Source organism: Prunus dulcis, chromosome 5, assembly GCF_902201215.1.
Source record: "Prunus dulcis chromosome 5, ALMONDv2, whole genome shotgun sequence".
In the NCBI taxonomy this organism is placed as follows: domain Eukaryota; kingdom Viridiplantae; phylum Streptophyta; class Magnoliopsida; order Rosales; family Rosaceae; genus Prunus; species Prunus dulcis.
The window spans coordinates 15,552,243-15,615,230 of NC_047654.1; the positions used below are offsets into that span (position 1 = coordinate 15,552,243).

Consider the following 62,988-nt stretch of genomic DNA (forward strand, 5'->3'; position numbering starts at 1 on the left):
GGCCAGGAAGGACCTGATCTCTGCATCAGGCCAGGACTTGCTTAACCGTGCAACTGGTTAAACTAAAAGTAGTGCAAACAGTGATACTCTGCTTTGATCTTCCACTGTTGATTCAGAAATCATACTTGTTTGGCACTGAAAATTTTGGATATTGACTGACTGCTCTCATGAGAATTAATACTGGGGTTGAATGGAGTGTTGGAGTGGTGGTGCTGGGAGAAATTACAAGTGCCATAACCCAGAAGTGGTACAATACTACAATTTTCTTCATCCTGGGCCCACTTCACATCATTTGCAAACCTAATCTTACTGTTAGTAAACATGGTTCAGGAACTCATCATAACACAACAGACAGACTGCGGTACATGTTACAGGATAAGCAATATTTATATACTTAACTTTCGTAGCTAGGTTAGATGTATTTGCTGCTGTAACAACACCTGCGTAATTTTGATCAGAGTTTTGGTTGAGGAAGTATATCAACATTGACCACTGGGGAACATAAAGTAAAGATGCATGCTTATTTAATGTTACTCGACCTTTTTATTTGGACGTTAGAACCCAACAGAAAACTATACATCTATATCATGGTGATCGAGTGGAGACCGACCGAGTGGAGACAAATTTTATCCAAAAAATAAAAAAAATAGGTCAGAAATTAAAAATGTTATGGGTGTCTGTCCATTGTGGTTAGACATTATATACGTGGGTCCATAACAAAGATATGTGATTCAAAGCTTAATAGTTGATTTTATTGACATATATTTGGGGTGTAGGTTCGGACATGATGAAGATGATAACATGTATCGAAACGAAAGTACGTCTCTTTCACATACAAGCTTGCAGTGGCCGTGTGGCCCCCTTAAGTTCTATAAAAAAAATTAATAACTCTTTAACACATGCTGCAATATCAGTTGAAATATAAAGCTATTAAACCTTATAATTACAGTACTGGTCCCCCAAAGACAAGCTACTAGCCCCGCTCGTACTCAGCCACAACAACAACTCATGGGAGAAGAGAGAGTTATTACATTTCAGAGACTTTAACATAATATATATGTATATAGATAGACATAGATGACAGAAGCTATTGTGCATGACAAGCCTTTTGTATCAAATATCAGACAATAGATGCCAAGACCACACAGTTCATTTTTTGTTTTTGGTTATTCATTATATCTTGCTTTGTCCTTTTGCTTTAAATCCATTGATGAAGGACTGATATTCCTCAACAGGGCTCTTCATAACCGCTATCCCATTCGCTTATTTATGTCTCATTGTAAAGGGCTGGTTTGGAACCAACTAATTCTGTCCCTTATAGTTAGTATGAAGGGAAATGGTTGCGACAAGGAATTAATAATAATAATTGTTTCAATATCCATGTTTTATTTAGGACCGCCACAGAACAAGTGTAGAGAAATGCTAGGGTTTCATGGCTTAACCCAGAAGAACCAGTTTAAAATGCAGCTGAATTATTAAGAAGACATAAATCTTTCTCCATTTACTCTCCGACCCAACGAAATGAATTGCGGGTTTTCTCTCTCTCTCTCTCTCTCTCTCTCTCTCTTTTTTCCTTTTTCCTTTTATTTCTTTCCCTGAATATTAGATTGCACATTCAATTCCATACATGATTAGCTAAAAGGCTGACATCATCATAAATGATGGGCCATTATATTTATAATTTGTCTATGAATTACAACCGGAATTCGTTTTCTTATTATTAGATACAATTGATAGCTGGTTTATATTATTCTAATTAAATTAAATCCAATTCCAAAGATGAGAAAGCCAAAGCGGTTCCCATATAAGCAAGTTAGAATGCTGTCTCCCAAGGAATCACATCCAGATAAGGAAGCTTGTCATGTAATAGCATTTGATAGTCTATCAATCTAATCCGAGCAACTTTGAATGTGCTCTACGTGTTGAGAGATTCGAACTCAGGTGTAAAGGGACTATCTCATTACCGTGATATATGTTGTTACAACTTACAATGTTGTAAATCAAATTGATAATCATATTCAAACATGCAAGTTATTCAAAAGGAAAGAAGAATGCATTAGTGAATCCTTCTTATAATTAATCAAGAAGTTCAATTAACCAACATAATATCATAAGGGTACGTAACAAAGTACTTACCTGAATATTGATGTCTCCAGCTAGACGTGGGACACGAATTTTAACTTCTTGAACTGCATGGGTGTTACGAGTCATCAATCATCACAACGGCTCTAACCCTAGCTCACTCAATCCAACATCACTTTGACTTCTGTACAACAAGAAGAAGAAAAAAAAAAACCCATGTATTTATCCGCTATAAATAGTAAGGAAATGTTCACAGTCTGGGTCGTAACCAAAATTGCCGGAATTAGCCTACTGTTGCTATCACTCCATAGCCTCTAGCTAGTCCTCACAACTCCTCATTCGACAACTGTGTCTAGCCTTCAACTTTTTGAAGCTCAAACAACTACTCCTTCACACTCATTGCCTTTCTTTTTTTGCTTTTTCTTTTTTCCAATAATTAACATAACATTAATTATTAGGGTATTTAAGTGTCGATCGAAATGGGAAAGTCTACTTGCTTTGCTGCAGCATCGGGCATAAAGAGAGGTCCATGGACTCCTGAAGAAGACAGAAAGCTCTTAGATTTCATTCAACTACATGGCCATGGAAGCTGGAGCTCCTTGCCCCAAAAAGCTGGTACGTACTATTTTCTGTTGCATTATATATTGTATGCTAACTTGGTTTGAACACACAATATACTGAACTTGGTCTGTTTTTATAGGTTTGAAAAGATGCGGGAAGAGCTGTAGGCTAAGGTGGAGAAACTACCTAAGGCCTGATATTAAGAGGGGAAATTTCAGTTTGCACGAAGACCAAACCATCATTCAACTCCATGCACTTCTAGGCAACAGGTTAATACATATCTAATTATTTTATTAACGTTTTGTGAACTTATTTAGGTGCATGCATGCTTCATATGTATAATAATATCATAAGTGGGTTAGACTCATTAGTCTAAGACGTGTGTGCTCACGTCTTGCACCTGAGTTTGATTCCGCTCCTCATGTAGTACAACTTTGTGAGCTAATGATTCTGGACAAAATATAGATGGTCGGCTATAGCTGCGCACTTACCAAAGAGGACAGACAATGAGATCAAGAATTACTGGAACACACATCTCAAGAAACGACTGGCCAAGATAGGGTTTGACCCTGTCACCCACAAGCCCAAGACTGCCATTCTTGGCTCTGCCAATGGTGACCCCAAGAAGTTGTCAAATCTCAGCCACATTGCTCAGTGGGAAAGTGCCAGGCTCCAAGCGGAAGCCAGGTTGTCCAAAGAGTCTGAACTACACAAATCATCAGCTCATCAGCTACTTCACGATCAAACGGCGTCACTTACTCATGATCATCTTCACCATCAGTTTGCCCCACTCGTTCCACAGTGCCTTGACATTCTAAGGGCATCAGCTTGGGAAAGCCTGATATCAATGTCGACAAAGTCATCAAGCTCAGATGCTGATGCACCAACCAATCACATCAACGGCGGCCAAAATCACGTTTCTTTTGGTTATCATCATGATGTTCATGAGCATGGCGTTAATATCATAAGTAATTTTGAGGGTCCAACATCGGATCATCAGTTCTCAAGCATGACGGAATGTGATGATTCACGGGCCATGTCATCAATGACGACTGGATCGCTGGGTTTGAATGAGCTTATAGGCCAATATTGCGGGAACGAATGCAGTGAATTATTCGAGGCACTCCAGCAATATATGGGGTTTGAAGTTGAGGTCGGGGATGCTTGGACTAGTTTGGAACAATTATTGTGATATATAATGATGGGCATCAAATCATGACAGGCATTTCATGATGAAAATGTGATGGAGCTAGAGAGAGAGAGAGAGAGGTTAACAAACGTACGTAAGTATATATCTATCTATCTATGGTAGTTTTGATGAATGAATCTCCACCACCTGCATATATTAATATAAATAATTAGCAGAGTTGGTGGTGGTTTATTTGGGGTTTATGAAGTATTATGAATTGTGGACCATCGAAACTAATCATGAAAAAATTTGCTCTCCAGTTGAACTTCTAATTGTTGTAGTGTTTGTTTTATTCTTGTTCAATTTGCACATTATATATCATTATCATCATTAATCACATGATGAGAAAAATAGACTCGTACAACCAATCACTCCTATTTTCTCGCCTAGTACCCAACCAATAAATAAAATCAGAGAATGGAAATGAGAAATAACCCATAATAAACTCATAAAAAACACAGGCTATGTTGGTATATATCAATATTGTTGTTTTGGATTCTCTCCCTCCCTATAGGCTATAGCTATTATTATCTGAAATCGTGCACGTATTTTACAGTGCTCCTGGGGATGGACGACAATCAAATCAAGGATCGTACGTATTAATGTTGTCCTACTTCCCATATACATATGGACCATACACTGAAATCGTCACTTTCACACACGTTGAAGGGCTTGATGATGGGATGGGTCCAGACTCTATTAGGTGGGAGTCGGGTTTTTGGGGTTGATCGATCCGTATTTGATAATCACTTTAAGACATTAGATACTTACTGCTACTTTGTCTTGTGCTTGTTTTTTTTTACCGCAAACAAGTAATAACGCCCTTGGTATTGTTTTTTTGTTTTGGGGTTATATCGGAGGAAAGAAACTTCTTGGGTTTCAAAGAAGCACGTAGATATTTTTATTTAAAAATCAAAGTGCTTATTGAAAAGTACTTGTAAGTGCTTACTTATAAGGTTTATTTTTTGTCAAACGCGGTAAAAATCACTTTTTAGTCATTTCGAAAGCAATCCCAACCAACCCTAAATAAATACTTTGCCTATCATGAATTGAACTTAGACAATATAAATTGCTTTCTTAAACCCATTTGATGGTTGGGTATAGAATGACCCTAGAAATCAAAGTACATTGACCCATCTGGGAGCATTTGGGCTCTCTCAATAAAACCCACATCTTAGCGTCTATTACAAACATTCCAAGCGTATGCTTCAAGCCCATCTCCATTGACTTTCCCACAAAAGATCCACTCACCATGTTACACGTGTCACATTTCTTTAAAGCCTATCGCTACGAGCCAATGAGCGTGCCCTCCTTTTAAAAGGAAACAGTGTTTGCTTCCAAGTCTAGCGAGTCTGTTGTTGCCGCTGTCACTTTCTCCTGTCACTTGCGCCAATATTTTCAGTAATATTGGGCTCAACGCCTCCCCCAAACCCAAAGCGACTCTCGCCCTCACTCACAGACGGCAGACTCGTCGTCATCCCTCTCTTCTGAGCACCATGGCAACGCCTGCGCCTCCGGCCGCGACGAGCTCGTCAATGGCGTCCACGTTCAGAGCCTACTCGATGCCTCTGATTCTCTTTGCCGCCGCCATGTTCTTCCAGCTCTTCGTCATTCCCAAATCCTTTCCTCCTTCTAATTACGACAGTAACTCTCTCTCTCTCTCTCTCTCTCTCTCTCTCTCTCTCTCTATGTATATATATATATATACATCTGTTTCTCTCATATATATGTATGGGTGAGTGTGTTAATGTATTTGGTTTTCAAACGATTGCTTTGTTTGGTGAATTGTGGTAGTTCTTGGTATAAAGATGTATAGCTCAATTGAAGAAGTGAGAGAGGCCTACAACAATATTTCTTCCGCCTGGTAAATTTTCTTTTTCTTTCCTTGTCTACTTTGATTGACATGTCGTTTTAGTGATCGGAATCACACAATTCGTTAGTTTTGACAGTTTCCAGAAGAAGAAGACTCTGTATATCAAAGTTTTTGAAACACTCAATGTATAGTTCAAAGCACTCTGCTGTTCTTACATAGCTGCGACATGTCGTTATTTTCAGGAACTCAGGCGAGCGAGCTCCTGTTACTCTTGATTTTATCAAGGTCAGTGAATTTTTGGTTTGTCGTCTGAACCTAATTTTTTAGTTACATGTAGATGAAATAATTTGTTTAGCTTAATTGCGGTCAAATGAAGAAAGAATGGTTGATTTTGTCATTTTGAAAAAGTTGATGATAAGAAAATGATATATGTGAAGAAGGGGTTATAAAACATGGACACAACAACTATTCGTTATTTATTTTAAAAAATATGCTTACAATATTCAAAAGAGACTTGTAGCTTTCTTAGTCAGTAATTGGGCTTGCTTTCTGTTATTTAGTTAATATTTTTGCTCTAAGCATGGGATTGGGATATGAATTGCAGATTCAATATGCTTATGAGTTGCTGACGAATCCGTTGTGGAAGAGAAACTATGACATATTTGGCATTGATGAGCAAATAGTGAGTTCTTGCTCCCATTCCAAGACTTGAAGCTTTAAATGTCTAGTTTGTACTGCTCTCCTTGTTCTTTTTCTGTAACCTTTGCCGAGTGTTACACTGTTTTATTAATTGCCCTATTTTGACCGTAGGATGTAATTGAGAAGGTCAAAGAGCAATATGCAGGAGAAAGCTTTTCAAAGATAGAACTTCCTTTACTTGACTCTGTTTCTTCAGGTTGGAACTTAAGCTGTTAATTGTGTTAAAATTGCAATTACTTTATTGTTTTACTGTTTGAATTATTATTGAAAGAGTTTGTTGCAGACTTTCCATTGTTTCTAGGCTGATGAATAATCTTTTCTTTTATTAGATATTCAAGATCATGATCTTACAGTCATTACCTCCAAGGATTTCCAGACCATGTTTCAGGGTAACATGCCAGCGCTAATTCAGGTAAAATCACTTTATAAGTCATGCTGCATGTCATGACAAATTTAACCAGCTTATGCTTTTATATTTTCCTTGATTTCCCTCCCCTTCCACCAATGGTTTACTTAATAGAGCTATTTTCCTCTTTTTCTACCCTTCCATAACTTAGAGAGTAATATGCATAACATAACATAAAGACATATTTTGATATAAATTTCTATAAACACAGAACCAGAATGTGCATATCTTGTGCTTTCATATTCAGTATAGAGTTTTGAGGCTGTTTCAGATTAAACCTTATGTTTTCATTTTTCAAAACTTCTTGTTATCCCCCTTATATATGTACTGACTATTAATTCATGTTTGTTGTGATTTTGACCAGTTGTGCTCATTTGGGAGCAAAAGCTGTGATAAATTTTCTGATGCGTGGAAAAAAATTGGTATGTTTTCATTTTGGAGTACCTGATTTAAGATTCTTTATCTGAAATGGTTTCTTGACAAGTTTAGATTGTGGCTAATCCTTGCAATCGATTGAGTGAAGCCTTGTGTTTGTTACCACTTACTACCACTTACCACTTACCACTTGGTTTGTTGGTTTTGATTACACAAGTCCTTTAACCATTTAGTTTCACTGCATATTGCTTCTATTCTAAATTGTATCGCATGATTGCTTGTTTGTAGGTTGTTTTTTCTTTCTAATAACTAAATTTACATATATTCCAAGCATTGTTGTAGTTACAAGTTTACAACCCATTCCTTTGCCTCGTTAAATTTCAAAGTTTAACTCAATATATTTTTATGAACTAATTTCTCTCTCTCTCTCTCTCTCTCTCTCTCTCTCTCTCTCTCTCTCTCTTCATTTTGTTTCCTTATCTTCTATATCCAGCTGCTCTGTTGGGTGGTGTGGCAAATACTGGTCTTTTGGAACTTGGGGAGCTTCAGCTAGCAACACATCTTGCTGAGAGAAAACCAACTGGACAACCTTTCTTCAGGAATGGTAAGTGGTTTTCCGAAAAATAAATTTTGCATTCTGTTGTACAAAGTAGCAGTTGTTTGTGCACTTTAATACAGATGTTTTTGCACTTTTCTTCTGCTTCATAATTGATACGGTTCCTATCCATGATCATCATTACTACTGCACCAATTGGTGCCAGGTTAAGGTGCTGCAAAACTACTGGAAATCCTAAATTTGACTATGAATTTTTTGGGTGCAAACTGTTTTTTGTTGAAGTCTTTTGATTTTCTTTTGTTTCTTGTTTCTGACTGCATATCATTCTCTTTTTTATCTTTAAATGTTTTGTTCCTTTTTTCTCTTTAAATGTTTTGTTCCTTTTTTCTGACTTCCTATCATTCTCTTACAGGCCTTCCTTCTCTTGTTGCTTTTCCCCCGGGGTGTAAAACTTCCAATTGCCTTGTTAGGTGAGTTTTCAGTTAGCTGTAAGATCATTACTATGCTTAAATCCATGTACTTGGTTTAATGACAGAAGTTTTTAGATGCTCTGCTACATAGGCAAGGTTTTTTGTCTTTCCCCTGCTTGCTTGATATGCTCCAACGCATCATATTTCCTAAATTAGTTTGGAATGGTATCTCAGTCTGATCTTTTGTATTAGGTACGAAGGAGAGCTCTGGGTTGATTCAGTTACAGATTGGTTTGCAACAACCATACTTGGTTTACCTCGTATTCTTTACTACTCAAAGGAGTCACTGGTAATCCTATGGAATAAAATTCTCTTCGTCTCCTCTCTAACTTTATAGTAAATGCAACCTATGTTCAAAAGATAACTCAAGGTTAGATTGTTATGAGAAGGGGCTTTAGGGTAATTAGAATTTATACATGAAAGAAGTTTGGGAGTGGAATTTTGTTTCTATGGTTTAAGGTGTGGTTTAATTGGAATAAGGGTATAACAAATTGGATTGGTTTATGAAGGAAATAAGAATAGAGAATAGATAACCCTGGAAATCACTAAGAGCACTAGCTTAACCTTTTCCTAAGATATTATAAGACAGACAGCTATGTACAGAGACACACACTCACCTCCAGAACCTGGATGGTGTAATAGGCTGTTATTCTTGTTTCAAGTACGGAAATTAGATGTAGAGGTAATTTTTTTCTCTCAAAAAGTTAGTTTATGCATTCAGATGTAAGGTAATTGATGATACTGGAATTTTGTTACACAAAAGAAACAAAGCAATTTTCAGGGGCTTATTTCATCTGAAAATTTCTATTTCTCAAAAGAAACAAAGCAATTTGTCCTCCACTCAATGTATGCTGTTTCTTTTCTGTCATTTTTAACGTAACCTAAACTGATATGAATGTCTACTTCAATTTTCAGGGGCAGAAGTTTCTAGCAAAAGTTAGTCTTCATAAGGTACACTGTAGATACAATACTCAGCATAGAATTCTGCAATGTCCATATGAATCATTTTTGTTTACTTCCTTCTGAATTTGATTTCTGATCGTATTTATAAGAATGCTACATGAAAGAGGGATAATTCATCCGTGTATTGTTTAAAAAAATTATCAAAGATGGTTACTCTAAAGCAACAAAGACAATATAACTGACATTGTCATGCATCCTTGTTGGTAGTTCTTTAATGTCACTTCATTACTTGTGCTTCTCTTCCTTAGAAAGAAGTTAGGGTCATTCCAAATGCATTTGTATCGCACACTGCCTCATACAACTCGAGACATTTGCAACTTTTATGTGACTGAAACTTTCAAGCGTTTGTACTTTGTACAGTTATTAATATATATTTTTCTAATGCATTTTACTCGATTAATGTATAAATACATGCGTTTGTAACATGCTGTTATCCAATTTTATACTTATGACCTGCCACTGGGATGATTTTGTTGCCCTGGATCACAGGTAAAAGTAATTTTCTTCTCCAAAACAGGGGAGCGTGCTGCTCCTTTCATACGCCATGCTGCTAAAAATTATTGGACTCATGCTTCTTTTGCATTTGTGCTGTGGCGAGAAGAGGAATCTACTTTTTGGTTTAATTCGTGAGTGGCTAATCCTAATATTAATCTTCATGAAAGGGGATAGTTTTTCAGAATTTCTAATATCTTGTGTTGAATTGAGTCTATAATAACAGACAGTAATACTGTGAAATGAAACCTTTTGAAACTATGCTGTTATTAAAAAATGGATACAATAAAGTATGCAGCTTTGATTTCAGAGGAATTTTTTTTATTGACAACAGGTTTGAGGTGGAATCTGCACCTGCTATAGTGTTTCTGAAAGATCCTGGTGTCAAACCTGTTGTGTACCATGGCACGTTTCTCTCTTAACTTCAGTCCTCAAGAACAACTTAATAAACTTGTGTGATAAGCAAAGCTGTATATTTTTAATGCAGGATCTGTTAACAATTCATGGTTCTTAAAGATCATGGAACAGAATAAACAGCAAGGTACTGTTTTCTTACACCATTCTTCATCTTTTTTTTCTTTCTGTAGTGGGGTACACCTTGGTGAATCAGGGGGAGCTCCTTTTTTATTTCTGACAGTTTGTTCTTTCAGGGCTTCCACAGTTGAGGAGTACGACATCCATGGAATTGGGTTGTGATCCTCGAGGCTATTCCCGTGCTGGACACCATACCGTTACTTGGTACTGTGCTGTTATAGCAGGAAGGCATAGCCCAGAACTCAGTACCATGCGTGGAGTAAGTGCCTTTCTTGTCATTTTGGTCCACAACATTGCGCTCAGTCCGCGTTCAGAGAATGAATTTATGATTTATATGAGCCATCTAGCATTCATATTTTTCAAATTTAGCAATTGATGCGAATGACATAAGTTTGATAGACCATGCATAGGGTTGAAGAAATCTTATCGAATGAAGTTGAGTCAAGATCAGCTGATGAAGAGCAATCTATAGCACCAGCAGCAGGTGCACTTAAAAGCAAACGACTGACATTTGCTTGGCTTGATGGAGAAGCCCAAAAGGTGAACATTTGCGTGTCTTTTTAAGTGTTATTTCATCATGCATGCACCCGGAAACAATATCGATTCTGCAATCTACTCTGTATGTTACTATGTAGTGGTAAATTTAAAGACATCAAAAATTTCTACAGCATGGTGAACTTAGAACCAGTTTGGTTCAAGGAGCAATATTATGGCCGAGTTTTGTTCACTTGGCCATCAACCATTAGATCAAAATCCAAAGGTTGTCATTCAAAGTTGGTTTCAATCCCAAGGAAGTGCTTTGCATTATCAGAATTAATGCCAACCATTAGGTTTTGATCCAAGGGTAGTTGTTGACCACCAAATTTTATGATAAATTTCTCTCTCAATGGCAGATTTGGTACATCATTGTGTATCCATATGGGGGTAAAGGAAAATTGTATTAATTTGACACATTTGAATGGATATGCTTGTTTTCTACACCATATTCCTCAGAAGAGCTGATATTCTGTTTCAGAAATATTGTCTCTTCTTCCTCCAATCTGAAACCAGCCATGAAACTTGTGGAGAAAGGACAGATATGACTGATGTACCTCAGTTATATATCGTGCGCTACAAAAGGAATGTGACAGAAGAGGGTGACAAACCCGAGCAAAAGCCGAAAAGCATATGGGATGCAGTACAAGATCAGGAATTAGATCCAGCATCACAGCTTGTGGCAAAGTACAATGGTTCAGATGAAATTCCGGAGGTATCTAACTCTATGTTTTGAGAATTTCTTGACTTTGAATAATGCTTTAAACTACAATTAATGCCTCAACTCATATGTTCTTAGTTGGTTGCTTCGTTTTCACTTTTTCTTCTTCTTCTTCTGCAGATTATGAAATGGATCTCGCAAATAATCAAGGATGGAGACTCCAGAGATCTTCCTCATTATGTAAATGTTCTTTGCCTGTTTACACAACCCAGTCTTTCTAGGGAATTAGATGGTTCTAAGCACCATTCAAGACTGACTAGTCCCATTGTCTGATTTTCAAGTGTCAGATTCTCTGCACCTTTTGAGCGCTCCTCTTCTGTACCCTTACATTTAAAGTCTGTTTGCAATGCAGAGAACAAGAACTCCTCATCTGGTTCCTGAGAGTTCAGAGCCAATATGGTCCGCGGGTGTCCAAAGCATTCCTTCAACAAATACGATCAAGCAGAGCATCCGTCGCATTTTACGTGGATTCTATGATCGCATCGGAGGAGATCCAAGGATTGGTCCGATTTTGCTTCTGGCGGCATTGATGTCTTTTGGTACCATCTGGCTTCGGAGGAGCCAAGCAACTCCAGTGTCGAATCAACCAAGTCAACCAAGTCAACCAAATTCCAAGGTGAACATAAGAAGAAGAAGAAAAGAAATAAGAACAGACCAATTTAGCTATCCTTTGCTTCAACTTTTAGTCCTTGAGTGATGTGTTAACTTTAATCTGCATCTTACAGGAAGCAGGTAGACCAAGGAGAGACCGGCCTCGAAGAGCGACTAATGAACACCTTCCTCCTTCCATCACTGATATGGAACCCAAAGATTCTTATCAATGGTCACTATCAGGTTCTGATTCTGATTAGTGGGTGCTCACTGCTGGGTTTTTGTTTTTGGAGGTTTCAAGTTAAAAAATACCAAATCCTTGGCTCATGTTTTAAAGACCAGTTGCAAGCGCATTGGTTGAAGGCATGAACAGTTCCCCAGATATATCCTCAAACTGAAGGTGAAAACTTTGGTCAAATTTCTTAACTCATTTTGAGAAAATAGTTAGTTTGTGTTACACCTATTTACTTTTTATATTTTAAGAAAAAGGTTCTTAACCTTGGCCACGCTTTATAAAGCAAAATCCAAATTTCTGTTTATAATTCAAAACATAGCATGCGACTTTATGCTCTGTGATGATCACACATGAACATCATAGCCCTTTTTCTAATTTTGCCATCTTCCTTGGTGATAGCTTTTGTGAAAACGACATCGTATGAGAGCAAACACTGCTGCCAACATTCGAATTCATGGGCATTATTGTAAATTAATCAGATTGTAGGCATGCTGCCTGTACACTATTAAGTTTGGGAGCCCAAAGGCAATCGAGCTCGTGTTGGAATATAAATTAAACCATGTAAAAAAATAAAAGGTGGATGTAAACAACCAAAAATGTCGATACAATCGCACGTCTAGGGATTTAACATATGGTGCCTCAAGTCAAGGCTCTCAGAAAGTTTAAACCAATGTTCGAGGAAAAATTATGCTCTTCCTTGCAGAAAAAGAGTTGAACTTGAACATCAAAATGATGGGCTAGCTAGATGAAGATAAACAAACTAGGGCAGTAGCAGCACCCACTCATCTGAATTTTTGAAAGTTTATTCTTCAGCTTCTTCAAACACAAGTGTGGCATCGGAAATCTTCTTGCTCTCATTCACCCTCCGTAGAACTTTAGATTGCTCTGCCGTATGAACAATCCTCATTTTCTTCAGTTTTTGAGCATGCTCGAGGACATATCTTGCAAACTCAACAGCATTAGATCCAATTAGCATATGAATGTCTACCTCCTCAAGCTTATGAACAAAATCAAGGTTTAGCTATTTCCAATATCTCGTATCAAACTCGGAACAATTCTACAAAGGCAAGAACAAACGATTAACAATTTTCCAATGAAATATAAATATAGGACACTAAGTTTTTCTCGCTTACATCAAGATCCGGCCAAATTGAAGTTATGGCCAAAGTAGTCAAATTAGGGATTCCTCTAAAAAGAGAGGCCATGGCCGGGACAAGGATATCACACAAGCAATAAATATGCAAGCATAAATAAGAAACATTCTCTAATGCTGGCATGGAACCTCCCTCAAACAGAACCTGCAAGTTATAAACACACAACGTTAATAGAACAAGGAAGAAACCCAAAAAAACCCTGTAAGAATATGGTAAGAAATAACTACATGCAACATTTACCCTGGTTGTCTCGTGGTTTAGAGTAAGATGTTTGACCGTGCTTATACACCGAAGAACCTCAAACAAGACCAGAGCATCATGTTTCTGAGGTTGCAGAAGCAGCTCAACTTTTTCTAAGTGAGTACATTTCTCCACATTTTGGAACACAAACATATTGGCCTTCCATGCCACACACTTGAGATTTGGAGCAATAATGTCGAAATCGGAGAGGTAATCATCGTCGTATATGTACCTAAATGATTCCAAGGAGGAGCTCTGGATGGTGATACTTTCTGCCCTGCAGTTGTCAAGACTTAATTCCTTCAGGCATTTGCAGGATGATGACATCCATTCGAAAAACCCTTCGTCTATCTCAACGTTTCGCAAGTCCAGGCGTTGGAGATTGGAGGAAAAACTGGAGGAGGAGGGCTTCTTAAGAACTTTGGGATAATTCATGCCAAAGTCCAACTCTAGAGTCTTCAAAGATCCACATAGAAAGACGCAGGACGGAACCAAGGGATCCTGGCCACATTGCTTTTCTTTCATCTATAAAGATTTCAAGATGAAGCACTTCAACTCCACTCCTTACTGCAATTTCCACCCATCTCACAATCCGAGAATACTCCTTCCTACACTCGCATGCTTCTCTTCGAACGCGAAAGCTTCGTGTCTTATCAACCATCCATTTGATCTTCTTCTCCAGGCAATGACACTCCAAACAAACACGAAAGCGCTGTATCTTATTATTCCCATGACGGCTCAAGAAACTGTCCAAATAATTCAACAACTGTATCCGCTTTTCGCAAGTGGATGCAAAAGTGTAGTCACTGGCAGATAGATCAAAATCCAATGATGAATCTGAGAGAGGAAGCTCTCTGCATCTTTTCGACACGCAGCCGAAACAGTGAGGTCTGTTATGGCGAGGAAGGAAAGAATAAGATGGGCAACTTCGTCTGGAACATTGCTAAATCTAAATCCATCTGTCATTCTCTAGTTCATTCTCTCAGTACAACCTCCTTCAAACTCAGAACTTGTAGCAGCCAACTAGAATATAGAAAATGATGATTACAAATCAAATGTAGAGTTATGCTCCTATAAACAAGCTAACAGCATGAGCAAATCGTGGAGAGTTTAAAACTCAAATACAAAACACAACTGAAACCAATTTGAATAAGAAAGAACCGTTCAAACTGATGTTGGGAAGAGTTTGACCTACGTACGTACCTGGTATTGGGAAGAGAATGGGGTCGTCGTCTTGTCTAGTGTTTTGGGCTAAAGAGATCAATAAAAGTTGTTCAATGTCTTGTGCTTGATTCATATAGGAGGCGTGTTACATAATTAAAGGTCATCCAAGAAAAAACTTTGTATATATATATATAAAGCAAGAGGCAGAAAATGGTAAAACGTTCAAAATAACAGAAAATGCCCTTGGTTAATGCAAACATTAAGAATTGAAATTATTAATTAAATGAAGATAATATGATAAATTCACACTTTTTCATTTAAAAAAATTAAAATTAAACGAAAAATAAGTTAACGGATTCTATTTTTATGGAGCACAACTACCCATTATCTTTTTCTAATTCTAAAATAAATTTAATTTAAAAAAAAAAAAAAAAGCCTCTTGCAAGTGCGGAAGCACGTGTGAAGAGGCTAGTACTAATTAAGCATCCAATTCCATAATTACAGTAAAATCAAATTAATGTATACTAATTCAATGTCTGAGAATGGTTGATTGAAAACTTTGTTTTCGGATCTTTGAACGATGCAATAATTACACCCTCAATCAGAAACAATCACAAAAGGTCTACTTACCAATTAAATAGCAAAATATTAGGGTCAACTATAATCTATTTGTACCAAAAATTGCAATAACTTTTGTCAATTTCTTGCCAAGATATGTGATCTAGAAGATTTGTAGAAAATTCGTTATTTTGCATATCTGATCAAATAGATAGAAATTTAAGGCTCAAAATGTGACAAAAGCTCGTGTAGATGAGAAAGACTTCCATGAAACATGAAAGCACTATTTTGGTATCCCTGATCAATAATGTTGTGACACGCATGATAACACTTCCACATGACATAGTATAATTGATCAGCGATAGCAAAATAGTGTTATTCCCGTTGTAACTAAATTTTTTCTCCGCATGGAAAGACTAGTTGATATTGTATAATAGAAGATATTTTAAAGGTACCAAAATTTGTTGATAGAATAAAAAAAATTCAAATGTCAAAATGAATTGAGATTCTTTGTACTGCGGATAAATGGACATTAATTTTTCATAATAGATCTTGTTTCTTCTTTGCACAATTTTTTTTTCACATCATGGTCGCATTTCAAATGATTTTATGCAAATAAATTAAGGAAAAAAGACTTGCACCCAGATTTTTAAATAGTTAGCCAAAGTTTTTAAGTAGAGAAAGCCGAATCATCATATGAACTTTTCTCTAAATACAATTTAAGGATAGATTATCAACAAAATTATTCGAATCTGGTATATACAGATTACGCTTTGATATATACAGATAATCTTCTTTTTCTATTGTCAACAGTTCACATCTGTCTATGCAAACTTTCTGTTTTTCTTTCCGAAGCTTTTGTTTTTGTCAAGCGAAATAGTTAGAAATTTTGTTAATTAGGTTATCTTTATCTAAGGATTAATTTGGCTGGTTAAGTTTTGTTTTTGTCTATGCACCCCTAATATATATATATTTTTTTGGCTGGTTAAATTAAAAGATTTATTTGGGTAAAACAGATAACATGAGCGAGAGTTAAGAGTACAAATTATATGCGCCATTGGATTAATCAAAAGGCTTTTATTAAAGAGGACCTCACATGTCCCCATATTTAGCAGGACTGGATAATTATGTGTGTAGTTGGATTAATCCAAGGGCTTTTATTAAGGAGGATGTAACACCCCGACCCCAAATTTCCCCAAATTTAACCCTTATTTAATTATTTAATTATTTAAGGGTATTTTAGTCATATTTTTAGCCGGAGAGAGTTTGGGACCGTGACTTGTATTTTTGGATAGGTCGTGCTGAGACGAGTTCATAGACACGTAGTGGGCTCGAATCGGAGTTGTAATGAGAGAGATATGGTCAAAAGAAACCCAGTGGCACAACCGTAAATATTTTGAAATGGGATTTTTTATAAAAATCTGGTTTTCTCTCTCTCTCTCTCTCTCTCTCTCTCTCTCTCTCTCTCTCTCTCTCCCGCGATCTCTCTCTCTCTGCCGTCGGCCCTCTCTCTCTCTCTCCTCGTATCTCCGGCCACCGGCCGCGGCTGCGGTCGGGACCGGTGCCAAAAGGACCGGCTCGGCCGCGGCGTCACGACCCAGCCCTCCCCCGACATCGGCCGCCGCTCCAGCCGCCGGAAAATGGCGATTTTCGCCCGAAACTTCGCCGGCTCCGATCTCCCTCCTCCGGCCGCCATTTCTGGCAATCAAGGTATGGAAATTCATCCCCTCTGCATGTTCTAGCTGATGGTTGGGTAGGAATTGATCGATTTGTAGAGTAGACAATTCGAATTTCGAATTGAAATTTGGCCGAACTTCGGCCGCTGTAATCGGCCGTTTCCGGCCACTTTTTGGGGGTTGTCCAAGAACAAAAGTGACTCCAAATAGGGTGTTTTACCTAGGGTAGGAGTTTGGAGTCTCGGTTCCAAGATTTTTCGATGGACCGTAATCGCTTTGGACACCGGTCTGCCCGCGCGTGTGGCGGCGCGTGGGCGAGGGCGGCGGCGTGTATCTGGGCAGTTTTGAGGTCCTCGTGCCGTCACGAGCGCGTAGGATTTCGCGGATCTCAATTCGGAAGTCGTTTGACTATCGAACGGATATCGCCTATCGGGCGTTATCCGGGTTCGATAGGTTGGGACCGTTGGATGGTCCCAAATTTAATATATGTTAATCTGGGTAATTCTAGGATCGTGTAGGAATTCACGGATCGTGAATCGGAGCCCCGGATGTTCCGATTCAATAATTTAAAGTTTATATTTTATATTAATTGTCAGATCGTGCGATCGTGAGCAATCCGACCGTCCGATCTGAACCAAACTTGCAGGACAAGTGTCCTATACCTTATAGAACCCATAGGAACTTTCGGATCGGAGTTTGGAGGTTGTGGTCCCCGTGGGCCCGTTTGACCAGGGTTAGGGTAGTTTGACCCTTGATTGACCGTGATTCTTCCGGAGTAATCTCACCTTTCTAGGGGGATTATCGGGTGCTAGACTCTTGTGAAGGGTTACACAATATTAGAATTAATATTTATTATTATAATTATAGTAAGTTTGTACAAGAGTACAAAGAGTCTAGAATGTCAGTTTGGAGTGCTATACGCACTACCTTAAGTACCTCCCCGGATTTTGGATTCACTACGAGTACCACCAAGTGAAAGTTAGGTCCCACGTGGCGTAGGTTATCCGGCGTTGGGACAGGCCCCATACGTGGCGTTGGTTGTACCGGCGTATGGTGAGTTATGTGATATGACGTGTAGGTCTCACGTGGCGTAGGTTATCCGGCGTTGAGACAGGCCCCATACGTGGCGTTGGTTGTACCGGCGTATGGAGAGGTTGTGAGATATTGTGTTGAGGTCCCGCGTGGCGTAGGTTATCCGGCGTTGGGACAGACCCCATACGTGGCGTTGGTGGTACCGGCGTATGGGGAGTTATGTGATATGACGGGTAGGTCTCACGTGGCGTAGGTTATCCGGCGTTGAGACAGACCCCATACGTGGCGTTGGTTGTAACGGCGTATGGGGAGATATGTGATAGTATGGCATGGTCGCACGTGGCGTAGGTTATCCGGCGTGTTGACAGACCCCATACGTGGCGTTGGTTGTACCGGCGTATGGGGAGATTAGGTGGAATACAGAGAAATGAAATGAGGTATCACCTAAGTGTGGAATTAGGTTTTACGGGAGAACTACGTGTGGCTTGATCCCTCAAGGAGGGTACGTAGGCAGCCTAAGGTTATTAGGTGCAGCCGCAGACTAAATGTTAGTCTTAATTTGTATTTGAATCGTTTGGTAGTTGGTTGAGAATTTTTGGAAGGCCGAAGGCCATTTATGTAAATTGCATGAATTTATATTGTTCATGCTGCCAGTTGGGAATATAAATTGTGTTTTTATGCAGGTATAAATTTTGGGAAATGTCCAATTTATAGGGGAGACTCTGCCGAAATTTCGGCAGAAAGTATCGGTCTTTAGTAAGTGGGCCCGGCATCGGGGTGATGTCAGGAATTTCAAAGGGTTCGTCCCGGGTTTTGGAAAAATTCGGGGCGGGTCCTTTCAGAGGATCTCACATATCCTCAAATTTAGGGGAAGTTAATCTTTAATTATTGTGGAGAATGCATAATATCATAAAAAGGAGTAACAAACCCGAATAAGGGGAATGTTAGCAATATTCTTTTTTGGGCCTTCTTCATTTTTCTCATGATCATGTGACACTTTTTTTTACCCTTAAAACAATGTCATTAATAGAACAAACAAGCTAATTTTTATTTTTCAAATTTACCCTTCATTAATAAACACATTAACAAATTATGACTTTTCCTCTTCCCAGCTCCCTTACACGTCAAAATAACCTAGAGATGCAAGAATGTCGGAGGCATCTTTGTTGTCAACGTATAGAGTCCGATAAGGCACCTTGTACACTCTTCTAGTTGCCAACTATGCCAGTCATCTGGAAGTTGAGAAAGATGAACTCTTTGCGCAGCAATTCAAAAGCATTTGGCAATATTTAGTGGCCCATATTTAATATGGGTAAATTTAAAAAATAAAAATTAAATTATTTTATGTATTAATGATATTATTTTAAGAATAAAAAAAAGTGTCACATGTCCTAAAGAAAAGAGAGAATGTCCAAAAAAGAAAGTTAGAGAGAATGTTGCTAACAACGGATAATAAGGAACATTGCATGATGAAATAGGTAACCAAAAACATTGCATCATAAAACAAGTAACAAAACACGAAATTTTAAAGGGATATTTTATGAGTTGTACGGTTTAATAAATAACTAGTTATTTTATATTATTACAAAAAGAAAAGAAAAAAGAATAACAGCCTCTGGAATTTTTACACGAGTTGGAAACTTTCCTCATATCACACCCCCAACCAGGCATAACGAAACTTTCCTCATATCACACCCCCAACCATGCATAATAAAACTCCCCTCTACAGCGGCATCCCCAAACCCTAAATTCCTTGTGCCTCAATTTGCATTCTCAATAGCGAAGGCCCTATCATCTGGTATCATGGGGGATCCGAAAAAATCTCAACCTTCCGCCGCCGCCGCTGATCTCACCTCCAGCCAAGTTGATCTCCAGGGGAAGTTACAGGATATGGAGAAATCTCTGGGCAATGTAATAGAGAAAACCCAAAAGTTCGAATTGCAAACATCAATACTGGAGCCACGTCCCCGGCCTACGATGTCTTCTGCCGCCGCTGAACTCACCACTGCTCAATACCGTGCCTTGACCAAGTTATTGGAGGTGCTTTCCGCCCAGCTTTCTGCACAGCTATCCGCCCAGCTATCCGCCCAGCTATCGGCCCAGCTCGATTCGCAGAAATCAATACTGGAGGAGCTTCGCCTTATACGCCCCAGTAATGCTATCAACTTTCAATCCGAAAGGAAGAAGACTCCAAATTTCACTGTTCCCGACCGTGAGCCCTTTAATCCTTACCCAAGGTCAGCGCATAATGGCTTAGTGGATGTCATCTTGTCTTCTTAATTTTTGGATTCATCCTTAATTATATTCGAAGATTCTTGCTTGGACTATTTTTGTGTGTGGCTATTTTAATGCTAGGAGTTTTGTATCTCTTTGTTACCAGTCAGTTCACATGTGTTACGTATTCTTGAATTTGAATTGGATTACCAGCTCGGCCTTAATCTATTTTTCTGTAGTTGTTTTCTTGCAAAAACTGTGTTATATTTTCTGAGGAATCGGATGTTATATTTTACAATTCTGATCATGCATACATATATTCTATACATTGAATTGAACTTTCCATTTAACTATGATCGACCTATTACTCTCTAATATTTAATGATGATGATCTACTCCTACACTTCCATACTCAGTTTGTAGGAAAATGGAGAAATTTATTTTTATATATTGCCAGTTTTACTGTTTTGCTTGTATTTGTTTCTATGCATATATGCTTACTAAAGTAGATAGTGCAGCTTTGACCTTGCTTCATTCATTAAATCTCTCTAGGCTGGTTGGTGTTTGAAAATATTAACTTGACTTGTTCTATATATCTCTCTCTTTTTTGTCCAGCTTTTCTATGGTGGAGGATGCATCGATGGTAGATCAGGAGGAAGATAGATCTGTATATTTATTGATGTCTTATTATGATAGCCGATACACTGATTCAATCTATCAAGTTACATTCAAACATGGAGGAGTCACCCATGAACCCCCAGTAGTTGAACTTGACCAAGAGTTTTATGACGGTTTTTACATCCAGGGTGCCAGGATTACCAACCGCTCCCAATTATACATCCTTCTACAAAACGGTTATAATGACCCTTTAAAGCAGGTGCCATCAGGATATAGTATTGAAACGAAGAAGTGGTCATATCATTCATCTCTTCCTCCTAACATAACATCTAAACCACTAGCAACTCTTGTATCTGCGTATGACAAGCTCTACTATATTGCGTCTCCAGTGTGCTTACCACCAATTAAGGAGCCCTCCTTTGAGAGATATGATCCCGCCCAAAACCTTTGGGAGCGAATGCCTTCTTTTCCATTTTATCATGATGATGGGATCCGTATGGAAATAATTGGTTATGCCGTTTGTTATGGCGTTATTTTGTTTTCATTGTGGGACTCCGACCTAAATCCGAATGTTGTTGCTTTTCATGAGAGTATAAACCAATGGAGTCAAGTGACTTTTGCTTCCTATGCCCCATTTCGAGGGAGGGCCGTGGTTGTAGGTGACACTATCTATGCCGTACATGCGCTTATGGTGGAGCATATTATAGCATTCTCCTTCAAGATGGACAAAGGTGAACATGGTTGCATTACATATTCCCTAAGCCCACTGTTTACATTGCGTGGATTGGAAATCGCGTGTCCGCCAGTGCCATTTTGTGAGCTTAAGACAGGGTATTTAGTTCATTTGGGTAACCATGACTTTTTTCATGTCATGACTGGTAGTCCCAATAGCGAACCACGTCCTGAAGTTCAATATCTTTGTATCACCACGTTTCAAATTGTTGTTGGAGAAGGAGGAAGACCCATGATCAAGACCATACAGTCAACTATTCATCCTGTGAATATCAAAGGCCGTGATTGGTTCTTTCTTGAGTTCTGCTTCACGCCGTAAGTTTCTTTCACTACATTATTATAATTGTGTTTGTATGTTGGAATTATGTTACCTTTTGTATGTAACAAGGTTTCTCATTACTCAGTGAGTGCGGGGATCATGAACCTATAGAAGGGGACATTATGACTAGTATGAATCAGCCAAAACAAGAAGAAATCACTCTGAATGAACATGAACCAACTAAGGATGAGAATGTCTTGACGTGGGAGGTGGCTCGTAGCGAGTTTCTTGCTCGCCGGTGTCAAAGGTGAAAGAAATGTGTTTACAATGAAATCTTTTTATTTATTTAATGACATTAAATCAAGAGAGTCAATTGTTTGATGTCTATAAGTGTTTTTTAGTCTTTGAGTCTAGTTTCTCGAAATAATTATTTGGTTTTGCAGAAAGAGGCCAAGAAAGAAGCCAAGCTGGAGTAACCGCCATGTAGTATGAGTAGGTGCCAGGCAGCATGAAAAAACCAACAAGAAAAAGCCCAGGAAGATAAGAAAAAGAAAACCTGTAATGTAAGAAGCTGTTGCATGCAGAGCTGTACGACGAATGATGAGTTCCGCAGAAATTACTTATGTAATTGTCAATTTTGGATTATGGGTTATTGTAATTTTCATATAGTTAAGCATTTATATCAAGATTATTGGCTTGGCATTTGCTGCATATCTTCCTAACTCAGTGCCAGCTTTTTCCAGGAGCCGTGAAAACTATGTTTTTTACACAAATTTTAATACAGTTTTGACACTATGAATAGATGTGATTAAATATCACATGACAAATTAATTCTAATTCTTTTAAAATCATTATGTACTGAAAATAATCTTTAATTAAAATTTCCACTCTATTTTCTCTCTCTTAAATATATTTCCACTCTATTTATATTTTCTCTCTCTCTGCAATTGCTAGATGAAATTTTTTTTTCTCGTTGTGTCTTTAGGGGTAAATTTTTCCTTCCCAAAGCATTGTTTCTTTCTCCATTTTCCTCCCTTCTATTCCTCTTCATCTGCAAGTCAAACTTGAAACTACCTACCAAAAAAATTAACTCAAAACTGAAAACAAGAAAGTAGAACGAACTTTTGATCCTGAAGATGACACTTTTTATGAGTGTGAATGAAGCTTTTTATGGATCCTATTATTTTTCTTAGAGCGTGAATATAACATTTTATTATTATTATTAATATGCATGAAGTTTTTTATGGGTCCCAATGGCAGAATCAGGGACGGATCCAGGAATTTTCCTTACAGGGGTCAACATTTAACACGGTAAAAAAATTATATAAAAAAATAAACCTATAAAAATGAAACGAAAATTTATAATTTATAATTAATAAAAAAAATCACATTACAACTGTCCACGACGAGTTTTCATTTTCTAAAGATGTCCCATTATAGTTTCATTATCAATACAAGCGAACACATCTTTCTCAATATAAACAAGTAGGAGTCTGCTGGAAAGAGGATTTTCCTTCTTTTTAGCCAAAGTAGCTAGGGATGAGAGGATAGGGAATCTATTGAAGATACTTTAAGCTATCACTCAACCATTAATGGAGAAAAGCTAACCGAAAATTCATATAAAAAAACTAATTGAGCCTCTCTGTTGTTTCGTTTCTTAAAAAATCTATGTCAGTCAAGGCAAACCAAATAGCTGGGAATGCCTTAATTTTCCCCAAGCCCAATACTTCAAGATCTTAAATTTATATTTCCATCAATATTTAATCAACCAAATACAAAATGAAGCATCAAATATCAGTCCCACCAAGCAGTCATATTCACTTTTGTCAAATATCCATACTTTTTCAAAGTTAAAATAAAAAGAAGCCTTTTTTTTTTTTTTTTCTAAGCTAAACTGAAATCTCATATTAGTGAGCAAATCACAGATAGCCATCAAACTACATTGAAAAATAATGAAGAATTGACGAAACTGAAAGCAAAAGAACCAAGGCAGTCAATGTTAAATTTCAATGAGCATCAGATTGCGAGGTCGATAAGAGCATTGTGCACTGGGGAGAAGAGCGCAGCTCTTTGGGGACTTTCGTCGAGCAGTTTGCAGGAGTCAATTTTCTCACTTCTAATGGTAGATTCTAGAGTTGCAGGGGTCACTTGACCACACTTGCTCATCTGTGGATCTGTCTCTGGGCAGAAGGGTTTAGGGGAGAAAATTGGCATGAATCCTGAGTTTATTGAACTTACTGGTTCACGTGGGATGATGCATCCTTGTGGTTCAGTTTTTCTTTGTTGGTAATTTAGTGCTAAAAGATTACACATAGGAAGATTTGTAGTTTTGGAGTTTGCCAATTTTTTTTTTTTCTTGGTTGGTGATCTGGTGATTCAATTTGTACTGCATCTATTTATCCTCTGCCTGTTGGTTTCAATACCCTGCTTTTGTTGGGTTTTGATAGTAAACTATTTTTGCTTCTGTTGGTAGCATTTTAAAGTAATCTAGCTTTGAAGATTTTCCTAAATATCTATTACAAATGGTTGTATTAGCTCTGTAGAAATTGCAATTTATGTTCTAGTTATCAAACAAGTGTTAGATATTCAAAATTTTGAATCCCGTAAGTAATTATCTATTTTGCAGAAGGATTTAAAATTCACGAGTATATTTTTTCTAGTGTGGTAGTTTTATTTGGGTTTGTACAGGCATATACTTATTTTCTGTTGTTGTAGGCTGTTGTATTCATTGACATCAGTCTTGAGAAAGCCATTGAATTCAATGATTATTGTCATAATCATCAACCTCCAATCGCCTTCATTAAAACCGAAGCTAGAGGCCTCTTTGGTTTTCTTCTTTTTTCTTTGGCCATGTCAAAGCAAAGTCATGCTCTTTTTTTCTTTTTTTTTTGGTGGAGAAAGATTTGTAGTTTTGGAGTTTGCAATTGCTCGTGATTGATTGTATCTGTCATTTGACAGAGCAATTTGCGTCCTATGTTTTCTCATTTGGTTTCGGCCCGGATCCCACCATTTTTTCAAATAAGCTTCTTGCTAAACCAGGCTTTCCAGCCTTGCCTATTGCCTCTAACAAAGTATTGTACATAACCAAATTAGGCTGCACACCAAGAGCAGTCATTTCCTGCAAGACATACCTAATGCCATCATAGTCCCCAGCCTCACCAAACATCTTACCCAAGACAGAAAATGCAATGGGTTGCTAAAAGCTAGATGGGGCATACTAAGGAGTCCATCTTTTTATCCAATAAAGACACAATTTCGAATAATTATGGCTTGTTGTCTTTTACATAATCTCATTAAGAGGGAAATGTCTAGGGATCCACTAGAGCATGAAATAAATGAAACTGAAGAGATGGAAAATGTGATAGAAGGTGATATGATTGGCACCATTGGAGCATCGGATGAATGGACTGCTTGGAGGAATGACTTGGCCTTCAAATGTATTAATTGTGGTATTGTAGTCCATTTATCAATTTGTTTGTTGATTTTATTTCTCCTTTTGTTTTTAAGGTTATGTGATGTACTAGAGAAGAGTCATGCTTTGAAACAAAGTTATGTTTTCTTTGTAGATTCCAATTATTGATTGTGGTATTTCTAACTTTTGCATATATGAAATGTACATGCCAATTTGGTTTGGAGGAAAAGAAATGTATATGTCAATTTGGTAATTCTAATAACAAAAAAAATTACATTTAATTATTTAAAAATTATTATTTTTAAATATAAAATATTTTTTTTTTAGTTCGACACAGCACCAAACATAGGTCTTTACTATTTTTACAATCCAGCTTCTTAGTCCGACGCAACACCAAATGTAGGTCAGTACTTAATCCGAGATAATCCGAGATAGTCTGAGGATTTAGTCCAGTCCATGACAGTCCGTCGTGCCAAACGACCCCTATGTTTGGTGCTGGGTCAGACTAAGAAAGTGGATTGTAAAAATAGTGAATACATATGTTTGGTGATGTGTCGAACTGGAAAATAATTCTTATAATATTTAAATTTAATTGGAGTTTTTGACCTAAAAGATAGAAATAAATGCTACAAAGAAACCCAATTCAATGATTTACAACAATATTTGACCCAACAAAAAGAAAAGATTTAAAATAATAATAAAAAGAAAAAAATAAAATTGCCAAAATTTGTATATTAGAAGATATTTTAAAGTTACCAAAATTTGTTGACAGAATCAAAAAAATTTAATTGTCAAAATGAATTGAGATTCTTTGTACTGCGGATAAATGGACATTAATTTTTCATAATAGATCTTGTTTCTTCTTTGCACAATTTTTTTTTCACATCATGGTCGCATTTCAGATGATTTTATGTAAATAAATTAAGGAAAAAAGACTTGCACCCAGATTTTTAAATAGTTAGCCAAAGTTTTTAAGTAGAGAAAGCCGAATCATCATATGAACTTTTCTCTAAATACAATTTAAGGATAGATTATTAACAAAATTATTCGAATCTGGTATATACAGATTACGCTTTGATATATACAGATTAATCTTCTTTTTCTATTGTCAACAGTTCACATCTGTCTATGCAAACTTTCTGTTTTTCTTTCCGAAGCTTTTGTTTTTGTCAAGCGAAATAGTTAGAAATTTTGTTAATTAGGTTATCTTTAGCTAAGGATTAATTTGGCTGGTTAAGTTTTGTTTTTGTCTATACACCCCTAATATTTTTTTTATTTTTATTTTTGGCTGGTTAAATTAAAAGATTTATTTGAGTAAAACAGATAACATGAGCGAGAGTTAAGAGTACAAATTATATGTGCCATTGGATTAATCAAAAGGCTTTTATTAAAGAGGACCTCACATGTCCCTATATTTAGCAGGACTGGATAATTATGTGTGTAGTTGGATTAATCCAAGGGCTTTTATTAAGGAGGATCTCACATATCCTCAAATTTAGGGGAAGTTACTCTTTAATTATTATGGAGAATGCATAATATCATAAAAACGAGTAACAAACCCGAATAAGGGGAATGCTAGCAATATTCTTTTTTGGGCCTTCTTCATTTTTCTCATGACATGTGACACTTTTTTTTACCCTTAAAAAATGTCATTAATAGAACAAACAAGCTAATTTTTATTTTTCAAATTTACCCTTCATTAATAAACACATTAACAAATTATGACTTTTCCTCTTCCCAGCTCCCTTACACGTCAAAATAACCTAGAGATGCAAGAATGTCGAAGGCATCTTTGTTGTCAACGTATAGAGTCCGATAAGGCACCTTGTACACTCTTCTAGTTGCCAACTATGCCAGTCATCTGGAAGTTGAGAAAGATGAACTCTTTGCGCAGCAATTCAAAAGCATTTGGCAATATTTAGTGGCCCATATTTAATATGGGTAAATTTAAAAAATAAAAATTAAATTATTTTATGTATTAATGATATTATTTTAAGAATAAAAAAAAGTGTCACATGTCCTAAAGAAAAGAGAGAATGTCCAAAAAAGAAAGTTAGAGAGAATGTTGCTAACAACGGATAATAAGGAACATTGCATGATGAAATAGGTAACCAAAAACATTGCATCATAAAACAAGTAACAAAACACGAAATTTTAAAGGGATATTTTATGAGTTGTACGGTTTAATAAATAACTAGTTATTTTATATTATTACAAAAAGAAAAGAAAAAAGAATAACAGCCTCTGGAATTTTTACACGAGTTGGAAACTTTCCTCATATCACACCCCCAACCAGGCATAACGAAACTTTCCTCATATCACACCCCCAACCATGCATAATAAAACTCCCCTCTACAGCGGCATCCCCAAACCCTAAATTCCTTGTGCCTCAATTTGCATTCTCAATAGCGAAGGCCCTATCATCTGGTATCATGGGGGATCCGAAAAAATCTCAACCTTCCGCCGCCGCCGCTGATCTCACCTCCAGCCAAGTTGATCTCCAGGGGAAGTTACAGGATATGGAGAAATCTCTGGGCAATGTAATAGAGAAAACCCAAAAGTTCGAATTGCAAACATCAATACTGGAGCCACGTCCCCGGCCTACGATGTCTTCTGCCGCCGCTGAACTCACCACTGCTCAATACCGTGCCTTGACCAAGTTATTGGAGGTGCTTTCCGCCCAGCTTTCTGCACAGCTATCCGCCCAGCTATCCGCCCAGCTATCGGCCCAGCTCGATTCGCAGAAATCAATACTGGAGGAGCTTCGCCTTATACGCCCCAGTAATGCTATCAACTTTCAATCCGAAAGGAAGAAGACTCCAAATTTCACTGTTCCCGACCGTGAGCCCTTTAATCCTTACCCAAGGTCAGCGCATAATGGCTTAGTGGATGTCATCTTGTCTTCTTAATTTTTGGATTCATCCTTAATTATATTCGAAGATTCTTGCTTGGACTATTTTTGTGTGTGGCTATTTTAATGCTAGGAGTTTTGTATCTCTTTGTTACCAGTCAGTTCACATGTGTTACGTATTCTTGAATTTGAATTGGATTACCAGCTCGGCCTTAATCTATTTTTCTGTAGTTGTTTTCTTGCAAAAACTGTGTTATATTTTCTGAGGAATCGGATGTTATATTTTACAATTCTGATCATGCATACATATATTCTATACATTGAATTGAACTTTCCATTTAACTATGATCGACCTATTACTCTCTAATATTTAATGATGATGATCTACTCCTACACTTCCATACTCAGTTTGTAGGAAAATGGAGAAATTTATTTTTATATATTGCCAGTTTTACTGTTTTGCTTGTATTTGTTTCTATGCATATATGCTTACTAAAGTAGATAGTGCAGCTTTGACCTTGCTTCATTCATTAAATCTCTCTAGGTTGGTTGGTGTTTGAAAATATTAACTTGACTTGTTCTATATATCTCTCTCTTTTTTGTCTAGCTTTTCTATGGTGGAGGATGCATCGACGGTAAATCAGGGGGAAGAAAGATCTGTATATTTATTGATGTCTTATTACGATGGCCGTCACACTGATTCAATCTATCAAGTTACATTCAAACATGGAGGAGTTACTCATGAACCCCCAGTAGTTGAACTTGAGGAGGAGTTTTATGACGGTTTTTACGTTCAGGGTGCCAGGATTTCCAACCGCTCCAAATTTTACATCCTTCTACAGAACGGTTATAATAACCCTTTCGAGGGATACTCTCGGGTGCCATCAGGATATAGTATTGAACCAAAGACTTGGTCATATCATTCATCTCTTCCTCCTAACATAACATCTAAACCACTAGCAACTCTTGTGTCTGCGTATGACAAGCTTTACTATATTGCATCTCCAGTGTGCTTACCACCAATTAAGGAGCCCTCATTCGAGAGATATGATCCTACTCAAAACCGTTGGGAGCGAATGCCTTCTTTTCCATTTTATCATGATGATGGGACCCGTATGGAAATAATTGGTTATGCAGTTTGTTATGGTGTTATTTTGTTTTCATTGTGGGACTCCGACCTGAATCCCAATGTCGTTGCTTTTCATGAGAGAATAAACCAATGGAGTCAAGTGACTTTTGCATCTTATGCTCCTTTTCGAGGAAGGGCTGTAGTTGTAGGTGATACTATCTATGCCGTACATGCACTTATGGTGGAGCAGATTATAGCATTCTCCTTTAAGATGGACAAAGGTGAACATGGTCACATTACATATTCCCTAAGCCCGCTGTTTATATTGTGTGGCTTGGAAATCGCGTGTCCGCCAGTGCCATTGTGTGAATTTAAGACAGGGTATTTAGTTCATTTGGGTAACCATGACTTTTTTCATGTCATGACTGGCAGTCCCAATAGCGAAGCACGTCCCGAGGTTCAATATCTTTGTATCACCACATTTCAAATTGTCGTTGGAGAAGGAGGAAGACCCATGATCAAGACCATACAGTCAACTATTCATCCTGTGAATATCAAGGATCGTGATTGGTTCTTCCTTGAGTTCTGCTTCACGCCGTAAGTTTCCTTCATGTTTCTTCTGTTTACATTATTATAATTGTGTTTGTAGGTTGGAATTATGTTACCTTTTGTATGTAATAAGGTTTCTCATTACTCAGTGAGTGCGGGGATCATGAACCCATAGAAGGGGACATTATGATTAGTATGAATCAGCCAAAACAAGAAAAAACCACTAAGAATGAACATGAAACAACTCAGGATGAGAATGTTTTGACCTGGGAGGTGGCTCGTAGCGAATTCCTTGCTCGTCGGTGTCAAAGGTGAAAGAAATGTGTTTACAATGAAATCTTTTTATTTATTTAATGACATTAAATCAAGAGACTCAATTGTTTGCATGTCTATAAGTTTTTTTTACTCTAGTTTCTCAAAATAATTATTTGGTTTAGCAGAAAGAGGCCAAGAAAGAAGCCAAGCTGGAGTAACCGCCATGTAGTATGAGCAGGTGCCAGGCAGTATGAAAAACCAACAAGAAAAGGTACAGGAAGAAGCTGTTACATGCAGAGCTATATGACGAATGATGAGTCCCGCAGAAATTACTTATGTAATTGTCAACTTTGTATTATGCGTTATTGCAATTTTAATGGAGTTAAGCGTTTGCACCAAGAAAGATTATTGGCTTGGCATTTGCTGCATATCTTCCTAACTCTGAGTTTTTTCCCGACTGTGTCGGATTCATGGCAACACTATGAATAGATGTGATTAAAGTTTCCACTCTATTTTCTCTCTCTTACATTCATATTTCACATCTCTCTGTAAGCAAATTGCAATTGCTAGATGAAAAAAATCATTACTTCTCATTGTGTCTTTATGGGGAAATTTTATCCTTCCCAAAGCATTGTTTCTTTCTCCATTTTCCTCCCTTCTCTTCCACTTCATCTGCGAGTCAAAGTTGAAACTATCTACCCAAAAAAAAAAAAACTCAAAACTGGAATTGGAAAGTAGAACATACTTTTGATCCTGAAAATGACATTTTTTTATGAGTGTGCTGAAGCTTTTTATGAATCCTATTATTTTTCTTAGAGCCTGAATATGACATTTATTTTTTTATTAATGTGCATAAAGTTTTTTATGCGTTCTATATTTTTCTTTAGAGCCTGAAGATGACATTTTATCAAAGAGAGGAGATTTTGACAAATTTTTTTTTTTGATGAAATAGATGGTCAAAGTCAAACCCCGGAAAACAAAATTCGTTTATTGTCTTTTCGGTTAACAAATTCTATCAATCTTCACATAGATCATGAATTCTTGCATAAGATTTGTCTTCTAATGCTTCGGGATTAAAAGATAATTAAAGTTAAATATTGAAAACTGATTACGAGAAGGCCACATTTTAGAGAATCCATAATGAACTCCCTAAACTACCTTTTTATATAAAATTTAGGAAGGAAGTGAGAAAACCCACCTCCAATCATGCTTCCTATCCAACTCCTAAAATAAAGAAACCTCTAGGAGCTCCTAAATCTGAGGAGAGATAAATGACTCCTTGCGGTTCCCTATAATTAAATGCTTCTTTACTTTAATGCTATTTTTTTTAAAAAAAAATATGAAGAGATAGCATTTATGCTAAACTTTAAAAAAATAAAAATAATTTATGATTCCCTAAATTAGGGAGCATGGTTGGAGTTGAATTTTTTTAAGAAACTCACAAAATAGCTTTGTAGTGTTTTTAACTCTTTTTTAATTGGTTAATCTCTATTAAAAAATAATATAATAATAAAAAATAATAATTAAATGTTTGAAATACTCATTAAATAAAGCAACATTAAATTATAGAGAGTCACTAGGAGTCCTTTCTCTCTCCTTAGATTTAGGAGCTCCTAGAGGTCTCCCTATTTTAGGAGGTGGATAGGGAGCATGATTGAAATTGTATTTTTCCAAATCCTCTCTAAAATTTGTCTAATGAGGTAGTTTAGGGAGCCAATTGTGTATGCTCTTACTAAACTAAATGCAATTGTGAATCTTTTTAATCTTTCCCCTCCTTGACCCTTCTCTCTACTCTCTCCTCTTCCCCACACTCTCTCTGTCACTTTGTTTCTCGTCCAGCCCTTTGAATGTCCACAGCTAAATTGTGGCCAATTAAAAACTGGGTATGCAAAAGGGCGTGACTTGAGCATGAGATTGAAAAGAGAAATAAATAAAAATAAAATCCGCATTGTATTATTCATTAATCAATAACGCTACGGGCACCAACTTGTTTACCAACTTTTGGATACCAACACATGTGGCAACCTATGTCATCTGCCACCTCATTTATTTTAATTACATAAATTGTTATATAAATAAAAGAATTTCTTTTTCTTTTTCTTTTTTCTTTTTTCTTTTTTCGGTGTGAAATTCTTTTATTTATATAACAAATTATGTAATTAAAATAAATGAGGTGGCAGATGACATAGGTTGCCATGTCATGTGCCGTGTTGGTATTCAAAAGTTGGTAAACAAGTTGGTGCCCGTAGCGTTATTGATAGAGAAATTATAGAGTAGTACGATATCACTACGTCAGCTGGTGATACTTCCACATAGAATTTGCCACATGTACTTTTAAAAAGAAAATTTAAATTGTTTTTCAAGCTAGACATTGAGTTTCAATTTTACCCTTCAAAATTAATAAATAAATAACAGCCAGTCTACCTTCAACCTTTATTCAGTTCGCAGTCCCCCTACACCGTGCCTTCCCTCCCACCTATATCCAGTTCGTTGTTCCCCTCTGCTGCACACTCTCTCCGTTCGATTACTTCCCCCCAATACTTCAACCTCCTCATCCAGGTTGCTTTCATATAACTCAAAACCTCCAAATCCAAGTGCTCTTTATCCAATTTTGTTCTCAATCCTGTATGGGCCTGACAAGAGAAGATCCGAGAAATGCATTCAGAAAAATGTGTAAAGCAAACTTAACTAAAAAGCCCTCAGAAATTCTTGATAGATAAAGTTTTGGGCCCCATGAAATGTGATGATAAAAGCCAACTATTAAATAAAGTGATTCTTAGAGAAAGAGATGGAGGAAGATAAACATTGATGAAGGAAAAGAGTGGGAGGGGCCGACAAGGAGGGGTAGAGGCATTGCAGACCTTGGTTGCAATCGTCTTCCTTTTTCATAAAGGGTAAATTGGAACCCAATATCTAGCTAGAAAAACTGTTTAAATTTCCTATTCTAAAAAGACACGTGGCAATATTTTAATGGAAGTATCACTTGACATGGTGATACCGTACCATTTTATTTGACTACAAAAACTAAGACCATACCAATCTGCCCAGTAATCCTATCAAGTTCTTCGATCAAATAAACCCTGTTCTCTGAATCCTACCCCGCCTACATCCCAATATTAATATCAGAAATCCCCAGAACAAAGAAAAAAGGAGGGAACCAAAATTGATCATATATGGGTCAAATTTTCTGCAAAATCAAATGAGGTGCAAAAGAGAAGAGAGCAGAGAACAAACTGGCCAGCAACATAGAGACCAAGCGTTGGAATCCCGGATTGGAAAACGCGTACAAAAATTTGATTACTCATGAATTACAACATTGGATCGATATTAAATTGATATTTAGGGTTAGAAAAAAATAACAACTGGGGAAAAAGAAGAGAATTGAGATAGAATTAGGATACGTACTTCTTCAGCCGATACGGAGATCTCGTTGGCCTTTTCGTCGGCTTCTTGGCGAATGAACCTCACCATGTGCTGGATCTCCTTTGAGACATCCGCGTCGCTGGGCTTGAGAGAGAGAGAGAGAGAGAGAGAGAGAGAGAGAGAGAGAGAGAGAGAGATTGAAATCTTTTCCATGAACACATGAAATCGTGAGAAAATAAGGTGAAGGAAGAGGTGGTTGAGAGGATATGGTGAAAACCAGAGAGAGGGAGAGATCCTGTTGAGAATTAAGCTGCATACTCAGCTTAAATCAACCTGCAGATCACAATCCTGCAAATTGGAATTGAAGAGATGAAGAATTAGTTTTTTTTTGAAATAGCCGTTACTTTAAATATGTAACAGCTTTATTTCTGTTTTTAGAAACTAGCACAGCTGTTATTTTTGTCCTATTTGGTTTGTAATGGGTCATCCGATTTTTCTCCAAGTGGAAAGATCGTAGCCTTCTATGGTCTGAATGGCTGGAGATGGGTCCTTGTTCCCTAAAAACTAGGGTCTGTTTCTTGACTGAGATAGGAATATAGTCATGTAATACCTCTGCGTTTTCACATAGAGAAATATACTGAAGCCTTCAAATCCTCTGTTTTCTCCTATCCTTCTTTCTCTGAGGTGTATTTCTCCTAAAGGTTTCAGCTGCTGTTTTTAACCTAAAGTATTAAGCTTGCTACTAATTCAACATGGTATCAGAGCTCCTGGTCTGAATCTAGAGAGGGACGTGAGCTGTGAGAGAGAGGGCCTTCCTGAAAAATTTCCAAAAGGGATAAAGGTTGCTCTTTTACTATTTGGTTCACTGAGACTCACTAGGAAAATGGTGGGATAAGGTTCTTCAGATGGAGATTTACGAACTCCACAGTTTGATGGTGCAAACTATGATTTTTGGGTTGTCAAAATGGAGACCATCCTCATAGCACATGATCTATGGGATGGAGTTGAGGTCGGAGTACAACCTCAGCTAGTTCTTGAGGAGGAAGAAGACTCTGGAGGTGAAGGAAGTGAGGCTGAGCAAGTTCCAGTGGAAGAACCTACCATCTCCAGAGAAGACAAAATAAAAAATGCCAAGGCACTAAGTCTCATTCAAGGAGCTTTAACCGATGAGCTCTTCCCTCGCATCAGAAATGAAAAGACTGCAAAATGAGCTTGGGATACTTTGAGAAGAGAGTTCAGAGGAGATAAAAAGGTAAGAGCTGTAAAACTTCAAGCAGTTAGAGCAGATTTTGAGTATATGAGAATGACAGATGGTGAAAGCCTAGATAGCTATTTGTCTAAGTTTTTTGGAACTGTGAATAATTTGAAATCTCTTGGTGAAGATGTGTCTGAAACAAGAATTGTGCAAAAACTCTTGATGAGCCTAGGTAGAAAATATAAGTCCATTGTGTCTATCATTGAAGAAACTCGAGATCTTGATGTTCTTAGAGTTGAAGAAGTTATTGCATCTGTCAAGGTCTATGATAAAAGGGAAGACTTGCATGATGAAAGAGATAAATTGACAGGAACTGAGAAAGCTTTCAGTAGCCTCAAGGTTGGAAATAACCAAGTTCATGGTACTCATAAGGGCTCACAAAGTAGACCAAATCAAAAGTGGCAAGGACAAGACAAAAAGGGATCAAATTGGTCTCAAAATGGAAGCTTGAACAACAATAATGGCTCAAGCTGGAATAATAGTGCTGGAGGAAATTGGAACAATAGCTTCAATTCACAGAACAAGCAAGGTAGTAGCAGTCAAGGAAGTGTGAAACCACAGTGCCAAGTATGTCAGAAGTATCATTTTGGTGTGTGCAGGCACAAAGGCAAACCTAGATGTGGAAAATGCAATAGGTTTGGTCATACTGCAAAGGACTGTGAAGGTCATAGTCACAAACAAGTAGCCAACTATGCAAAGGAAGAAGAAGTAACCACAGGAACTATGTTCTATGCTTGTCACTCTGCAAGTTTGCAAGATAAAAGTGTATGGTTTGTGGACAGCGCCTGCAGCAACCACATGACCTCTCAAGAGTCTGTGTTAATAAACATTGACAGAACCGTGACTTGTAAAGTTAAAATGGGCACTGGAGATCTTGTACAAGCAACTGGAAAGGGCACTCTAGTGGTTGAAACTCAGCATGGGAGAAGGTATATACATGAAGTGTTGCTTGTTCCGGGCTTGGATGAGAATCTATTGAGTGTAGGCCAAATGATGGAGCATGGTTACTATGTCCTATTTGGGGGTAACATGGCAGTTATCTTTGATGATGGCAGCCTCAACAATGTTGTAGCAAAAGTGGTCATGGGAGGAAATCGATGTTTCCCTCTCTCACTAGAATCTATGACACCTGCAGCAAGGAATGCATCAGTGATTGAAGACTCTTGGATCTGGCATAGAAGACTTGGACATTTGAATTTTGTTAGCATGAAAAAGATGCAGCAGATGGAAATGGTGACTGGACTACCTGTGTTAACCGAAATGAAGGATGTGTGTGAAGGTTGTGTTTCAGGAAAACATCACAGAGAGAAATTTGATAAAGAGGAAGCATGGAGAGCAAGCTGTCCACTGGAATCAGTGCACACAAACTTGTGTAGACCAATGCAAAATGAGTCAATTGGTGGAAATAGGTACTTCATCACATTCATTGATGACTTTTCAAGAATGTGCTGGGTATACTTCCTTAGAAATAAATATGATACCTTTAATGTGTTCAAGAAATTCAAAGCTTTTGTTGAATTGCAAAGTGGATTTAGTTTGAAAAAGCTAAGGAGTGATAGAGGAGGTGAATATACCTCACATGAATTCCAAGATTTCTGTGCAAGCATAGGAATGGAGAGGCAACTAACCATTGCCTACTCTCCTCAGCAAAATGGAGTTGCTGAGAGGAGAAATAGAACAATATGTGAGATGGCAAGATCCATGATGATAGAGAAAGGAATTCCAGTGATTTTTTGGGCAGAAGCTGTAAGTACAGCTGTGTATCTCCAAAACAGATGTTTTACAACATCTGTGTCAAGCAAAACACCATTTGAAGCATTCACAGGTAGAAAACCAGGAATCAAGCATCTGAAAGTTTTCGGTTGCATCTGTTACATTCATGTTCCATCACCCTTGAGGCAGAAATTTGATGACAAGGCTAGAAAGGGAGTTTTTATGGGATATGGAAGCTGTGAAAAGGGTTACAGGGTGTATGATCTGCAATCTAAGAAGATTGTACTCTCAAGGAGTGTAATTTTCAGTGAGGACAAGTCATGGAATTGGAAGAGTGATCAAGAGGAATCTGTTCCAATACCTTTCAATCTTGAAAGGGATGAAATTGAAGATGAAAACAATGAAATACAACCTGATGGAACTCAGTTTGATGATGGTGGAAGTTCTCATCTAAACTCCACAGTTGGTGATTTAGTTGAGAATGTTAGTGGTAATGGCAGTCCAAACTCCACACCTAGTTCCACTCCAGTCAAATTAAAAACTCTGGAAGATATATATGCAAGGTGTCACATGTGCATCATAGAACCAGAGAATTATCAAGAAGCAGCTGGTGATTTAGCTTGGCAAGAAGCCATGAATGCAGAGTTGGAGATGATAGAGAAGAATAATACTTGGGAATTGGTTGAGAGACCAGCTGATAAACCTGTTATAGGTGTGAAATGGGTGTTTAAGACTAAGCTTAACTTGGATGGAACTGTTCAGAAACACAAAGCTAGGCTTGTAGCAAAAGGGTATTCACAGAAACCTGGGATTGACTACAACGAAACCTTCGCACCAGTGGCAAGGTTAGATACAATTCGAACTCTTATTGCACTTGAAGCACAAAAGGGTTGGAAACTATTTTAGCTGGACGTCAAGTCAGCATTCCTAAATGGTGTGCTCGATGAGGAAGTATATGTAGAACAGCCTGAAGCTTTTGAACTGAAAAATGCAGGTCCCAAGGTTTACAAGTTGAGAAAAGCCTTGTATGGACTTAAGCAGGCTCCTAGAGCCTGGTACAGTGAGATTGATGCATATTTATCTATGTGCAAGTTCAAAAGAAGCATTAGTGAAGCGCTCTGTACACTAGATCTAATAATGAAGGAGGTTTGATTATTGTCTCAATCTATGTTGATGACATTGTTTATACTGGAAACAGTGAGAGGATGCTTCCTGAGTTTAAAAGGGAGATGATGCAAAGATATGAAATGTCAGATCTTGGACTCCTTCATCACTTCTTGGGCATGGGAATACTACAAACTGATCAAGGGGTTTTCATTCATCAAAACAAGTATGCCAAATCCTTGCTTGTGAAGTTTGGGCTTGAAGACTGCAAACCTGTCTCAATTCCTTTGCCTATTGGTGAGAAACTAAAAAAGGTGGATGAGAGTGAGTTAGCTGATGAAGGAGATTACAGGAAAATAGTAGGAAGCCTACTATATTTAACTGCAACTAGACCTGATCTAATGTAAGTTGCTAGCCTGTTATCAAGGTTTATGAATAGTCCTACAAAAAGGCATATGGGAGTTGCAAGAAGGGTTCTAAGATATGTGCAAGGGACTCTTAGCTATGACATTGAATACGTGAGAAATCAGTCAGCAACCTTTGTTGGATTCTGTGATGCAGACTGGGCAGGCAGTGAGGATGATAGCAGAAGCATTTCTGGCTATGCATTTAGTTTTGGAAGTGGAGCATTCTCTTGGGCTTCTGTGAAACAAAATACAGTGGCACTATCAACAGTTGAAGCTGAGTATGTCTCAGCAGCTGAGGCAACAACATAGGCCATTTGGTTAAGATTTGTTCTTGATGATTTTGGTAAAATGCAATCTGAGGCAACACTCTTGTTTTGTGACAATATGTCAGCAATTTCGATGGCCAAGAATCCAGTTTTTCATCAACATGCAATTTCGATGGACAATATGTCAGCAATTTCGATGGCCAAGAAAGTGTGATCAACATGCAATTCTGCAGAAGTGAAGCTCACATATAGTTTTACTAAAGCACAGCCCAAAGACAGATTCAAGCATCTAAGGTCGAAACTTGGAGTTAAGCCAGTAAGCATCTTAGGAGAGGCTGTTGAGAATTAAGCTGCATACTCAGCTTAAATCAACCTGCAGATGACAATCCTGCAGATTGGAATTGAAGAGATAAAGAATTAGTTTTTTTTTGAAAGCCGTTAGTTTAAATATGTAACAGCTTTATTTCTGTTTTTAGAAACCAGCACAGCTGTTATTTTTGTCCTATTTGGTTTGTACTGGGTCATCCGATCTTTCTCCAAGTGGAAAGATCGTAGCCTCCTATGGTCTGAATGGCTGGAGATGAGTCCTTGCTCCCTAAAAACTAGGGTCTGTTTTTTGACTGAGATAGGAATATAGTCATGTAATACCTCTGCGTTTTCACATAGAGAAATATACTGAAACCTTCAAATCCTCTGTTTTCTCCGATCCTTCTTTCTCTAAGGTGTATTTATCCTAAAGGTTCCAGCTGCTGTTTTTAACCTAAAGTATTAAGCTTGCTACTGATTCAACAGATCCTTACCCATTCGTTCGATTTGCTGAGAAGGGAGAGCATGATTCATCGATTTGCTGGGCAGGGAGAGAATGAGGCTCAGAATCGATTGTCTAGGGTTCCAACTTTATCCCTGCTGTATTCGACGGCATCGCTGCATTGATGGTTTTGCGCCTCGCAGTGAAGATAGGTAGATGAAGACTTCAGAGATGTGACAGAGAGGGGAGAGAGAGGGTTTGAACGCAGATTGGGAGTGAAGGCTTCATTGAGAGGGAAGGGACTTTTCATCTAGCAGGGCTAAAAAATTAGGTTGAGATAGAACTTAAGTTTAGCGTGTTTTTGAACCACGTCGTTTTTTTTAAACTGACGTGCTTTTGACAACTTAAGTTCAGCATGTTTTTGATTGACATCGTTTTATAGCATATTTTACAATCACGTCACTTATATGAAATTCTGACGTCTTTTAAGTAACCCTAAATCCTAAACCCTAAACCCTAATGAAATTTGTGGGTAAACAGCCCTTGACAATTCTCCACAAGAAATTTTTCACCTTTTGCACCAACTTTGCACCCAAATTAAATTAGCTTCTATCATCACTCATCATCCTTTAGCTTGATTGACTGAAGTAGGTAATGGAATGCTCCGAAAATATGTTAAATGAAACCCGACGGCAATATTTTTGTTAAGTAACCGTACAAGGCCTACGTCATAGTACTATAAATCATAAGAGAGATGGAAACCCCAACGGCAAAATGCTCAGAAACTATATGAAGCCTAGGACAACTGTTCATCAAGCTGAAAATAGTTTTTTAAAAGGTAATAGATTAAGAAAATCTAATATGATCCAACATAAAGTCATTATCTTTTAAACAAAAAATAAAAACCAACTACATATTTCCTACACAAAATCATTATCTTGTTGTAAAGTCAAGAATGTGGAGTCCAAAATGGTAATGATGATGCTTGCCAACATCCACGTGAAGCCAAAGAAGAATGATCAAACAACCACAATGTTCTGCCTACAAATAAGGCTTCCCCCTCGTTTGTAATTGGTAACAGAAACCTTCAATAATGAGATCAGTTTCTATATTTTCTCTCTATCTCAATTCCCTCTACAATTTCCTCTAGATTTACAACACGTTATCAGTACGATTTCGCTTTAACAATACCAGTTGAATTCTCTGATGAAACTCAGCCAAACAAACACAAAGAAAAACATAGCCATGGCTGCTTCTTCTTCTGCTTCATTCACTTTTTTCTCTCTGCTTCTGGTTTCTTCTCTCTGTTTCTTCTTTGTTTTGTGTCTCAGAGGCACAACCTTCTGTTTTTGTGGTTAAAGGGCTTTCGTGGTCCTTCTACGAGTCTAGCTGCCCTAATCTCAACTTCATAATCAGAAAACCCCTCATACAATCCTATTACTTGGCCAGCCACAGTCCACACAATGGCCTGCCCAAGTGGTATCCTCATGAGCAGAGGCAGCAGTCCTTTCCACAAGGCAAGAAGCCCTTCCTCTGGATATATTGTCCTGATAGCATGGATCATGCCTTTGTATTTCATCTGGCCATCCACACCTCGGCTCTGAGCCATCAGTCTTGTTTTCACAACATCAAAGGGACCCGTGCAAACGGGACCTGCTGTGCCTGCAAGGAAACCCGATATCATAGACTGCCATGGCAGCAGGACCCTCCCATCTCCTTCATGTCTCTTCCACAAGAGAACGTCAAAAGGCATTTTTTGGCTGTAAACATGGCAGCCTGATTTGTCCCATTGCGCATAACAGTTGGAGCAGCCCCTGACCAGAGCCCAAGGATACCTTCCTCCCGGATGATCATACGAGCACAATAAATAGGACCCTACCACGTCCTCCACCCAGAACTGGATTTTGCGAGACTTGCTGATCGACATCTCCAAGTGGTTCCAAAGCCTCATCTGATAGATTCTCTCAATTTGGCACTGCCCGTGATTACCATGATTTTGATATGCAAAATGACCTGTTCTGGCACGATGAGAAAGATGATGGAGACTTCATGACTCCTTGCTTTGAAGGGCCAGACTTCTTTGCTTGTCCCAGTGAAGATAAGTACATATTAGAAGTAGAAGACCCCATGCTCACAAACTCATCGTCTTCTGACATATGCGTACTATTCCAAGGGAGAGAGAGAGGAATTGGATCCATGATGCTGAGTCATCTGATGTCCTCTGATAATTCGGATAAGCTCGACACCTGTTCTTGTCCACAAACAATTCAGGTGTGCAGATTACAGGTGGAAAGCATTTGATTTGAGAGACAATCATGATGCCTTCCACAAACGATAATAATATTATCTACGATATTATTTGATTGTGGTGTTGATATGAACCCACAAATAATTGTCTTTACTTTATCCATATATGTGGTAATATTTTTTGTGGTGGTTTTTATCCCCACATTTATTTTATTTACTGTATGGTGTAGATTTATTACCCATACAATATTATCTATTTAAAAGGGTGGTGCGGGTTTATCGTCCACACCTTTACTTTTATTTAAATGTATAGAGCAGAATTAGTGCCCATACAAGCACGTTTACTTTATCGCAAATTTACTTTTACTTAAAGTATGATGTGGAATTAACCCTCATACTTTATGAAATTACTTTACTATATATACATTATTTACTGTATGGTGTAGGTTTATTACCCATACAACAGTATCTATTTAAAAGGGTGGTGCGGGTTTATCGTCCACGCCTTTACTTTTATTTAAATGTATGGGGCAGAATTAGTGCCCATACAATCACGTTTACTTTATTCCAAATTTATTTTTACTTAAAGTATGATGTGGAATTAACCCTCATACTTTATGAATTTACTTTACCGCACATTTAATTTTATTTAAGGTATGGTGCGGATTAACGTCCATACAACAAGCAATTTAATTTATGAATTTATTTTACCGCACATTTACATTTATTTAAAGTATGGTGCGGGTTTATCGTCCATACCAGTAATTTATTTACCAGTAATTTATTTTATGGATTAATTGTGCTGTATGATGAGTTTTTAAAGTATGCAGATCAGGACCAGAAGTTCCTTGATCCTCATCATACAATTACATCAGGACTTGAAGATCCTTGATGATGATATTAATATGAGAGCTGGCAATCTCTCTGGTACTATATTTGTAAACATGTGATTGGACTTGAGCGTCCTTAATCCCTGACATGTAAATAAGGACCTGGGGTTCCTTAATCATGTAACAGTACCGTATTGGTTCATAGTGCCGTACACATGGATGATAACTGTACTGGCAGATGTACTGTACACATGAATAGATATGTATTCATGACTTGATGAATAGTACCACATGAATAGTGACGTATACATAAATATTAACCATTTTGGGTAAACCGTCACTATATACAAAAGGGAACCTGCAGTTCCTTAAACTCATGGATGAGCAATTAAATGAGATGCCAGAAGTTCCTCAAAATATGGACAATTATGTAAGGGCTTGAAGTCCAGAAATATGTACAAAAATTGTAAGAATGTCCATACCATGAGAATATGTGATTTTGGCCTGAAGTTCAAAATCTAACAGTGTTGAGAACCTAAAGTTCCAACAATTAAATGGACAACATTTGAGGTATTATTGCAAATTGTAGTACACCACATATTTCTTTGGCATAAGAGAATGATGAATTTAATAAAGTTCGATTCTGTTATAATCGACACCTCAAGGAAGAAATATATTTTGTGAATTCCAGTTGTTAAGAATACACCGTGAAATGGATAATATCAGTATAAACCTCAAATGATGAATTGAGGCTCCCCACATATTTTGTTATATCTGGGTCGGAAGCCCATGGATCCAAATATATGAGAGATCCTGAACTTGAAGTTGTGGGTATATAGTAGTTAATGCTCTTCACTACTATATTGCGATATTATCATGGCTTTTACTCAATTCATATTTCATGTCCATTTGAAAAGGGCAAATAAATTCTGAGTTTGTGTTTAGCCCAGGCCAAAAGTTCCGGGCTACCATGCGTTGAAATATGAAATTTGGGAGATTCGATGTGGTTATTTGAACCTATAAGGCACAAGGTTCCAAACCGTCATTTTGAAAAGACGTAAAAACCACAGGTGTAAGTTTAAGAATGTGCGCAATTATTATAACAGGAAAGGAGCATACAACATATAGATTTTTTTCCACCTGCAATGAAGGTGCAGGCCCTGTAAAATCTATAAAATTACATTATGTTCTGTAAGCCTCTGAAGGAAGAGGACGGCGCCTCTTAAGCTTAGCCATGAGCCTCTCGTGGTCTCCCAAAATTCTTTCATTTGAGACCTGCAGCATGTCTAGCTTTCTCTGTGTATCAACAGAGTACGAACCCACCAGTTTCAACAAGGAATTATTCTCTCCTTTAAGTTTCTCAACCTCCTGTTGAGACTCATGAAGCATTCTTTGAAGAGACGAATTTTCAGTTGTTAGCTTCTGAACCTCTTTTGCTCTAGCACGCAAACGATCAGCCATGTTAGAAACAGAAGCAGCACTCTGAATGCTAAAAGCCATTGAGTCATCAATAGCCTCTTTCTCAGACCTCCCTGTTAACAATATTTCATCCATTGGAGTAATGAAATTCCTAGCTACTATGACAGCAGTAGCATCATTCATCATCACAGAATCATTAACCGTGAGATGACGATTTTGGGATACAAAGGATGGACGCCAAACTTTGGCGTCACTGGTTGTTGTGGGAGCATCATTTAAATTGAAATAATTTGGGCAGAAAGAAGAGGAAGCCATTTTAAGAAGGTTTCGAAGAAAGTCTTACAAAAACTAAAGTTTCAGAAAATGAAGGAAGTTGAGTTGAAACGCAGTTGCTCCAATCAAGTTTTGCAAAGGCAATATCTATAGACGAAAATGTGACAACATTTCCAGGATCCCAATATCTTCTCAAATCCCCATATTATCTTTTTCTTTCCCAGAGTCCAAAACTTCACGTGGCCTCTAATAATGCCTGTCGGCACTTTCGGCATTTTCAAGTATTATTTTCAAAGCAGATCTTGCTTTACGGATTTCACGGAGCTACTTTTTCAAAAGTATCCCGAGAATCTCGCAATTTTCCTATGGTTAATTTGAAATTCACCGTTTCTACCTATTCATTGTATTTGTGTATAAATGTGTTACTAACGAAATTTTCTTTGCAGAAGACATCCAGTTTTCCCCATACCTAGTGATGCGATATCTACTTGTTTTTCTTATTAGTAAGCACTCAATATGCCCGAGAAGCAAGACTATCTCTGATCATCCATTCAGGAAGCGAGACTATCCCTGATCACGTTTCCGCTACATTAGGGAACTGTGAAGGCAACCTTATGCTCTAATCTCCTGAGGTCCTTCTAGACTAGGAGAAATGAGAGCTTGTTGTCTGCTCCCACCAGCTTCCTTCCTTGATTGCTGAGCTTGTTGTCTGCTCCCACCAGCTTCCTTCCCTGATTGCTTACCTTATCTTGCAATCAATATCACAATTTTTTTGCATTTTTTCTCTTTTTGTAACTCTCTGTTCATAAGAGATTTTATTTCTTTAGAATGAACATCTGAAGAAAGAATCCATGAAGTGATCCTAACTCTGAGGGTTATTTGTTTTTGACAGAGAAAAGAATTGTGATTTTTGCTTTTGCAGGATATAACTAGATCATCAAGCACTACATTATATTTACTGGGCCGATACAAGCTTGAATGATACTTGAGAAAAGTTTCTCCCACCTAAGGATGTAAGCAATACTTGTGTTATTTTATGCTTATATACTTATTTGATATTTTATCTTTAAAGGTAACCAAATGGGGAGATAAGTCCGTTCCAAAAGAATGGCTTGTATGTATCCATGAATTATTAATGCAAATTTTACAAATTGCAAGTTGGATACATTGATAATACACTGCACAGATTAAAGTCCCATAAGAACAAAATATGGGTATAGCAGTGATCAATATGATGCATGCCTGTTGCGTAGCAAATGATGTGGATTGAAGTCCCGAAAGGACAATCCTTTGACATGTCAATATTGATATTGTGCACGCCTAATGCATAGCAAATTGTATGGGTTAAAGTCCCAGAAATTAATTGACATGTATGTATTAATTTGTGGCATGCCTGCAGCATGACAGATATATGGGTTCTAAATGTTCCAACTCCCTAAATGGAGATTATCCACGCCCTACTGCAAAATAACGCTCCATTGGAGGTTATAATCCACATTCTCACATCATAAAAGCCCCCTGAAGTGGCTTGGGTACCCAAAAGCAAAGAAATGCTTATAATTGATGTATGCGCATGCACATGAGAATGGTGGGATCATGAATTGATGAATGACAAATTTTGATTTTGGAGTAGCTACTCAAATCATCAATGGGCTGTGTTGATTGGAACCACGCTCAATTATTAAATGTCGACAATATCATTGGCCAAAATGGAATGAGGTAATTCCATTATAGATAAGAATGAACGTGAAAGAACAAACCCACAATACGAACCCCAAAATTTGTTAATACTGAAAGTTATACTTGGGTGTTCGGAATAAAAGGGAATATACCTACTTTGTATGACACAATGTTTTCTGGCAGAAACAAGGAATGTTAGGTTTTCTCCATATTTACAAATTCAATTGTGCCCCCTTATTGCACATTTACGGAGACCAACATGTTATCTTTAAGGGTTATTAAATGCACGGAGCATATCGCCAGAAGCGATTCCCTAAAGATGTATAAATATCTGGGTTAAAGCTATATAATGTGTCATAAAGTTTAATCCCTTTAAACAAAATCCTTGAAAGGATTGAAATTGCATGAAGCAAGTCCCTGAATGACATGTGCCTGAAGCACAAAATCTGTACTCAATACTAATGTGCATAAATTGCCTCAGTGAGTACATTGATTATAATGTGTTTGCAACACATTAAAGCTTCTGAAGAATTCAAGAAATATTTGTCTCGACTTAAAGATCGAGCATTATGCCAACGAGATTCTTGCTTATACTAAGAAAGTATTGAAGCATTTTTATGAGGATTATCCGTTGGACACTTTAAGTATTTTCCGGAAGTATATTGGACCGGACATCATATTTTCCAGATAAGGCTCAACTCCATCACCATCATTTTGGGATGATGTGAGTCATGAAGTTTTCATGGGGAGATATTCATCAGGGGGAGCGTGGTATTAATAAAGACCTTCATACACTATTGACTCACAAAAGTAGTGTCAGCTATGATACTCAGACAGATGATCAATAGTATGGCTTAAAGATATTTTGCCAAGCATCAGGGGGAGCGTGCTGTCAATAAAGACCTTTACACACTGTACTCTTTTTCCTTCGTCCAGGTTTTTATCCCACTGGGTTTTTCCTGGCAAGGTTTTAACGAGGCAGTGTCACACGCGTGTCAATATACACAGAATTTCATGTTACACATGGTTATGTACTCTTTTTCCCTTCAACCAGTTTTTTTTGTCCCACTGGGTTTTTTACTGGCAAGGTTTTTAACGAGACATATTCCGTATCATTTGTGGTCTCCAAGGGGGAGTGTTGTAAAGTCAAGAATGTGGAGTCCAAAATGGTAATGATGATGCTTGCCAACATCCACGTGAAGCCAAAGAAGAATGATCAAACAACCACAATGTTCTGCCTACAAATAAGGCTTCCCCCTCGTTTGTAATTGGTAACAGAAACCTTCAATAATGAGATCAGTTTCTATATTTTCTCTCTATCTCAATTCCCTCTACAATTTCCTCTAGATTTACAACATATCTCTCTAACATAACCAAGATAAACAAACCGCAAACGAAACATGAGCAACAAGATAAACAAACCGCAAACGAAACATGAGCAACATTAGCATATTTTTGATGTTGAGTGTAACACCCCGACTCCAAATTTAATGTTTATTTTAATCAATTTAATAAAAATTACGAATTTACCCTTGGGGTAGGGGTAAATTGGTCACTTTCTTATCAGGAAGGATTTTGGGACCACGAGTGGTATTTTTGAGTAGGTGGTACCGAGACGAATTCGTAGACAGGCAGTAGGCTTGAATCGGAGTTGTAACGAAAAAGTTACGGGCAAAACACTTCCAGTGGCAAACTTGTAATTATTTCAAAAAAGTTTGGTAAAAATCAGATTTTCACCTCAGCTCTCTCCCTCTCACGCGCGACACTCTCTCTCCTCAATCTCTCTCTCTCTCCCCGACGTCAACTCTCTCTCTTCTCGGTTTGCGCAGCTCCGGCCACGGCAGGACCCGAGACCAGTCCCGATCGATCCGCCTCGACGTCCCGATCAAGCCTAGGCCGTTTTCCCCGTCGGAAACCACGAACTCCGGCCGCGAGCTCGACTGGTTCGAACCGGGGCTTGCTCGCCGTCGCGCCGCCGCCTCCGCCGCCCAAACTCGGTGATTGAGGTATGGTTTCTCCTCCTTTTTACGAGTTCTAGCTGATGTTGGTATAGGTTTGGATCGGTTGTGAGTGTAGAAAACCGATTAGGAAAACCTAGGTTTTGGGCCGAATTTCAAACTGAAATTCGAGCCAGTTGCCGCCCGAATTGGGTCTCCCCGTAGTTGAAGAAAGTGATCCTGACCTCGAGTAGAAGCTAGGGTAGGAAGGGTGAGCTCGGGGGTGGAGTTTTTCCGTCGTCGGAAATTACTCTACACACCCACGCGCTGCCGGCGCGTGTGGCGGCGCGTGGGCGAGTCTGGTGAGGCTGCTAATTAACCCGATGAGATCCTTAGGTTGTCACGAGCGTGTAGGAATTCGCGGATCTCAATTCGGATGTCGTTTGACTATCGAACGGATTTTCGCATATTGTGCGTTATCCGGGTTCGATAGGTTTCGACCGTTAGATCTTTCCCGAGTTAAAATATGTTGTTCTATGAATTCCTAGGACCGTATGGGACTTCATGAATTATGAATCGGAACCCCGGATGTTCCGATTCAAAAATGCGAAGTTTGCGGGTTAGCGATAACCGTAAAATCGTGAATAATTCCTAAACCTGTAATTGGACCTTAGGATACCCTCTTCAACGTGCACGTATGGGGAATTTGGGAATTAATCAGTTAATTTGTGATTTTCCGCTTCAACGTAATTTTATATTAATTAACGGTTCGTATCTCGAAATAGGTGTTTCGACTGCACGTACTCAGCAGGCAGGACCCTCACGTGGTCAGGCAGCGGGGGATTATCTGTGAGTGGACTTTGTTTTAATCATATGCATGGTTTTAATTGATGAAAGTTTCTGCATAATGTTTTAATGGTTTATGGAATATATATATTATATTCATGAAATGATTTTTGTTGGTCGTGTAGTTTCTGAATATATATATATATATATATATCGAGTTTGGCATTCTTGGGTTTTGAGAGTGTCTTTGTGTGGATATTGGGGAGGTATATTTATATATTCGCTATAGATGAGATATTGGGGTAGTTGGAGGTTGATGTGGAAGAATGTGGTTGTGGAGAGAAATTGTGTGATTACACTACGTAAGTACCTTCCCCAGTTACTAGTCTCACTCGCGGCGTTGGATGTTCCGGCGTGTGAGACACTTTCCATATGCGGCGTTGGATGTTCCGGCATGTGGAAAGACTTATTATAGAGTTTAGGGTCATCACCATGGCGTTGGATGTTCTGGTGTGTGATGATCCAGTCTGCGCGCGTAGGACATAGTTTGGAAGCTACACATGGCGTTGGATGTTCCGGTGTGGGAGCTTTGGAGTTTCGTCCCCCGGTTGGACCGCTCATCCCTAGACGCAGGATAGCACCTAGAAATCCTGCGGACTAGTTAAACGATCCCCCAGTTGGATTGTTTTCCCGGTACCTAGGTGGTGTGCTGAGTTTATCGTATAGTTATTTATATATATATATATATTTATTTATACAAGTATCTTTATACGGGTATGTATGGTTGAGTGGGTAAGGAGGTTAGTGGTTTGAAAGGAGTGGTAAGTTTGAGAGAGTGGGGATTCTTTTTAAAGGAGGTAACTGGTATTTTCTGAAATATTTTTTAATGAATTAAGTTTTGGGTAATTATTTATTGAATTGTGAACCTGCATGTCTTGAGCATTATTTTTACATGGTGGGGTTACTATGTTGTTTTTAACTGCAAATCTGGTTTTTGTCCACTCACATATTTTCTGTTTTGCGCCCCCCAGCCAGTAGTCGCTCCAGGAAGCGTGCAAGTGGTGTACGAGGCTCGAACTGTGAATCTTTCTAGTTAGGAACTGAGTAATTTCTTCTACTCAACTGTTCTTGTAATCTAAATTCAGTAGATGCTCTGTATCGCCCTTGATAGATTTTACTTGTGAGGCCGGAGGCCACTTTAGTGACTTGTAGAATTGTGGAAGCATGCTGATGGTTGGGATTATTATTATTATTACTGTGTGTTGCAGGTTGAGTAAATTTTGTTGGGATTGCTTATTTAACAGGGGAGACTCTGCCAAAATTTTGGTAGAAAGTCTCGAGTTTTAATTTAGTGGGCCCGGCATCGGGATGATGTCGGAACAAAGACGGGGTCCGCTCCGGTTTCCGGGAAATTCCGGGGCGGGTCCTGTCAGCTTGGTATCAGAGCATTAGGTTCATTTTCCTTCGACTATTGCACTTTTGCTGCATTGTTGATCTAATGATTTCATGATTTCCTTGTGTAGAATCATGTCAGCTCGCAGAGCTAGAACAAGAGGCCGCGGTCAGAGATGGGGGCCGAATCCTCCACCTCCATCTCCGTCACCCCCTCCTTCACCACCGGTACCTTCACCTCCACCATCCCCACCTGCTGGAGATAATGCTTTGGATATGAGGCATGTGCTCAGCCAGTTCACTCGCACAATGGCTACAGCCTTACGGGGAAGGCGTGGTACAGAAAGTTCTGAAATTAAGAGAGTTAAAGAACTTGGGGCAAAGGAATTTGTGGGCAGTACTGACCCAGCAGAAGCAGAATTATGGATTACTGATGTGGAAAGAATTTTTGAGGTTTTGGAATGTCCAACTGAGGATAGAGTCCGCTTGGCTACCTTTCTACTCAAGGGCAATGCTTATCATTGGTGGAAGGCAGTAAAAAGGGGTTATGAAAATCCGGCTGCCATAAATTGGGAAGAATTTCAGCGAATCTTTTCAGAGCAGTTTTACCCACCTTCTTATAGACATGCAAAGAAGTCAGAGTTTCTGTATCTGAAACAGGGGTCTATGTCAGTAATGGAGTATGAACACAAGTTTAATGAGTTGTCCAGATTTGCTCCAGAGTTGGTAGCCACAGAGGAGGACAGATGTAGACGATTTGAGGAAGGTTTGTGGTGGGACATTCAGGCAGTGGTTACTGCTAATACTTATCCAAATATGAGGGCGTTGGCTCAGGCAGCTGAAAGGGTGTCAAGGAAACTTGGTGGAAATGTGGGTAGGCGCCGTAGGGATACACCAGGAATTGGTGGGCCCAGTCAGGGTCCATCAAAGAGGGGAGGATCTAGTTCCAGTTCTGCTAGTGGTGGATGGTCAGGAGGACGGGGATCTAGTTCTAGTAGTGGGAGATCTGGTTCTCGTCCGGCTTGGACTCAATATTCAGGGCCACAGTCTACAGCTAGCACTGCCAGGGCTCCTCCCAGGCACACTGGGTTTACATGTTTTAATTGTGGACAAGTTGGGCATATTGCAAAGGATTGTCCTAGTTATACTCAGGGAGGTGGACCGAGTCCGAGTAGTAGCCTGACATGCTACTTTTGTGGGCAAGTGGGGCATACTAAGAGAAGCTGCCCAATTATACTCCAGAATGATGCAGCAATTCAGGGAACGGGAGCCCAGCAGGGGCAAGGTATTATGGGTCAGAATCAGAATCAAGGTAGTGTCTCTTCTTCTGCAGCAGGGTCATCCAGTAGCAGGGCACCGTCATCTTCTAGAGGCAGAAGTGGTAGGCAATCAAGGGGTCAACCTGGGCGCTCCACTACTCAGGCCCGAGTGTTCTCTATGACTCAGCAAGAAGCTTATGCTACTCCAGACGTGATTACTGGTATGATTCCAATTTTTGGTTATCTTGCACGTGTTTTAATTGACCCGGGGGCCACACACTCCTTTGTAGCACATAATTTCGTACCATATATCAGTATTAGACCCATACCTATAACAGGAAGATTTAGTATTTCCCTACCTACGGGAGAAGTCTTGTTTGCAGATCGGGAATTCAGAAATTGTTTTGTCCAAGTAGATGATGCATGGTTGGAAGCGGATTTAATTCCTTTAGACTTGGTGGATTTGGATATTATATTGGGGATGGATTGGCTAGAGAAGCATCATGCATAAGTGGATTGTTTCCGAAAGGAAGTAACGCTTCGGAGTCCGGGGCAACCTAAAGTTACCTTCCGTGGGGAGTGTAGAGTTCTCCCTACTTGTCTTATTTCTGCCATCACAGCCAAGAAGTTGCTCAAGAAGGGTTGTGAGGGGTATTTGGCACATATTATTGATACTCGAGAGATCCCTTTAAATCTGGAAGATATTCCTGTTGTGTGTGACTTTCCTGATATCTTTCCAAATGATCTCCCTGGTTTACCCCCTGAAAGGGAAATCGAGTTCACTATCGAACTTCTTCCGGGCACCCACCCTATTTATCAAACCCCCTATAGGATGGCGCCAGCTGAACTCCGGGAATTGAAGATTCAATTACAGGAGTTAGTGGATCTTGGATTCATCAGACCCAGTGTCTCACCGTGGGGTGCACCTGTGTTATTCGTAAGGAAAAAAGATGGGACCATGAGGTTATGTATTGATTACCGGCAGTTGAATAAGGTGACAATACGTAACCGGTATCCATTACCTCGAATTGATGATCTGAAAAGAGAAATATTGGAGGAAGCTCACTGTTCCACTTACACTATGCATCCAGGAAGTACCAAGATGTATCGAACCCTACGGGAATATTACTCATGGCAACATATGAAGGGAGACATTGCCAAGTATGTAAGTAGATGCTTGATTTGTCAACAAGTGAAAGCTGAACGACAGAAACCTTCAGGGCTTATGCAACCACTTCCAATCCCTGAATGGAAGTGGGAACGCATTACCATGGATTTTGTTTTCAAGCTTCCACGTACTTCTAAGGGACATGATGGAATTTGGGTGATAGTGGATAGACTCACCAAGTCAGCCCATTTCTTACCCATCAAGGAAACTTATTCTTTAACGAGGTTGGCAAAACTTTTTGTGGATGAGATTGTGAGGTTACATGGAGCACCTGTGTCCATTGTATCGGACAGGGATGCCCGATTTGTACATTCTCCCTTCTTCTCATAACAAGTGTCAATTTCCTTACACTTAAAACAATATCGTTAATGCACACAAGTTATTAGTTTTTGTTTTCCAAATTTATGCTTATTAAATATATTGGCTTTTATATTCCTTCAATTTATCCAAATTTTGTTACAACTTCCTTAGCATATTGTTAAAAATTAAATAAGAAAAAAAGAAGAAAAAAAAGCCATTTTTTTGTTGAAAAAATTAAAGTTTGTTTCATGACATATCTTAGGTGGAATAGCAGTCCACGTTTTATCTCATGATTGTGAAAGTGGAATCATCCATGTGTTGGGGTGCCATCAAATTCACATAGATAATGAGGCAGTAGTCATGGAAGACAGTGGTGGGGGGTTGCCGTCGATGAAGCAGGTGGTTTTTTGGTTTTTTTAAAATCTCTTTAGTTTGATTTTTGAAGTAAATGTGAGTGGTGAATCCAGTTGTCAAAAAATAATATACGTGGCAAATTTTAAATAGAAGTACCACCAAGTGACGTGGTGATACAGTATCATTCTATAATTTCTCCTGTTTAAGCATACTTTCTGTTTTTCTTTCAGAATCTTTATTTTTGTCAACCGAAATAGTTAGAAGTTTTTTCTTTTTTCATACGAAATAGTCATAAGTTACAATTCACTATCTTTAATTCTAAGAGAGAAAAAGAAAAGAAATATTTAGTCATATACCCATTCTTAGCACTAAAACTATAAATAAACTCTACACCATTTAATTTCTATAAACAAACCCAAATAAAATCCAAAAAATGATAGCTGACCCTATTGAATTTAATTTTGATTATTAAATTACTTTGATGCCCTATTAAGTGTTTGGGAATTTGTTTTGAGGTTTTGGGATTGGGTTTGTTTTAAGAAATCAATGACAGTTTTGTAATTTAAAAGAAGTTATAAGCCTTTTTATTATGTTGTAAATGAACTTTAGGTGTGTTTCTAAAGTTCATTTCATATATGATTTTTTTTAATAATATTCTGGATTCTTATATTGAGTATAATAGTGAATCTCCCAAAAGAAAAAGACAATATCATTGCAAATACAAAAAGTTACAGACCTGTAACCGGAAAAAAAAAAAAAAAAAAAAAAAAGGTTACAAAACCACTAACTTTTGTTTTTGTTTTTTTTTTTTTTTCACATCAAGATCTTGTTTCCCTACATAGTAAGAAATAAAAAAAAATCTCAGTAACAAGATTATGTAGAATTTCAAAAGGATTTAGGGTTTAGGAAGATATTACTCCACAATCGAATAACTTGATATTACTCCGATTTTTTTATAATCGGAGATGGAGAAAACCCAAAAGTTTGAATTGCAAACATCAATACTGGAGCTGCTTCGCCGACTGAGCGGCAGTAATGATATTCCCGTTCAACCCTGCAGTCCCAGCCTGACGATGCCTTCCGCGGGCTCTGATCTCACCGCTGCTGAATACCGTGCCTTGACGAAGTTATCGGAGGTGCTTTCCGCCCAGCTTTCTGCACGGCTATCCGCCCAGCTTTCTGCCCAGCAACTCCAACTGGCCGATACGCAGAAATCAATACTGGAGGAGCTTCGTCTAATACGCTCCAGTAATGCTAGCCTCAGTCAATCCACGACGACTCCAAATTTCACGGTGATTGACGACAGTCCCAACTGTGAGCCCTTTAATCCTCACCCAAGGTCAGTGCATTATGGCTTAGTGGATTTCATCTTATCTTCATAATTTTGTTTCTCTGTAAAATTCTTGATGTTCTTGATTCGCAAGAAAAGAAAAAAAAAAAAAAGAAAGGATCAATTTTCTTTTTGTTTAGTTTCTCGGAGAATTTTGCATGCATCTTTAATTATATTCAAAGATATTGGCATTTTTACCGTTCTGTTTGTATTCGTCTCTATGTATACATGCTTACTAAAGTAGATGGTGCAGCTTTGACCTTGCTTCATTCATTGAATCTCTCTAGGTAGGTAGGTGTTTTGAAAATATTAATTTGACTTATTCTATCTCTCTCCTCTCTGTCTAGCCCAGAGCATGCATCGATGACTACACATCAGGGGGAAGATAGATCTGTATATTTATTGGTGTCTTTTGATGATAGAAAATACACAAATTCAATCTATAAAGTGACATTCAAACATGGAGGAGTCACTCATGAACCCCCAGTAGTTGGACTTGTGGCAGAGTACTATGACACTTTTCACATCAAGGGTGCAAGAATTTTCAATCGCTCCAAATTATACATCATTCCAGAGGAAGTTTATAATAAAACTCGCGGGGCCAAATCTTACAGGCCATTAGGATACAGCATTGACACCAAGACTGGGTCATATTGTTCATCTCTTCCTCCTAGCATAGCCTCTAAACCAGCAGGAACTCTTGTATCTGCTTATGACAAGCTTTACTATGTTGCACTTCCAGGGTCCTCACCATCAATTAAGGAGCCCTCCTTCGAGAGATATGATCCTGATGAAGACGTTTGGGAGCGAATGACTTCTTTTCCATTTTATCATGACTGTGGAAGCCGTATGAAAATAATTGGTTATGCCGTTTGTTATGGAGTCATTTTATTTTCATTGTCGGACTCCTACATGAATCCATATGTCGTTGCTTTCCATGAGAGTAGAAACCAATGGAATCAAGTGACTTCTGCTTCTTATGCTTCTTTCCGAGGGAGGGCCGTGGTTGTAGGCGACACTATCTATGCCTTACATGCGCTTATAGAGGAGGTGATTATAACATTCTCATTAAGGATGGACAAAGGTGAAGACGGTGGCATTGCATATTCCCTAAGCCCACTGTTTGTATTGCGTGGCCTGAAGATTGCATGTCCGCCAGTGCGATTTAATAAGCTTAAGACAGGGTATTTGGTTCATTTGGGTAACAGAGACTTCTTTCATGTCAAGTCTGGCAGTCCCAATGAAGAAGCACTTCCCGTGGTTCAATATCTTTGTATCACAACGTTTCAAATTGTTGATGGAGAAGGAGGAAAACCTATGATCAAAACCATACATTCAACTGTTCATCCTGTGGATATCAAGGGCCGTGATTGGTTCTCACTTGAATTCTGCTTCACGCCGTAAGTTTTCTTCACGTTTATTGTGCTTTCATCAATAAAGTGACATGTGTACGTTGGAATTATTTTACATTTTATTTGTAATAAGGTTTCTGATTATTATGACTCAGTGAGTTTGGGGATTATGAACCCATAGAAGTGGAGAGTGTGACTAGTATGAATCAGCCAAAACAAGAAGAAACCACTTTGGATGAACATGATAAGGAGTTTTTGATCCGTGAGGGGACTCGAAGTAAGCTTCGTGCTTGCCCATGGCTAAGGTGAAAGAAATTAATGTGTTTACAATGAAATCTTTTTATTTATTTAAATGATCATGAATTCAATTGTATGCGTTCCTTCAAGTGTTTTTATAGCCTTTGGGTTTACTTCCTCGTAATATTATTGAGTTTTGCAGAGGGAAGCCAAACTTGAAGTGTAAGGCGCCATGCATCGTGAAAAGGCCAAGCACAAAAACACCCAATTAGGACCGCAAACCGAAAACATGGCGAGAGGGAGGGATTTACGAGTGGAAGGAATTTAACTTGTAATGTAAGAAGGTGTTTCATGCATCTATATGACGAATGATGAATTGGGAAGAAACTGCTTATATAGTGTCAATTTTGGATTATGGGTTATTGCAAATTCTCTTGTGAGGAGTGAGTTAAGCATATGTACCAAGATTATTGGCATGGCATTTGCTGCATATCTTCCTAAGTTCTCAGTGCTATTTCCCCCCCATATATATGTAAATTTAATATATATTTGTTCATTGAATTACGATATGGGAGGGTTAGTTAATCTATGGATTGGTGATAATTGATTTCTGGTAAGAATTTATATTTTTGCATATATTCTTAGGTCTCTAGTGGCAAAGTAAATTTGTTGACTTTCAATTTGATCCAATGTGCCAGAGCTGTAGAGCCTAAAACTTGTATATGCTTCTTGATAGCATATAAAATTAAGTGAAAAAAATAAAGGAAAATACTATCGAGTGCTGCTATTTCTACTCCAGGTCCTATTTTTCCATTCACCTTATCTTTCCACCCACCATGTAAATTTAAAAAAACACAATCCTGTTTTTCTACCTCCATTATTCCTAAATTATCCTTTAATTATTAAGGCAAACAAATTCTTTAATTATTAATCCATCAATCGTCATGACCAATCACTAGCATGGGAAAATCCCACACAATTTATCTGTGTTTTTTTTTTTCTTTCTTATGGGCATAAAAATTCCAGTAATATATGTGATTACCCATACTCGGACAGTACAAAGAGCATCGTGTACTGGAGTCGGTGATGGAAGAATCAAGAAGATACAAAATAACATGATAAGTATGAAAAACAAGGTTCAGTGGGTAATTATTTTGCATTTTTGGGAAGTGATTGCGTGTAATTTTCAACCACTTCTTATTTTGCAAATTATAATCCAAAAATCAAACCATCTATGATATGCTGGTGTAGGTTGTTCTTTGGGGTTTATCCAAAAAAAATCTTCCTACTGCCATGCAAACGAAGTTCTTGTTCCAAAAGGGTAGAAATATTGGCAAACATTTTTGAAGGGGTACCTGCATTGTTGATGTTTGTTTAGTGGATTTCATTATGGCTTAGTGGATTTCATCTTATCTACTTAATTTTTGTTTCTCTGTAAAATTGTTGATGTTCTTCGTTCGCATTGTTGTTGTTACTTTTTTTTATCTCTAGGTAGGTAGGGGTTTGATACTATTAACTTGACTTGTTCTATATATCTCTCTCTTCTCTGTCCAGCTTTCCTATGGTGCCATCAACGACAATAAATCAAGGGGAAGATAGATCTGTATATTTATTTGAGCTAGAAATCATAACCTAGAAATCATAACCTTTACAGCGGCATCCCCAAACCCTAGAAATCATAACCTTCAGTGACTACTCAACCTTCATCTTGGGTAAAGGCCATGTCTGTTAGAGTTTATGAGTTAATCTGAGCTAATGAGAAAATGGAGTATTGAGAATAATGAAGAAGAGAGAGAGAGATTAACAAATTGCTCTGTAAAACACTTGTATTCATCTATCGTGTGAGGTAACCAATTCACACTCATATTACCGTTAGAGGAGAGAGAGAGCTAGACAGCTCCTAGCTTCAATCTCAACCATCCAACTATACTATCAATATGATTAAGACACCTGTCCAAGTCAAGTCCTATGAGACTTAACAAACTAACTTAGCCTATGAGCTAAGACTTAACACTAAACAAAACGATTACAATACTAGTTCACCATTTACACATTAACACTCCCCTTCAAATTGTGAACTGATTTCACCCAAAGCAATTCTCTAAGATATGAGAACTGTTCTCTTGCCAAAGCCTTAGTGAATATGTCAGCTACTTGCTCCCTACTTTCCTGAAACCAAAGCTTTATTCAAGCCAAGCTGACTAAAGCTAAGAGAACCACTTTCCCTCACAGCCTGAATGCATGCTTCCCGCTCCGAACCTGGATGACTTCATTTCCTGTGCCCTATTCACTCTCTTCCTTTTGTAGGACAATTAAGCAAGTCAATTACACTTTGTTGTAGAGCTTCCTTGATGTAGTGATACCTCGGATTTATGTGTTTTGTTTTCTGATGAAAGATTGGATTCTTGGTGATTGCAATGGCTGAGGTGTTGTCAAAATTCAGTGGTGTGGCAACAGCTTGCATTTCACCAAAATCCTCCAACACAAATCTTATCCATGTAGCCTGTGCCGTAGCTTCTGAGGCACTAATATACTCTGCTTCTGCTGTGGATAGAGCAACACATTGTTGCTTCACAGATGCCCAAGAAAACACCCCATTGCCAAAGGTGAAGGCATATCCAGATGTACTTCTCATGTCATCTTCTGAACCACTACAATCACTATCACAGAAGCTTATCAAAACTGTCCCTTCTCCTTTCTTGTACTCCAAACCAAAATCAAGAGTGCCTTGAATATATCTAAGAACCCTTTTAGCCGTTCCATAATGCTTGTTGGTTGGACAGTGCATAAACCTTGACAACAAACAAGCAGCATACATTATGTCTGGTCTGGTTGCAGTACGGTAAAGCAAGCTGTCATCTCATACTTCTGCATCATATCTGACTTGAATTCCTGCAATAATTCTTGTGAGTTACCAATGTAAACAATGTCATCAACGTATATAGATACTATGACCAACTCTGAGTTTCCCTTACACTTCACATATAGAGTTGCCTCACTGGTACTTCTTTTGAAACCACACTGCACAAGGTAGGAATCAATCTCTCCATACCAGGCCCTAGGCGCCTACTTCAATCCATACAAAGCCTTGTGCAATTTGTACACTTTATCCTCCTTACCCTTTACTGGAAATCCATCTCTGGCTGCTCTATGTATACTTCTTCTTCAAGTACCTCATTCAAAAACACAGATTTCACATCCAACTGATACAGCTTCCAGTTGTTCTTTGCAGCCAATGCAATGAGAGTTCTTATGGTGTCCAATCTGGCCACAGGTGCAAAGGTCTCATTATAATCAATCCCTGGCTTTTGTGCATAACCTTTTGCAACTAGTCTGGCCTTGTTCTTCTGAATTGACCCACCTAGATTCAATTTTGTCTTGTATACCCATTTTACCCCAATTTCAGGTTTATCAAATGGTCTGTTCACCAACTCCCATGTCTGATTCTTTTCTATCATGCTTATTTCATTTTCCATTGCCTTTCTCCATGCCGCATCCTTTGCAGCCTCATCAAAGCACTCAGGCTCAGCAATGCATACATGGCACCTTTCATAAATTTCACTTAAATTTCTATATCTCAATGGAGTATCATCATACTGAGAATGACTACTTGATTCTCCACCCTCAGTAGCTAAGGGAATCTCACTTTCAACCTGAGTATCATCAGAAATCACTTGATCTTGATTTTCCAATTCATCAGTAGTTTTATCCATATATGTATATCTGTTTGCAGATAGAGGAATACAAATTTCCTTGACTTTGTGCTTCTCCCAATCCCACTTGCCATGTTCATCAAAGATCACATCTCTAGAGAGTAACACTTTTTGAGTTATATAGGATTCAGTATCCTATATCCCTTCTCACAGATGCCATAGCCAATAAAGACTCCTATGACACTTGTTGCTTCCAACTTGTGTCTCACAACTCCTGGAACTAAAGGATAACACACTGAGCCAAACAGTTTTAAGTGTTTAATACCTGGCTTTCTTCCACTAAACCTCTCAAAATGTGTAGAGTTTTCCAAAGCCTTTGTTGGACTTCGATTTAATAGAGACACTGCTGTGTTTACTGCTTCACACCACAGGTTGTATGGCAGCTCTTTCTCATGAACCATGCACTTCGCCATTTCCATAACTGTTCTGTTCTTCCTTTCTGCCACGCCATTTTGTTGGGGAGAGTAGGCAATAGTTGTTATCATTCAGAGTGTTTCTCTGTATTTCAGATTTGGAAGAAGTAATCTAGAAGTATATTTTTGGCTAGAGATAAAGAGGAAGAAATAGAAAATGTACTGTTCTATTGATTTCTGCAGAGACTGCAGCTCACATAGTGTGACTGCTAGGAGAGAATTGTGATTCTCTCCTAACAGAATTACAGCTGTCATCCAGTAGGATGCTTACACTTGTCATTGCAAATCTAAGCTAGAGAATCCACCTAGACTATGATCTAATGGCTCTCATTACATCACTTAAGTAAGCTGACCAAAACAGAACAAAAATAGATAATAGCTTCTGCTCTAAGTAATCAGCTGCAGGATTATATTTCAACACTCCCTTCTAATCCTTTAGCTGATTTCACACCAAGCAAGCTTCTCAGCCTCACAAAACGATCCTTAGGTAGAGCTTTAGTCAAAATGTCTGCTATCTGATCTTCTGTTTTGCAGTAGATCAGTTCAATTTCTTTTGTTTGAATGGCTTCTCTGATGAAATGAAATTTCCTGCTGATGTGTCTTGTCTTTTGGTGATGGACTGGATTCCTTGCCATTGCAATTGCTGAGGTGTTATCACATAGAATCTGAGTCCCTTCTATTTGTTCTTCACCAAAATCTTCAAGTACAAATCTCAGCCACTTAGCTTGTGAAGTTGCTTCTGCAGCACTCACATACTCAGCTTCGGCTGTAGATAGAGCAACTGTGTTTTGCTTGATGGAAGCCCAAGAGAACATGCCTGAACCTAGTGTGAAGGCATATCCCGAGGTGCTCCTCATATCATCCTCACTCCCAGCCCAGTCACTGTCACAGTACCCAATTAGAATAGCTGTCTTCCCTTTTGCAAACTCAATTCCAAAATCCAATGTGCCTTGAATGTATCTCAGCTCCCTTTTAGCAGTTCCCATGTGTTTCTTTGAGGGATTGTGCATAAACCTAGCAAGCAAGCTAGATGCAAACATGACATCTGGTCTTGTGGCAGTCAGATAAAGGAGACTTCCTACAATCTGTCTGAATTCACTTTCATCTGCTGCTTCACTCCCATCTTCTCTACACAATTTCTCATTCACCACTAATGGAATTGCCACTGACTTGTAGTCTCTCATTCCAAACTTCTCAAGAATTTTCATGGCATATTTCTTTTGATGAATGAAAATATGCTTGTCAGTTTGTTCCACTCCCATGCCAAGAAAATGGTGCAACAGACCCAAGTCTGTCATCTCATAGTGTTGCATCATATCTTGTTTAAATTCTTCAAGCATTTTTGGACAGCTTCCAGTATATATAATGTCATCTACATAGAGGGAGACAATGATAATACCTGAGGTGTCACTTGTTTTGATATAGAGAGTAGCTTCACTTAAGCTTTTCTTGAAACCTGCAGTGTTGAAATAGGCATCTATTTCATCATGCCAGGCCCTTGGGGCTTGCTTCAGTCCATATAGAGCCTTGTTCAACTTGAACACCTTGGTTTCCTTGCTCTCTTGAACATATCCTTGAGGTTGTTCAACATAAACTTCCTCCTTTAGAATGCCATTGAGAAAAGCAGACTTCACATCCAATTGAAATAGGTTCCATTCCTTTTGTGCTGCAAGGGCTATCAAAGTTCTGATGGTGTCAAGTCTTGCCACAGGGGCAAATGTCTCATTATAGTCGATTCCAGGCTTCTGTGAATAGCCTTTAGCCACAAGCCTAGCTTTATTCTTCTGCACAGTGCCATCTAGGTTCAGTTTGACCTTGTAGACCCACTTAACACCAATTACTGGTTTGTTAGATGGCCTGTCAACTAATTTCCAAGTATTGTTCTTCTCAATCATCTCCAATTCAGCCTCCATTGCACATCTCCATGATTCATCCAAATCTGCTTCTTCAAAGCTGTCAGGTTCTACAATGCACATGTTGCATTGTGCCATGATGTCATTAATACTCCTCCACTTGTGAGGTGTGTGATCAAGCCTTTGAGTCTCTTCAAGCATTTCTTCCCCTTGAGGTGCAATTTCTTCTTCCATCTGCATTTGAGTATCCAAGAACTGAGAGTGATCATCTAATACCCTCTGTTCAGTTTCTGCAGTATCTTGATTTCCATCTGGCATAGGTACTCCCACATCTGCATTGCTAGGATTCTCCCATTTCCATGAGGCTTCTTCATCAAAATAGACATCCCTAGACAAGATAATCTTTCTTGTCTTAGGATCATACAGTCTATAACCTTTTTCACACACTCCATAGCCCACAAAAATGCATTTGTGACTGTTTTCTTCCAACTTGTGTCTCAAAACAGAAGGAATAAGCACATGACATAGGCATCCAAACACTTTCAAGTGTGCAATACCTGGCTTTCTTCCTGTGTAGGCCTCAAATGGTGTCATTTTCTCAAGAGATTTAGAAGGACCCCTGTTGAGAAGGTAGACTGCTGTATGAACAGCTTCTGCCCAAAACTCATAAGGAAGACTCTTTTCATGTAGCATAGACTTTGCCATCTCAATCACTGTCCTGTTCTTCCTCTCAGCAACACCATTTTGTTGAGGAGAGTATGCCACTGTCAGCTTTCTTTGTATTCCTGCCTCATTGCAGTATGTAAGGAATTCATTTGACATGAATTCTCCACCTCTATCACTTCTAAGTGATTTCACTTTGTGTCCACTCTGCAATTCTGTCATTGCTTTGAACTTCTTGAAACATTCAAAAGCATTGGATTTATTTCTGAGAAAATAAACCCAAGCCATTCTTGTATAGTCATCAATGAATAGCAGAAAGTATCTATTCTCTGACATTGATGCTATCTGCATTGGACCACAGATGTCAGTATGAACTAATTCAAGTGGAAACTGAGCTCTCCAAGTAGATTCTGCAGGAAATGAGTCTCTATGCTGCTTTCCCAGCTTGCAGCCTTCACACACTGCTAAATCCTTCTCCAGACTAGGCAGTCCATGAACCATGTCTTGATTTGCTAGCATCTTGATGCTTTGATCATTAAGATGACCCAGCCTTTTATGCCAAGTCTGCAAACTGTGAGTCACACTTGCTCTCAGCACCAACTGAGTAGCAGGTACCATTGTGAGAGAAACACCTATTGCTAGTCATTGGAACCTTAGCTATAGGATTTTGCAGTGACCAATCATCAAAAATTTTCACCATTCCCTTTCCAAATACTAAACAATACCCATGTTCCATCATCTGACCAACACTTAGCAAGTTCTCTTCCAAACCAGGCACCAACATCACTTCTTGAATGTGTTTTCTGCCTGTTTTGGTTTCTATCACAAGAGTACCTTTTCCTGCAACTTGAACTATCTCTCCAGTCCCCATTTTCACCTTGGAAGTTACATCCCTTCGAATGTCTATCAGTAGCCTTTCATC

General features: G+C 38.4%; 6 protein-coding genes and 1 long non-coding RNA gene across 9 annotated transcripts in view; 5 read left to right on the top strand and 2 right to left on the bottom strand.

The window, feature by feature from the left end:
• Window positions 1–2,341: 2,341 nt before the first annotated feature.
• LOC117629378 (transcription factor MYB16-like) lies at window positions 2,342–4,104 on the top strand. Its single transcript, XM_034361942.1, has 3 exons — window positions 2,342–2,697; window positions 2,783–2,912; window positions 3,109–4,104. Exons 1-3 carry the CDS (start codon window positions 2,562–2,564, stop codon window positions 3,833–3,835), a joined length of 993 nt encoding a protein of 330 aa, XP_034217833.1. The 5' UTR covers window positions 2,342–2,561; the 3' UTR covers window positions 3,836–4,104.
• A 1,063-nt stretch (window positions 4,105–5,167) lies between these two features.
• Window positions 5,168–12,596, top strand: LOC117627906. 3 transcript variants are annotated; one of them, XM_034360213.1, is made up of 20 exons: window positions 5,168–5,476; window positions 5,627–5,696; window positions 5,888–5,930; window positions 6,250–6,327; window positions 6,456–6,540; window positions 6,674–6,756; window positions 7,115–7,172; window positions 7,619–7,729; window positions 8,094–8,151; window positions 8,344–8,440; window positions 9,067–9,102; window positions 9,604–9,740; window positions 9,941–10,011; window positions 10,094–10,147; window positions 10,257–10,399; window positions 10,540–10,680; window positions 11,156–11,389; window positions 11,516–11,575; window positions 11,748–12,011; window positions 12,121–12,596. In XM_034360213.1, exons 1-20 carry the CDS (start codon window positions 5,329–5,331, stop codon window positions 12,244–12,246), a joined length of 2,097 nt encoding a protein of 698 aa, XP_034216104.1. In that variant the 5' UTR covers window positions 5,168–5,328; the 3' UTR covers window positions 12,247–12,596. The 3 variants fall into 3 exon arrangements, with proteins under 3 accessions (XP_034216104.1, XP_034216105.1, XP_034216106.1); XM_034360214.1 differs by having other exon boundaries at window positions 5,169–5,476; window positions 9,718–9,740; XM_034360215.1 differs by lacking the exons at window positions 11,156–11,389; window positions 11,516–11,575 and having other exon boundaries at window positions 5,169–5,476.
• An 8,303-nt stretch (window positions 12,597–20,899) lies between these two features.
• Window positions 20,900–22,404, top strand: LOC117629121. Its single transcript, XM_034361628.1, has 3 exons — window positions 20,900–21,924; window positions 22,014–22,175; window positions 22,312–22,404. Exons 1-3 carry the CDS (start codon window positions 20,900–20,902, stop codon window positions 22,358–22,360), a joined length of 1,236 nt encoding a protein of 411 aa, XP_034217519.1. The 3' UTR covers window positions 22,361–22,404.
• A 5,203-nt stretch (window positions 22,405–27,607) lies between these two features.
• LOC117629122 lies at window positions 27,608–30,238 on the top strand. The gene is made up of 4 exons (XM_034361629.1): window positions 27,608–28,146; window positions 28,739–29,797; window positions 29,899–30,060; window positions 30,190–30,238. The coding sequence occupies exons 1-4, from the start codon at window positions 27,713–27,715 to the stop codon at window positions 30,236–30,238; spliced, it is 1,704 nt and encodes a 567-aa protein (XP_034217520.1). The 5' UTR covers window positions 27,608–27,712.
• Window positions 30,239–32,288: 2,050 nt separating this feature from the next.
• Window positions 32,289–33,758, bottom strand: LOC117628336. The gene is made up of 2 exons (XR_004585943.1): window positions 33,410–33,758; window positions 32,289–32,637 (listed from the first exon to the last, which is right to left on the bottom strand). It is a non-coding gene; the product is annotated as an uncharacterized LOC117628336 (long non-coding RNA).
• Window positions 33,759–53,470: 19,712 nt separating this feature from the next.
• Window positions 53,471–55,496, top strand: LOC117629123. The gene is made up of 3 exons (XM_034361630.1): window positions 53,471–53,844; window positions 54,183–55,235; window positions 55,343–55,496. The coding sequence occupies exons 1-3, from the start codon at window positions 53,471–53,473 to the stop codon at window positions 55,494–55,496; spliced, it is 1,581 nt and encodes a 526-aa protein (XP_034217521.1).
• Window positions 55,497–62,619: 7,123 nt separating this feature from the next.
• The window catches only part of LOC117629125, a 1,102-nt gene continuing 733 nt past the window's right edge, over window positions 62,620–62,988 (bottom strand). Inside the window, exon 2 of the mRNA XM_034361631.1 lies at window positions 62,620–62,780. Within this exon, the coding sequence (XP_034217522.1) occupies window positions 62,620–62,780 (161 nt within the window). The remainder of the gene's footprint in view (window positions 62,781–62,988) is intronic.

What these genes read in the sequence shown, in the direction of transcription:
- LOC117627906 (XM_034360213.1), top strand. Translation starts at nt 5,329, where the DNA reads ATGGCAACGCCTGCGCCTCCGGCCGCGACGAGCTCGTCAATGGCGTCC. An exon ending in TCCTCCTTCTAATTACGACA is followed by an intron (nt 5,477 to 5,626) that starts GTAACTCTCTCT and finishes GAATTGTGGTAG; the next exon opens with TTCTTGGTATAAAGATGTAT. An exon ending in CAAAAGTTAGTCTTCATAAG is followed by an intron (nt 9,103 to 9,603) that starts GTACACTGTAGA and finishes CCTGGATCACAG; the next exon opens with GTAAAAGTAATTTTCTTCTC.
- LOC117629121 (XM_034361628.1), top strand. Translation starts at nt 20,900, where the DNA reads ATGGTAGATCAGGAGGAAGATAGATCTGTATATTTATTGATGTCTTAT. An exon ending in CTTGAGTTCTGCTTCACGCC is followed by an intron (nt 21,925 to 22,013) that starts GTAAGTTTCTTT and finishes CTCATTACTCAG; the next exon opens with TGAGTGCGGGGATCATGAAC. An exon ending in CTTGCTCGCCGGTGTCAAAG is followed by an intron (nt 22,176 to 22,311) that starts GTGAAAGAAATG and finishes TTGGTTTTGCAG; the next exon opens with AAAGAGGCCAAGAAAGAAGC.
- LOC117629378 (XM_034361942.1), top strand. Translation starts at nt 2,562, where the DNA reads ATGGGAAAGTCTACTTGCTTTGCTGCAGCATCGGGCATAAAGAGAGGT. An exon ending in CTCCTTGCCCCAAAAAGCTG is followed by an intron (nt 2,698 to 2,782) that starts GTACGTACTATT and finishes CTGTTTTTATAG; the next exon opens with GTTTGAAAAGATGCGGGAAG. An exon ending in CATGCACTTCTAGGCAACAG is followed by an intron (nt 2,913 to 3,108) that starts GTTAATACATAT and finishes GACAAAATATAG; the next exon opens with ATGGTCGGCTATAGCTGCGC.
- LOC117629123 (XM_034361630.1), top strand. Translation starts at nt 53,471, where the DNA reads ATGGAGAAAACCCAAAAGTTTGAATTGCAAACATCAATACTGGAGCTG. An exon ending in CCCTTTAATCCTCACCCAAG is followed by an intron (nt 53,845 to 54,182) that starts GTCAGTGCATTA and finishes CTCTCTGTCTAG; the next exon opens with CCCAGAGCATGCATCGATGA. An exon ending in CTTGAATTCTGCTTCACGCC is followed by an intron (nt 55,236 to 55,342) that starts GTAAGTTTTCTT and finishes ATTATGACTCAG; the next exon opens with TGAGTTTGGGGATTATGAAC.
- LOC117629122 (XM_034361629.1), top strand. Translation starts at nt 27,713, where the DNA reads ATGGGGGATCCGAAAAAATCTCAACCTTCCGCCGCCGCCGCTGATCTC. An exon ending in CTTGAGTTCTGCTTCACGCC is followed by an intron (nt 29,798 to 29,898) that starts GTAAGTTTCCTT and finishes CTCATTACTCAG; the next exon opens with TGAGTGCGGGGATCATGAAC. An exon ending in CTTGCTCGTCGGTGTCAAAG is followed by an intron (nt 30,061 to 30,189) that starts GTGAAAGAAATG and finishes TTGGTTTAGCAG; the next exon opens with AAAGAGGCCAAGAAAGAAGC.